Below are 71,544 nucleotides of genomic sequence, written 5' to 3' on the forward strand. Positions count from 1 at the left end.
CGAGTCTTCCGGAACCATTGGATTATGGTTTCCAATCTAAGAACCATTAGAGCCCAATTTAGGAACACTAGTGTTGTGTCGTGTCCTAAGTTTTAGGGAGTCCTAGAGTTAGGAGTCCAGCCTCATCACGGACGTTTGTTATGTATAACAACCGTGCCATAGGTCTAGTCACACTAGTCACCCAATCTTTCCTTAAGACGAGCCTAGTAACCTAGGATGTAGGCAAACCTGCATTAGTCTAAGGAACAATTTGCATTTAGATAAGAATCATATAGCATCTCAGATGAAATCCTAAGATAATAAAATCCTCAACTTGAATTAAATAACTTCTCTCAAAACTGTTGAAACAGTCAATTCTGTCTAGGTCGGTGTCCTAGTTGAGTTAGGCATAAGTAGCTTGGCTTAGGTGCACCGAACTACGTCGACTCTGATCCCAGTGAGGCTTGGGTACGTAGGCAGCTTGGATGTCTGACGGCATACCACCCGCGAGTCGGCACCACAACAAATTGTGGTGTTTTGGATATTAATTTTCTTGTAAATGCTTAATCAAATCATTTAGGGCTTTCCATGAAATTAGAATTCTAGGAGAACTTTCACTTAGAATGAATCCAGACAAATTAATAAATCAAGATACACATCTAGGATTCACATTGAAATTAGATTCTAGGATGCATGTCACTTAGTTCGCACATTAACATAGAGTTGAATGAGCCATTTAAAATAAATTTAAAAGAGTTAGCTTTTGGAATCGAAGACCGATTATCGGACAAGAATGGTGCATGTGGTGGATAACTCCCCATACCTTCCATTCTCGTAACCAGGTAGCGAGTCTAGATTTCTGGTTAATTATGGGTCCTAGATCCCACATCTAGGTGGCGACTCTGTCAGTCTCTTTCGTGTGGAATTCGGATCGCCTTAGTGATCCCAAGTCCACAGGAAAGACGAATTCAAATCAATATTAAAATGCACACGCCAATCGCGTGGGAACGAGAGACCAAAGGAGAGCGCGCGGCGGCTCGCGCCCCACGCCCCTCTCGCGGGATCATGTCCCAGGCAATAAGATGTTATAACCTAAGTATTAAATTGCGCAAGGAAAGAACGCACGATTCCCTTCCTTGGATGCTATTCTGGGCCGAAATTGGTGAACCCTAGAACCATTGGTAATCCTCAAGTGTCCATAAATCGAAAATCCATGAAATCTGAAATTAATTAACTTCAAGAATTTGAATTGATTTGTCTCGAGTCTTCCGGAACCATTGGATTATGGTTTCCAATCTAAGAACCATTAGAACCCAATTTAGGAACACTAGTGTTGTGTCGTGTCCTAAGTTTTAGGGAGTCCTAGAGTTAGGAGTCCAGCCTCATCACGGACGCTTGCTATGTATAGCAACCGTACCATAGGTCTAGTTACACTAGTCACCTCATCTTTCCCTAAGACATGCCTAGTAGACTAGGATGTAGGCTAACCTGCATTAGTCTAAGGGACAACTTGCATTTAGATAAGAATCATATAGCATCTTCGATGAAATCCTAAGATAATAAAATCCTCAACTTGAATTAAACAACTTCTCTTAAAACTGTTGAAACAGTCAATCCCGTCTAGGTCGGTGTCTTAGTTGAGTTAGGCATATGTAGCTTAGCTTAGGTGCACCGAACTACGTCGACTCTGATCCCAGTGAGGCTTGGGTACGTAGGCAGCTTGGATGTCTGACGGCATACCACCCGCGAGTCGGCACCACAACAAATTGTGGTGTTTTATATATTAATTTTCTTGTAAATGCTTAATTAAATCACTTAGGATTTTCCATGAAATTAGAATTCTAGGAGAACTGTCACTTAGATTGAATCCAGACAAATTAATAAATCAAGATACACATCTAGGATTCACATTGAAATTAGATCATAGGATGCATGTCACTTAGTTCGCACATTAACATAGAGTTGAATGAGCCATTTAAAATAAATTTAAAAGAGTTAGCTTTTGGAATCGAAGACCGATTATCGGGCAAGAATGGTGCATGTGGTGGATAACTCCCCATACCTTCCATTCTCGTAACCAGGTAGCGAGTCTAGATTTCTGGTTAATTACGGGTCCTAGATCCCACATCTAGGTGGCGACTCTGTCAGTCTCTTTCGTGTGGAATTCGGATTGCCTTAGTGATCCCAAGTTCACAGGAAAGATTAATTCAAATCAATAATAAAATGCACACGCCAATCGCGTGGATACGAGAGACCAAGAGAGAGAGAGCGGCGGCTCGCGCCCCACACCCCTCTCGCGGGATCCGGGTACCACAGTCTGGCGACTCTGCTGGGGATCACCTAACTTCATTAAAATTTCAAAAGATAATTCATTTGAATTTAATTTAACTGGCTCATAAAAACTCTATACTTGTTAGATTAGTTTGTCTCGTTTTATTTTCTCATCATATTTTACTCGAACTTAATTTAACAAAACCTGAAGGCATCATAGATTGCGCGAACTTATTGCACACACTTACATCACTTTCATCTAAACCCCTGCATCTCACATGCACACACGTCCTATTTTAGGAACCCGGAGTGTTATCTAGCATGGTTGACTGGGATTTCATCACCTGGTGCCTCTGTGCTAGAGAAGCATTCCACCCTTAGCCTAGTACCTTTATGGTGCGTAAACGGATCTCTTGTTCACGTACTGATACGCCGGACACTGGTACAGTATATCGAACATGGATTCGCGCTAAGGGGACTCTTGGCCTTACCCCTAGATTAACCCACACATGCATGCCGTATACGAACACATGTGCACCACATGTGTGAGCCTAGTTTAGGATATCTTACCCATTTGTGTCTAGATTAGGCCGTAGTCCATCTTCCAATGGCTACGATCGGTCCTAGGTACACAAACAAAGTCATGAGTCGAGATCCTCTCTCCACTCCGCTAGATTAGGATTAGGGTTGATGCCTTCAGGTAACACTGTTAAAATGTGCGAAGACTAAAAACTTTTCCTTTGGGGTTAGGATATAAATCCCATCATTTCCAAAGATCTCATAGGATTAGTTATTCTTGATCTACCCGTTGAAAGTAATCCTATGCAATCTCACATTTTGATCATGTGTCTATCATTCGTCTCTTGTGGGATTCGATTGTGTCTTCATTGGCGGAAATTGTGTCTCAATCATTTGATCGTGCAATCTTGATGATCCAATCTTGCCTGTACCCTTGATCTCTTCCTCCTCTAGGGGCTACCTTTTTCAAGAATATTTCTGCTAAATCCTTCAGAGTTTACTCTCATAATCCTTGAACTAAGGGCATTCCCCTCATCATTTGGATTCATTCTATTGTCCCAATTACTTGCTTAAATGTGTAATATTTTTCAGTCATTGAGAAGAAACACTCCATGAATGTCAAGCTCATATACCTCGTGTTCATTATTTCCATGACAGGGCACTAAACACCATAGCTAACCCTACTATTCCTTGGGTTCGGATCTCTTCTCGATTGCAGAGGAAATCTGTCTCCCCGCCACCTTCTCTGAGGACCCCAGCATCTCCTTCTTTCCCATCCTCATCCTCCCCAATGGCAGAAAACCAGAACAGTAGTCTTCCACCCGCTGCTATTACCGATACTCTCACCTTGATTCTCCGGCAGCTTCAAGAACTCAAAGAAGAGAACCAAGTTATCAAGGCCCAGCTTTCTGAAAAGTTGGGGCCATCGTTGTCCAAAGATAAAGGGTCCATGCACCATACAGTTACTTCAGCCGCACCTGCCCAGCCAATGTTCATTCATATCCCTGACAAAACTGAAGAAGATTTTAAAAAAGAGCAGTACAGCGAAGATCGCAGCAGGCCTTCTCAGTCCATGGTTGATAAAGTAGTTATGGAGAAATTAGAAAGTCTTACCAGGAAGGTTCAGGACATTCAGTTTCAGGACCAGGGTGGTTTCAATCCAAGTGACCTCACACTGTTCCCAGAAATCCGTCTCCCAGCCAATTTTCAAATGCCGGACTTTGATAAATATGATGGTGTGGGTTGTCCAATCACACATTTGCAAATGTTCACCATCATGTGTCAGCCTCAAGGCTTATCTTCTGAGCAAATGGCTCAATTGTTCCCGGTTTCCCTAACCAAGGTTGCCAGGAGGTGGTTCATGGTCTTGGACAAGACTCGTTACAGGACATGGAAGGATATCGGCGAGCAGTTCATCAGGCAATTCAAATATGATGACGGGACAGAAATCACCAGAAAGGATTTAGAGAGAACAAAACAAGACTCGAGAGAATCCTTTCTGATTTTTGTGAAAAGATGGAGGAGAATAGCAGCTCAGATGATGGAGCGCCCTTCTGAGGAAGAGCAGGTCCAAATAATCATGAAAAATATTTCCCCCCAGCTCCAGTATCACATGTCGTTGCAGTATTATCCGGACTTCAAACACTTTATCGTGGCAGGCACCCAAATAGAGGAGGCTATGGCTCAAGGTGTGTTCAACCGAAGTAACCCGAATACCAAAGAATTCAGGAAGCCTCCATCAGCTGAAATTAATAACCTTTCCCGCTCCAAGCCGCAGCCTTCAAAACCTCAGAACCCCATGGTGATGGATTATACCCAACCTGCTGTCGCACCTCGGCCACAGGCCCAGACAGAATTTACCCCTCTCCCTCTTCCACCATCTGTGATACTCAAGGAGTGTCTAGCCTCAGGTCGCATAATCCTGCCCGACATTAGGGCTCTTCCTAATCCTTTACCAGCAAATTGGCGAACAGATCAACACTGCGAATACCATAGAAATTCTGGCCATCTCACTGATAATTGCATTGCCCTAAAATTCAGAATCCAGAGGTTGCTCGACAATAAAAGCCTTGTGTTTGAGCCAAGTCCCGTTGCTACCAATAACCCATTATCAAATCATGCAGTACTGCCGCCAGCCGTTCGCAATGCTTAAATAACTGAAGGTTCAAAGGGGCACAGGTCCGGTTAAAATGAAAAGAATCAGAAGTTGAAAGTACCATTTATGAGCCAGCTTTCGCCGAGCCTCCGAAGCTAGACAGTTGCGGCAGTTAAAGTTTTAGTCGTTTATTATTTTATTTTGAGTCAGCCATCATGGTCAGTACAATTGTTGAGTCCGGTTCTACAGTTCAAGGTTAATGCCTAGTCCAGGCAAGTTATCTTTTGCTTTTCTTTTAGAGTTGTGAATCCTGAACATGTTCAGGATAGGTTGTGAGATGTAGTATTTTTTTCTTTAAATAAAATTTCAGTTCCAATAGTTCACTTGTGTCTATTTCTTAAGTGTGCTTCTGATCTTAAAATAAGACTCCCTCCTTAAATGAGGACAAAATTGACGAAACTCCACTTGAGTCACAACGATTACTTGAACAAGAGGAGGAGCGCCAATCTCAGCCTTTCAAAGATGAAATTAAAGTGGTAAACACTGGCACTGAAACCTTGATCCAGTAAATGCCGATTGAAAATACATTACCCTCTGAAGAGTGTGAAGAATTGGTAAACCCATTTTGAGGATAAAAAGATGGTCCGGTAAGCGTTACCATTAATGCCAAGAGAAAGACCCAGATAGAAGGTTCAAGAAAGAATGAAGTGAATATCATATGCTATGCAAAGGGCATGGAGTGGAAACAACTTTCATATTTCCAATCAATGACCTTGGTTCTCAAATTCATAACATGAAGCTAACAAATTCAAGATAAGAAGTTCAAGAGCAAGTATTGAAAAGTGGTCATCAGATATCAAGAGTTACAAATCCATAAATGGACGATGTCAAAGAACAAGTTTCGCTCTATGAAAGTCGAAAGCACGTATTAGAATCTTGAAAGAAGAAGATCCATTATCTCTTACCTGGAAATGCCGTCAAACTCCGAAAAAAAAAAATTGAAAAAAATAATAATAATCAGTACCAGAGGGACTCTAGTAACCTAGATCGATTCCCAATCTGAACATCGGAAGGCCTCCTTTGGCTGAATAAATCCCAAAATCAGAACCCAACGTCAAAAGAATACTGGTTTGCAAACCCTTCGAGCCGAAATGAAATTTTCTTGAAAACCCATCAAACTAGGGGCATTCGCCCCGAACTACGCGAGACCTGATCCCTACACTGGGGTACGTAGACAGCTCGGTTAAATCGAGTTCGGTCGATTCAAAAAAAAAGAAAAAAGGAAAAGAAATGTAATCGTTCCAAAAAAAAAAAAAAAAAAAAAAAAAGAGGGACCAGTTCCAAAAGAAGAGAGGTCAATCATTCCAGAAAGAAAGAAAAAAAGGAAAAAATCAATTAACCTTCAAACAATTTATCTTCAAACTAGGGGCATTCGCCCTGAACTACACACGACCTGATTCCTATCTTGGGATATGTATGCAACCTATTCATAGGTTCGGTCGAAATCTTTGTCGAGCCTTAAGCCATTCTTTGAAAAACCCTATCCTACCTATAAAGTCCTTCCAGTGTTCAGAATTATTGATCTAGGTACCGAAAACACAAAAAGTGAAAAAAAAAGGAACGGAGTTTGAAGATCTGCTAGACTGAAAACCTGAAAGGGCGGTCTAGGCAAAATTTAAGATCGTTCCCCTGCTAAGTTGAAAACCCGAAAGGGCGGCTTAGGCAAAAGCTAAGGGGATAGCCTGCTGAATCGAAAACCTAGAAGGGCGGTTCAGGCAAAAGTTAAGGCCACCACGGTCCGCCAAGTTAAAAACCCTGAAGAGGTGACTTGGTCATGGTAAGAGAATCATTGTAAGAAGGCTACAGCCGGTATCAGGACTGAAGATCAACTGAAGTTCAAGCAAATTCAAGTGACATCCTCAAAACTGGGGGCATTGGAGCTAAGCAATCCTAGGAGTTGTAATTAAATCATTGAGGCATTACTATTTTAAGAAAAAAGTCCAGTGTTTACCAATTAAAAAAAAAAATATTCCTTGAAAGGATAGACTTACCAAATAAAACGTTAACTAAGTCAGAAGCATTACTGTGTCTGTCAGTGTAGTTAATCAATCGTTGTTATTCTATGTTCATTCCTTCAGAGCTCCTCAATCCTTTGAGTAGTGTCTTTTATCTAAGTTTTCTCTTTAGAAAAAGTCAATCGTCGTTCCTATGTCCAAATGATGTAGCTGTCTTGGTGAAGGAGGCCCGGCCTAGGCAGCTCCCTTCAATTGTACCTGAAAGAGCTCGAGAATTTAGTCAAACAACTTCATTTCAAAAAAGATCAGCTCAGAAAAATTCAGAAGTGGAAACATCAGAAAGCCCAGCTTCCGTAAAAAGATCATACCTCAAAAAGGCATCTTAAGCTTGGAAGAGCCTCAGATGCAATGATGGTCGAGCCAATTTCTCAGAAAGATGAACCGTTAAAATTCAGAATTTCCTTCCAGTTAGTTAAATACTATCCTGGTCAAGAAATGTTTATCTAAACACCTATCAGGAGGCAAGTCCCACTTTTCCATGATTATATCCAAGAGAGCCGTTGTTCTAGATTACCAATTTTAAGTGTCTTGTTCAAGGTTTCAGTTATCCAAATCCCCAAAGACAAGACCAGCAGTCTCTTTGAGAAAAATCTTGTTGAAGTTTAATAAAAGTGTTTCTAATCCATTCTGGTTACTAATGGTTCTTCGTTCATAAGGTTGGTCGTCTCATCATTCGTCAAAGTCTTGGTTTCCAATATCTTTACTGGGCACGATCTATAATGTCCCCGATTTCATTAAGTTCAAATCCAAAATTCATCAAATCCAATTCTACGTCAAATTCAAATTCATGAAAACCTCTAAATTCCTTGAGCCCGTTTGTGAACGGTGTCTCATTCTCTGAGTCCATTTGTGAATGGTCTCATCTTCTCCTTGAGCCCGTTTGTGAACGGTGCCTCATTTTCTGAGTCCATTTGTGAATGGTCTCGTGTCCTCTTTGAGCCCGTTTGTGAATGGTGCCCCATTTCTCGAGTCCATTTGTGAATGGTCTCATCTTCTCCTTGAGCCCGTTTGCGGACGGTACCTCATTTTCCAAAAATAAAAAAATTTATCAAATCCAAATCCTTAATTAAAAAAAAAAAAAAAATCCAATCCTACGTCAAATTCAAGTTCATAAAAAATATCTAAATTCTTCGAGCCCGTTTGTGAACGGGGCCTCATTTCTCGAGTCCATTTGTGAATGGTCTCGTCTTCTCCTTGAACCCGTTTGTGAACGGTGTCTCATTCTCTGAGTCCATTTGTGAATGGTCTCATCTTCTCCTTGAGCCCGTTTGTGAACGGTGCCTCATTTTCTGAGTCCATTTGTGAATGGTCTCTTATTCTCCTTGAGCCCGTTTGTGAACGGTGCCTCATTTCTCGAGTCCATTTGTGAATGGTCTCGTCTTCTCCTTAAGCCCGTTTGTGAACGGTGCCTCGTTTCTCGAGTCCATTTGTGAATGGTCTCATCTTCTCCTTGAGCCCGTTTGTGAACGGTACATCATTTTCCATCATTTTCTGAGTCCATTTGTGAATGGTCTTTTATTCTCCTTGAGCCCGTTTGTGAACGGTGCCTCATTTCTCGAGTCCATTTGTGAATGGTCTCGTCTTCTCCTTGAGCCCGTTTGTGAACGGTACCTCATTTTCTGAGTCCATTTGTGAATGGTCTCTTATTCTCCTTGAGCCCGTTTGTGAACGGTGCCTCGTTTCTCGAGTCCATTTGTGAATGGTCTCGTCTTCTCCTTAAGCCCGTTTGTGAACAGTACCTCATTTTCTGAGTCTATTTGTGAATGGTCTCATGTTCTCCTTGAGCACGTTTGTGAACGGTGCCTCGTTTCTCGAGTCCATTTGTGAATGGTCTCATCTTCTCCTTGAGCCCGTTTGTGAACAGTACCTCATTTTCTGAGTCCATTTGTGAATGGTCTCGTCCTCTCCTTAAGCCCGTTTGTGAACGGTACCTCATTTTCTGAGTCCATTTGTGAATGGTCTCATCTTCTTCTTAAGCCCGTTTGTGAACGGTACCTCATTTTCTGAGTCCATCTGTGAATGGTCTCATATCCTCCTTGAGGCCGTTTGTGAATGGTACCTCATTGTCTGAGTCCATTTGTGAATGGTCTCTTATCCTCCTTGAGCCCGCTTGTGAAAGATGTCTCATTTTCTTTTTTAAAAAAAAAAAAAAAAAAAAAAAAAAAAACCGCTTGAGAACGATCTTTGTTCTTTCTGTTCGGAATCCATTCGAAAGTGGTATCTCATTCTCTCGTTGCTCGTTTGTAAACGGCACCGCATCAGGATTTCTTATTATGTTCTAATTCTAGGATTTCATTTAGGGCCTTGCATTAGGTAGTAAATGTTTGCGTCTAAGTTCCGTTTTGTGTAGAGTCTTTTGTCGATTAAAGCTACGCAAAATGGCTCTGTCATTTTGACTTTGGTATTCGATGACTACGTCATCTCTACCAAAGAGGGGCATCTGTAGACACCCCATTTTGCTCTACCTTAATCGATAAAGAAATTAGGGTTTGTTTTCCGTCGGTTTTCCAATGTCTTTCTTTCCCGCATCCGTTTGTTACATTTCTGAATATTTTTGGTCATTTCCGTCGTGTTTCGCATTTTCCCGCTAAATGTTGAGAAGGATTATTCAGAAAAATCTAAACTAGGGAGAATTTGTACCCGTTTGTGTGGGACCCGCTGGTGTGGGACCTGCTAGTGTGGGACCTGCTAGTGTGGGACCCGTTTGTGTGGGACCCGCTGATGTGGGACCCGTTTGTGTGGGACCCGCTGATGTGGGACCCGCTTGTGTAGGGCCCGCTGATGTGGGACCCGCTTGTGCGGAACCCGCTGATGTGGGACTCACCATTAGCATGACTTAACTTTCTCTACCATTTCCACTAACTTCATTTTTCCCTTTAAAATAACACCATTATCTCCATTACCATTATATATTCCATTATCCCCACCACCATTCCCACCATTACCATTATATATTCCATTATCCCCACCACCATTCCCACCATTACCATTATATATTCCATTATTCCCACCACCATTCCCACCATTACCATTATATATTCCATTATCCCCACCACCATTCCCACCATTACCATTATATATTCCATTATTCCCACCACCATTCCCACCATTACCATTATATATTCCATTATTCCCACCACCATTCCCACAATTACCATTGTTTATTTCCATTATTCTCCACCACACCCACCATTCACATTATATATTCCATTATTCCCCACCACAATTCCCACCATTACCATTATATATTCCATTATTCTCCACCACACCCACCATTCTCATTGTTTATTTCCATTATTCTCCACCACACCCACCATTCTCATTGTTTATTTCCACCTCTCCACTAAGTTTTTCACTATATAAAGAGAGGTGATGAGAGGAGGAAAAAAAAAGAAAAAACAACACATTGTTTTTGGATAGTTTTCTCTTTCTCTCCCTCAATATCTCTCACTCTCTCACTCTCACACTATCATTATCTACTTTCTCTCCTTATTTGTTTCTCCCCATCTCTCTCCCTTGTTCCATATAAAAAAAAATATAAAAGAAAATAAAACAAAGAAAAAGAGAAAGAAAGCGGAAGCGGATCAAGCGGCGGTGCGATTTTCGAATTTTTCGGCTCTCGGATTCGGCGAGGATTTCGATCACAGGTAGGTACTTAATTTTTAGATTTTTCTAGAATTATTTGGTATATTTGCATGATTTTTAGTATTTAATTGGATTTAGTTGAAAATTAAATATATATGCTCAAAATCATGATCTCCATGAGTGTTTCGAAAATAAAATATATACTAAATGAATTCCAAAATTAATGAAATTTCGTGGGAAACTAATATGATACCAGTACATTCTACCATGAAATTTTGAGAATTTTGAGAATTTGTTTGGTATATTATTTTATGCTTTCTTTGAAATTTACCAGCTTTTGGAGGAATTGTTACTGACATCAGATCACAACTAAAATTCTTAAAATTTTTACAGTAGTCTTCAATCTCACATTTCTAGTTACTGTAAAAGTTTCAAGTGATTTGGATCTGTTTTCATATGGGATGTAGGGTTAATTCATAATCTGGTCTGAAAATTAAAAAATCTGAAACTGATAGTAAATGGTTTCCAAAATTCATGAAAATTTCTCAGTATGTTATTTTTACTTATATCTTATTAATGTAGAAATTTCATTGAATTTAGATTCATATTTCTAGTGGTTTCTGTGTTATTTGTGCAATCTGGTCAATCAATTGTTAAATCGAAATTAAATATGAGCTTAATGTAAAAATCTGTAAAACTCTTTCCGTAAGCTACATTTCATCATATCTTGCTGCTGTAGAAATTTCAACTCATTTCGAATTCGTTTGCTACAATTTCACTTGTAAAATCACTCATATGTTTAAAATTGATAAAATTCATTGAAAATCCAAAATTAATTGAAAATCATCTGAATATTTCTAAAGAACCTTAAATCTCTGTCACACATTAACTCCTTAATCCATTGAAACAGAAATCTTAGGATCATTAGAATTCCCTGGAAAAATGGTCAGTGCATCCATAATCGTATCCCAATTGCAACCGATCTTTGATAATTTGAATACTTAAGCTATAGCATGTTGTTGGCTCCGAGGTTACTGTCCACGGAAATCCTGAGATATGCCAGGCAATAAGATGTTATAACCTAAGTATTAAATTGCGCAAGGAAAGAACGCACGATTCCCTTCCTTGGATGCTATTCTGGGCCGAAATTGGTGAACCCTAGAACCATTGGTAATCCTCAAGTGTCCATAAATCGAAAATCCATGAAATCTGAAATTAATTAACTTCAAGAATTTGAATTGATTTGTCTCGAGTCTTCCGGAACCATTGGATTATGGTTTCCAATCTAAGAACCATTAGAGCCCAATTTAGGAACACTAGTGTTGTGTCGTGTCCTAAGTTTTAGGGAGTCCTAGAGTTAGGAGTCCAGCCTCATCACGGACGCTTGCTATGTATAGCAACCGTACCATAGGTCTAGTTACACTAGTCACCTCATCTTTCCCTAAGACATGCCTAGTAGACTAGGATGTAGGCTAACCTGCATTAGTCTAAGGGACAACTTGCATTTAGATAAGAATCATATAGCATCTTCGATGAAATCCTAAGATAATAAAATCCTCAACTTGAATTAAACAACTTCTCTTAAAACTGTTGAAACAGTCAATCCCGTCTAGGTCGGTGTCTTAGTTGAGTTAGGCATATGTAGCTTAGCTTAGGTGCACCGAACTACGTCGACTCTGATCCCAGTGAGGCTTGGGTACGTAGGCAGCTTGGATGTCAGATGGCATACCAACCGCGAGTCGGCACCACAACAAATTGTGGTGTTTTGTATTTTAATTTTATTGTAAATTCTTAATTAAATCACTTAGGATCTTCCATGAGATTAGAATCTTAGGAGAACTTGCACTTAGATTGAATCCAGACAAATCAAGAAATCAAAATACACATTTAGGATTCGCATTGAAATTAAATCATAGGATGCATGTCACTTAGTTCGCACATTAACATAGAGTTGAATGAGCCATTTAAAATAAATTTAAAAGAGTTAGCTTTTGGAATCGAAGACCGATTATCGGACAAGAATGGTGCATGTGGTGGATAACTCCCCATACCTTCCATTCTCGTAACCAGGTAGCGAGTCTAGATTTCTGGTTAATTACGGGTCCTAGATCCCACATCTAGGTGGCGACTCTGTCAGTCTCTTTCGTGTGGAATTCGGATTGCCTTAGTGATCCCAAGTTCACAGGAAAGATTAATTCAAATCAACATTAAAATGCACACGCCAATCGCGTGGGAACGAGAGACCAAGAGAGTGCGCGGCGGCTCGCGCCCCACCCCTCTCGCGGGATCGGGTCCCACAGATACGTTAGCGATCCCATTGTTTTCCTTAGGACGCACAGCCTAGTTACACATAGGTTGTAGGAACCACCTACATTAGCTTAGGGCTAACCTGCATTTAGTTAGGGCATATAGGGTGTCCAAAAATCTACAATTCACTGGAATTTAAATAATCGTCCAAGAAACTTTAATAACTAGTCCGGTCTTTTAGATCGAATCTAGGATAGAGGTCTAGGTGTCTTAGGCATCCTAGTTTAGAATAGGAGCGAAGAACTACGTTGCCTTGATTCTCGTGGAGGCGGGGATACGTAGGCTTCTTTGGATGAATACCAGACCATCCGAGGACTCGGGCTAAATCATTTAGAGTCTTAAGGTTCGTTGTGTTGTTATGTTGTATATTGTGTTGTGTTTTCTTACTTTCTTGTGCAGACCTTATACTTGTAGTTGTAGCATGCATGTGTTCGTCCACCAAAACTTAGACACCTATTAGCATGTCACTCATAACCTAGTTATCATTAGGTGACATTTATTTCGGTTCTTTTGTGTGTGCTTATTTTCATCTCCGAGACATGCATGATTAGATAGACGTTTTCTCAGAGATGCGTGTTCCCATTTCATATGATTTTTGCTTGAAACTCTTCAAGGTTAATAATAAATGGCATAAGAGACCAAGTGTTCGCACTCGGGCGAATTGGGGGCGCTCTTCAGACCTTCTCCATTCGTCATCAGGCACGGACCTTTCGTATCTCTGGTTATCCATTGCAAACAGAGCATTTTTTTTGGTTCCATGGCGTGTCCATGGATGGCGACTCTGAGTTATTTTCAGATATATCTCGGTTTCGAGCTCTGGCTCCGGATCAGGATGTATCTCTTTCTTCTTATATCGCCACTCATGCTATGCTGTGAGGGTGGCATCCGTTTCGAGAGTTCCCTGGTAGAGCTCTCCTTCACGTTGTGGAGATCTAGAGGATTGCAGGAGGGATCTCGCGTCCCTCGGCACCGTCCTTCAAAGATCGGGGTCCACACTTGGTCATAACCATGCTCGTTTCTAATTGGGAACTGAAGAAAATCTCAGTGGATAATGGGAGTTCGGCGGACATCCTCTACTACCATGCCTTCAAACAAATGATGATCTGGGACGAACGCGGGGCACGAGCTCCTAAGTTTTATGGACGCATTTTCTGGATAAAACCATATTCGTATGTACGAAGCAGATATCCCCAAGACTTCGTTTGTGACCGACCAGGGGATACACTGCTACAGCGTAATGCCCTTTGGCCTAAAGAATGCCGGAGCAACATATCAGAGACTGGTGAACAAGATTTTTAGAGAACAAATCGGATGCAACATGGAGGTGTACGTAGACGATATGCTAGTGAAGAGCAAGGAATCTTCCAGTCACATATCCAATTTGGAAGAAACATTTCAGGTCTTGAGGAAATACAACATGAAGCTTAATCCTTCTAAATGCACTTTTGGCGTTGCCGCGGGAAAATTTCTTGGATTCATGGTCAGCCAGAGAGGGATAAAAGCGAATCCGAAAAAAATTCAGGCAGTGGTGGATCTAAATCCACCAACTACCATAAGGAAAATTCAAAAACTTACCGAGATGGTGAACGCTTCATCTCTAAATCAGCGGAAAGGTGCCTACCATTCTTCAACGGGATCAAGGGGATTAAGACGGCCCCTTGGACTCCGGAATGTCAAAGGGCGTTTGAGGAACTGAAGTTATACCTAACCGTACCACCCCTAATGAGCAAACCTGAACCTGGGGAAGAGCTGATGTAGTACCTATCGACGAGTCCGGTAGCACTAGCGGCCGTTCTGATCAGAGAATACCAGAACCTACAAAAACCGATCTACAACGCCAGCAAAGTTTTACGTGAGGTTGAAACCAGATATCAAAAGGCAGAGAAGTTGGCTTATGCTCTTGTAATGGCTGCCAGAAAGCTCAGACCGTATTTCCAGGCACACACCATCAAAGTTATGACTGACCAACCACTGAGGCAGATTCTTCGTCGCCTGGACACTTCAGGGCGACTAGTAAGATGGGCGGTAGAACTCAGTGAATTTGATATCCGGTATCTGCCCCGACCAGCGATAAAGGCCCAAGTCTTGGCCGATTTCATTGTTGAACGCACTGTGCCTGCTGAAGCCGAAAGGAATCAACCTCCGGGTGAAAAAGTTGACAAAACACATGGGGGGCAAAGCGATGTGACCACCAATTAACCTCTGGGTAAAGAAGCTGATACACTCGAGGGGCATAGCCTCGGAGGAACTATATTGTCCTCAAATGCGAATGTCACACCCCAACCCGGAGAGACCAATGGGATTGGAAGAGTCGAGGAAAAAGACGAATTGGAGGAAGAGCCGCTCTGGGAATTACACGTGGATGGATCCTCGAACTACCTAGCTAGGCTGTGGAGCAGGACTAATCCTCACAGGACCCGAGAACTTCGTCATGGACTACGCCGTAAGGTTTGGGTTTCAGGCGTCAAACAATGAGGCGGAGTATGAGGCTCTCCTAGCCGGAATGAAGTTGGCAATCCAAACCCGAGCCCGAAGATTGAAAGTGTATAGCGACTCTCAATTGGTCGTTAACCAGGTACATGGGACATACGAGGCACGCGACGACCGCATGCGCAAATACCTAGCGCAAGTTCGCCAGCTCGCTGACAAGTTTACAAGCTTTGAGGTAACGCGCGTCCTAAGAACGGAGAATGGAAAAGCAGACATACTCTTCAAACTTGTGGCCTTCGGGTATACGGCTTTGGGAAACATATATATGGAATTCTTGAAAAAATCCAGCATTGACAGTGAAGTCGTCGAGGTAATGAAAGTGGATCACGAACCATGCTGGATGGACGATATCATCAATTTCCTGTGCAATGGCCAACTCCCCAAAGAGAAAAAGAAAGCACGTCAAGTGATTCAGAGATCGGCCAGATTTTCACTCGATGGGGAAAATCTCTACAAAAGATCATACACCCTCCCGTACCTAAAATGTCTCCGACCAAACGATGTTGTGTACATGCTACAGGAGACGCATGAGGGGATCTGCGGAGAGCATCTAGGAGGCAAAGCTCTGGCCATCAAGGTATTACTTAGGGGCCTATATTGGCCGACCCTGAGGCAAGACGCTCTGAATCTGGTAAAGAAATGCGAGAGGTGTCAGAAGTTCTCGTCTGCCAGTCACCAACCAACCGTTCCAATGGCCCCCATAATCAGCCCGCTCTCTTTTGCTGTATGGGGAATGGATATCTTAGGGCCCTTCCCACCAACTCCAGGGGGCGAGAATTTGTGGTAGTCACCATAGACTACTTCATGAAGTGGGTGGAAGCAAAGGCCCTTGCCAAGATCACCGAACAGAATATCCAAGCATTTTCTAGAAATCCGTGGTTTGTCGATTTGGAATCCCCCGAGTTCTAATAACGGACAATCGCAAATAGTTCGACAACAAAAGTTTTCAAAAATTCTGTACAAACCTCAAGATTGAGCAGCGGTTCACCTCCGTCGCCCACCCTCAGACCAATGGACAAACAGAAGTCACGAACAAAATCCTCCTTCAAGGCATCAAGAAGAGGTTGGATGAAAAGGCAGGACGATGGGCCGACGAATTGTACCATGTCTTATGGGCATACCGCACTACTCCGCGCTCCGCGACGGGATAATCCCCCTTTAACCTAACTTTTGGAACCGAGGCCATAATCCCGATCGACATCGGCGTTCCCTCTCAGCGGGTAACATGCTTCAACGAGCATCTGAACGAGGGCGGGCTCCGTGCCAATCTAGACCTACTCGAAGAAGTTTGTGAAAAGTCCCTGATACGAACTGCGGTGTATAAACAGAGGGTGTCTCGCTACCACGACACCAAAATCCGCCCCAGAGAATACCGAGTGGGTGACCTGGTCTTGAGAAAAGCGGCAGTATCCCAACCTAAAAAAGTCGAAAAACTCTCCCCCACGTGGGAGGGGCCGTACAAAGTGGTCGAAGTGATCCGACTGGGGCAGTTACAAGTTGGAGATCCTTGACGAGCAACAGCTCCCCCATGCCTGGAACTCCAAAAACTTGAGGAAGTACTATCAATAGCTCGTCGTCCAATAGGCCCCAAAGAAGGAAGAGCATCCTTACGAGAAAGAAGAAAGTGAAAAAGAATACAGATGTAATCGCGTCGGGTTTTTATGATTAATGAAAAATATAACAGCATTTTGCAAGACACTAATATGTTCGCCTCGCACTAATATTAACTTGGTTCGCCTCGACCATTTCCATGAAGGCCGGAAATACATTTCTGATCGGGATAAGTCGAAGTAGAAAACCAATAAAACTTTTAATGAAAGCCCAAGACATTCAGCAAGGGCTAGCTTGGTTCACTTCGACCATTTCCATGAAGACCGGAAATACATTTCTGGTCGGGATAAGTTGAAGTAGAAAACCAATAAAACTTTTATTGAAAGCCCAAGTCATTCAGCTCGGGCTAGCTTGTTTCACTTCGACCATTTCCATGAAGACCGGAAATACATTTCTGGTCGGGATAAGTTGAAGTAGAAAACCAATAAAACTTTTATTGAAAGCCCAAGTCATTCAGCTCGGGCTAGCTTGGGTCACAGGAATGTATTTCCATGAAGACCGGAAATACATTCCTGGTCGAGATAAGTTGAAGTAGAAAACCAATAAAACTTTTAATGAAAGCCCAAGTCATTCAGTTCAAGCTAATTTCTTTCGCCTCAGCCTTCTCCATTGAGACCAGAAACATATCTCTGATTGGAAGAGGCTAAAGTAGGGGGCCTAAGATCTTTTGAGAAGGCCTAATTCTTTCAGTGCGGATTCATATCATTCTTCCCTGCCGTTCTTATTGAACTTAACGATGTACTTCAAATGGATCGACATGTTCTTCGAATTAAAGCAAACAAGATGAACACAAAAATACATGAATGAACACAAAATATATTCCTTTCAAAAAGCCCTCTGGGCGTTGTACAACTTGGCCCAAGGCCGACCCAACAAGTTCTAAAATAAGCGGAAAGATACAAAACAAGACAAAGAGAGACAGAGTTCACTAAGCGGCATCAACGGTCCCCTGATCCGCAATTGAATCAGACTGAGTGGGAGCTGGGAGTTCCACTTCTGTGACAGCAAGGACGGGAGATTGACCCCGATCAGTCTCCTGATCGTTCTCTTCGGGCACGGGAAGGAGCACGTCATAAAGGTCCAAGTCAGAAAACTTCTCTCTGACAAGGAACTTGCACTCGTCAAAACCATCCCTGAACGACACAACGGTTAGGTTGACCAGCTCGTCCTCCTTGGCCTTCACCGCTTTGGCCAGATTAGATTGGTGCCTCCCTTGCTATTTTTCTGCAAAATTAACGGCCTTTCTCGTCAACTTCTTATGTTCATTAAGTTCCCTGGTCAAACGCTCTATGGTAGCCCTATCCTCCGCGACAATCGTCTCCAAGTTGGCCTTCTCTTTCTCCAACTTACGGACTTTCTCTTCAGACGAAGTCAGCGTCTTGGAAAAGTAGGCGTACTTATCCGTCATATCGGTCCAATAGCATCCGAGCTGAAAATGAACTAAAGTAAGGTTCTCAATCATGATCTGAGACTAATGAACAAGCCGAACACATTAAAAATAAGTACCTGGTAAAGAGCACCAAAACCACCTGCCTCGACCGTCTCTTGGTTCTCATGAAGGATCCGAAGCTGGTCCTTGTGTAAACGGCTCTTCGAGATGACCTCGCGAGCAACCCAGGTATCGTCTTAGCCGCAGTCATCTTTTTCACTCCCCACTTCTGGAGAAAGGAAGTATCCGTCCCTATCCGAGAGGTGCCGCCTCCAAGCCAAGGACAGGCATGTCATCCTCTCCAAAGCGAGTGGTTTGACCGGCCGAAGATCCCTCAACTACCTTTGCGGACTTAGGAGCTTTGCCGCCCCTGTCACCTGGGATGGCTTTCCCTTTAACCTGAGTGGTGGGAGCAACCGATTCAGACGTCTTTCTCTTCTAGCCATCGCTCTTCCCAGGGACGGCTTGACGGACATTTTCAAGGGCTGACTGCTTCTGCATCTCTGCACAAAAAAAGAGAGGTGCAAGTAACTGAGAAAGACGTACGACACCAAAAAAAAAGGTCCAAGTAACTGAGGATGGCCTACAACACCTACGTGTTCGGGAAGCGGAACTAATCCCGATCTCAACCAAAACCTTCTCCCTGGAAAACTCCGAGCAATGGATAAGACCGTTCTGACGGATCTCATCACGGATCATTGCTAGGGTTACCTCATCCTCATCATCTAAAGCCGGTTTACGACTCATGGTCTTCGTGTTCACAAAAGACCAATTTGTCGAGATCGACCATCCTTCCTCACAGCTGGCATAGAAGAACATGCTCTTCCAAGTGTCTATGGAGGTCAGAATGCCGGTGATCATACTCATTTCAGGTCGTTGGCTGATATAAATCCAACCTCTCAGTCGATGGCTTTTTAGTTGAGCACACCTTCTAAAGAGAGGCATTGACAAGTTCCGTTGAAGCGGAACCGTACAAGATAGGCAAAGCCGGCTAATGTCCTCCACGAGTTCGGCGCCACTTGAGCAGGGGCCAAGCCGTAGAATCTCAGCACAACGGCTATAAAGGAATGAATTGGTAGCCTAAAACCAGCCTTCATGGCCTCTTCATCTGTACACAGGTCGACGCTATCGTTACACGCCCTATCCCCCTCTATAGCTGCTCTCAAAGTATACCGATCAAGAATACAATATCGATCTTGAACATCACTAAGTCGAGAAGCATCAAGGGTGTTTTCCACTTGAGCAGCTGCGGTCCCCTCTCTAATACTGCCCTCCATCCTTGTCGTAGCCACGATGTCGACTGCCCTACTCGCAGCACGGGTCACAGACGCTCTCATATCAGGGTTACCTTTTTCGTCACCCTCTTCACCTCTATCGCTATCAGAAGTTGGGTAGTCCGGATTCTCGACTGGGATAGGACTCAGATTCAGGTCCACAATGACCTCGTCTGAACTAATATCTACCTCATCCTCGTCACCTTGAGGGTCTACACCGACATCATCTAGCCGGCCAGCCATGGCCTATTGCCCTCTCAAACTAAAGTCTGATCTTGTTCTCTCCGACGAACCCTAACTGGTGCCACTTGAGGAGGAGGTTCCTCCCGAGGACGAACCTGAGCTAGACCCTGAACCAGAACCCGAACTAGAACTAGAACTAGAACTACTACACATATGCGGCAAAAAGAAAAATAGAAAACGATCTAGAGAATTACCTATGGATAATATGACCCCGAGCTCAAGCAAGCCGCGCCGAATTGAGTAAAAGGAACAAACCGCACTAGCAGAGTAAAAAGGAAAACAAAAGTTACAGATAGTAAAAATGAGACCCCGCAAGCCCTTTTATATGTGAACCTGTCAGATGGCCAGTCATATCCGCCATCCTTGAGCGCCACACAGCATGGTATTTAATGAAGACTCGAAAAACGAAGAGCCAAATGCCAGAAGGAAAATAAAAATACCAGAAAGGGAATGAGTACAAATCTACTCATAAAAAACCAGCAGCTATGGGAGATCGTACAAAAATTGAAATCGTCTTGAGCCGTGGTGGATATAACGCAATCCACTAAACGACAAAAATTGAGATCGTCTTGAGCCGTGGTGGATATAACGCAATCCACTAAACGACAAATATTGAGATCGTCTTGAGCCGTGGTGGATATAACGCAATCCACTAAACGACAAATATTGAGATCGTCTTGAGCCGAGCCGTGGTGGATATAACGTAGTCCACTAAACGACAAATATTGAGATCATCCGGAGCCGTGGTGGACACGACCAAATCCACAAAACGACAAAAGTTCATATCGTCTTGAGCCATGGTGGATATAACGCAATCCACTAAACGACAAAAAATTGAGATCGTCTGGAGCCGTAGTGGGTATAACGCAACCCACTAAACGACAAAAGTCCAGATGGTCTAAATCCGATATGCATTCAAAAAACAAGAATACCCAGATATTCTTGAGCCGAACTGAACAATTCAACCGACCTGAGTGTTGAATACAAAAATCAGCTTTCCAGATCGTCTTGAGCCGATCTAAATAAATTCAACCGATCTGAGTGTTGAATACAGAAATCAGCTTTCCGGATCTTCTTGAACCGATTTGAATAAATTCAACCGGCCTGAGTGTTGAATACAAAAATCAGCTTTCCAGATCGCCAGATCGTCGCCGATTTGAATAAATTCAACTGTCCTGAGTGTTGAATACAAAAATCGGCTTTCCAGATCGTCTTGAGCCGATCTGAATAAATTCAACCGACCTAGGTGTTGAATAAAGGGATCAATTTTTCAGATCGCCCAAAGCCGATCTGAATTCAAGAAACAAGAATATCCAGTTCGTTTGGAGCCGATCTGGAGAACCCCAGTTCATCGAAGACCTGGCCACCTCCTGTATGAACACCCAAGAAAACTTCCCCAAGTCATTATAACGACTTGAAGAACTGGGGGGCAAATGATGGGCTATGTGAAACAGCTCCAATCACCATACGACACGTGGCGCTAGGGCAAACCCATAAAGCCCTCACTCCCTAAAGGGTATCATGGTCATTGTACCAAGCCAAAGAGAGAGTCACGTACTCACCTCACCCAATCCTGGGCCTACACCTGTCCAAGGGTAAGGAAACATGGGCAAAACTTGATCCAATAACAGGACGACACCTGTCCCAAAAGGGTAAATGAATAAACTGACACTCAAAGCCTCACTATAAATAGCCCTCATAAAGACAAGGTAGGGGTCTCGAATCCCAAAAAATCATTGTTCATAGCTTTAATCTGCTCAGTTGTACCCATCACTGACTTGAGTGTCGAAGAGCCCGTCCGGAGCTACGACTCTGGGCTGGCCTTCTGACCTCGTGTTCCACTGTGCAGGTCGTAACCTTTTAATCAATTCAGCAATCAGGACTCGTCAAATCAGCTCCTTCGTCACTGCCCTATCTGTTACCAATTTCGGGCGTAACAACTTGTTCACTCTTTTTCTCTCACGCCCCAATAGAAGACTATCCCAGCTGCCACCCACGTCTCTCTCTCTCTCTCTCTCTCTCTCTCTAGTGAGATCTTTTGCTTTTTTATTTCCTCCTGTTAAGTATAAAAAGATTTAATAACAACTCCAACAGCTTAAGCTTTTGGAGTAACTGGTAGTATCACACATGGTTTTAAATTTCGATTTCGGCATCCATTTCGGCCATGGCCGAAATCCGGCAATAATAAAAAAATTATTATTTAATTATTTACCAAATTTTCAGCCGAAATTTCAGAATCCGAAATTTTCAAATTTTCAAAAAACTTGGTATTTCGGATTCCGCCAAATTTCGGTTTCGGTCTCACAAGGTATCAGAGCAAAACGTCCTAAGTTCAAACCTCTTTAATAGTAAAAATCCACGTGGAATGGCAAAACCAAAAAGAGAGGCCACATGTAGGCCAACCCTTAAAAAGAAGGGCCACGCGTGAGAGGTGGTGTTAAAGTATAAAAAGATTCAATAACACCTTCTCCAACAGCTTAAGCTTTTAGAGTAACTGGTACTTTCACAACTCCCATCTATACCTATTATTAGATAAGAATCACTTATACCCTGTTCCTTTTGGATTTTGAGCCCAAAAACTAGTTATTACACTCAAAATTGAGTTTAGTTTTGAGTCCAGTAATCAATTTTGGTTTGAAAATCCAAAACGAACCGAAACTTTGATTAGTTGTCCTAGTCCAACTAGAATTACTCCTAGTTAAACAAGAACAAGATCGTTCCGAAAATTGTATGGAAACAAAACACCAACCCCAATAATAGAAATTAAATAGTTTTCTTTCTCTCACAAACATATATATGTAATATAAGTAAGATTTTAGAGAGTAAAATTTTCATTTTTATTTTTTTTTATCGTTAGGATCCTGCAAGTTATGGGTCTCAAATGTTAAGAGCATTGGGAAATAGGGTAATAAAAGCTGAGGTCGGGTGTTGGTAGGACTGAAAGGATCTCTCTTTAGATTGGAAAGGTTGAGGGACAAAAGGTGCAGAAAGAGAGAATCCATCTCACCTATCAAAATATCCCCATACACATAAAATAAATAAAATTAATATAAAAAAAATGATTTTCTTGGGCTTTTAAAATACTTTGTTTTACAATTCCTATTTAAAATTAAAAGTTGGCCCCACCATAAAATTAGCAAAGTCATGTATCTAGAGGATTCTTTCATTTGATTTTTCAATGGGCATTCACGCGGGACCCACAAGGAAGTGGCCAATATGGTGCATGCATGCATCGCACGTTGGCCCCATCATAAATTGGTCAAATGTTTGCATATTCTAACCAGGCATTGTGCCTATCCATTGTGTGTGGGCCCAATATAGTCGCCCCTTTTCTTCCCCGGGCCACCCTCTCTAGCTAGTGCATTTATGACTACTCTTTTTATGTATCATTTTCCCATTCTTTTTGTTTATCATGTGAGCCCAATGTATTGTAAATTGGTAATATATGTGGATCAAAGGATTTTAACAACGAGATCAAAGAGTTTTGTCTAGAAATCCATAATTTGCGAACTATTTTTTTAGGGAAATGTTATCAGCACTACTGTATTTTGATGAGGGCACTCCTCACTTTATTCAAAGTACGGTATGGCCAGCATCATAGGATGATCCAAACCGTCTATTAGATGGGCCACAACCTAAATAGGTTGTGCCCCAAAAATCAATTCCATAGGTTGATCCTAACCCTCTAATGTATAGAGGCTTAGGATCAACCTGTAACATTCAGATCGGAGGGTTAGGATTAACCTATGGACATGATTTTTGGGGCACAACCTATTTAGGATGTGCCCCATCTAATGGATGGTTTGGATCATCCTATGGTACGGGCCATACCGTACTTTTAATAAAGTGAGGAGTGCCCTCCTCAAAATACAGTAGTGCTGATAACATTTCCCTTTTTTTATTACTCATTGCAGATTATTAAAACTTGAGAGGCCAAAAACTTTACTTTTTTAGGAAATGTTTTTAACTAAAGGTCTCTAAATACTAGCTTATGTTCTTGAAAATGTACGAAAAATATAATAAATTCAGGCATGTTTTCTCCCGAAGCAACTAAAAAAATTCTCATTATTAAGTTTATTTCTGATGATGGACCCACATGCACAGATGGTAAATGTAAGGAAAGTAGAGAGGAGACAGAAAGGCTATTGGGATCCCAAAACAATAGAATACAAGTAACTTAAGAGCACGGTTGAGTTCCATCAATCTAGGCAATGGGGAAATTATATTAGAATATAAGATGAAAGTACAAAGGAGATGAAGAAGAAAAGCATAGAAAATGAAGAGATGGGGACATGGATTTTAATTTTGTTAGTGTTCTATATGAAGGAAATGACAATGGAATTAGTGGGAGGAATGGCGTGGTTGATAGAGAGCATGCTTGGTCCGGGGAGGGTGGGAATATGGGGAATGGGAGGGCGTGTTAAATAAAAATAGTATGTTTCCAATAGAGAGAACAAGGGTGTCGAGAGAGAGGGGTGGCTGAGGGTACAAACAAGTAAGGAGAAGACAACCTCAATTAATATATGTTTTTTCAAACATCAATGCTATATTGGATCAATTCTCTCTCTCTCTCTCTCTCTCTCTCTCTCTCTCTCTCTCTCTCTCTCTCTCTCTCTCTCTCAACTCTGAACTCTAATAATATAAATCTATAAATGGCCCATAAGTCATACTGACTTATGTATTTCTATTTAGGGAACAGGTGCTGACGCTCATATATTTAGACATTTTGCACCATTTCAATTTGTCTCACTTGATTTGCTTTCTCTTTCCTTACATGCATGTAGGAGATACTGAAGTTATTCTTCATTCTATCTATACTAAGCCCATTAAATATAGGCTACTGATATTGGAACTACCATGTTTTAAAAATTGCACTAACTTAGTATTTAAACAGCTGTCAAAGGTTATTTCAGTTCTCAAAAAGCGCTCATAAAAAAGAAAATCTGAGTTTGTGCAATTATTAAAACATGGTAGTACCAGTATCAGCTTGTCTTTTGTTTTTAATGGGCTGTTGACAGATTTTTGGGAATTGTATTAACCTTTGACAAATATTTAAATATTAAAAGACAAGGTGGAGTTCGCCCTATTATCAAAACATGGTAGCACAGATAACAATAGCGCGCACACATACATACATATAAATTATTAAGACAAAATCTGGGGAAAATTGAGCATGTGTGGCTACTCATATGAGGATTTGCTACGTACCAACTATGTTAGTACGTTGTATTGCATCAATTGTGCATGTATAGGCAACTCTGAAAAAGCAATTTTCCATCCCCACTTCATTAAAGAGAAATACCACCTCATATGAATTAAATGAATAAGACAAATTCAGCTATGAGGAGGCTCTTCTCTCTTGAAGATAGAGAGAGAGAGAGAGAGGGAGAGGGAGAGGGTACGTACTTTAGGTTTTGAAAGAATAATAAAAATATGACTTTTTTTTTATCAAGGTGTTAAACGAATTTGAACATGGCTAGCAAGACTATAAATTGTTCTGTGTTTAAAAGAAAATTTCAAAAAATAAAAATTAGATGTTCTAAACTTCTACTTTTGCACACTTGGATAAATGTTATCCATAAAAAAGAAAACAACAACATAGTTTTGATTGGAAGTTGGACAACGATTTATTCATGAGATCCCTTGATCAAAGTCACAATCAACTTTGCGAAGAGAATTATTAGAAAGCTCAAGGAGCTCAACATAAAAAAAAAAAATGGTAGTCCTTTGGTTGGCTTAGATGAAGGTGGGAAGATGGTCATGCTCTTATACTAGATTGTCATCCTCAAATCTGGTTTAGTGCCATCCTCCATGGCTCTAGGACTCTAATATTGGGTTATTCTTCACTCAAACTCAAGTAATTCAAAGAAGAAGACCTAATTTCACTAGGTTTAAGTTTTTTTTTATAATATCTAAATGGATTACCAACAGAAATTTCTCAATAAATTTATGCAAGGATGAAAAAATAGGGATGGAATCTAGGTTACTTAATTTTCTAAATGTCATATAATTTTGCGAATAGTAAAATTAAGAAACAAGAAACTAATATTAAAAAAGAAACAAAATATACACTGACCGAGCAGGTCAAGATTAAGAAGAAAAAACAAAAAGCAATAGATAGCCTAAATAGAAAAACAAAAAATCCAAGAGCGAGAAAGTCGAAAATGGAGATAGAATCCCTTATAGCCCCCTTCCTAGCCAATCGATTTGCCTCACTATTAGCTGATCTTCTTACATGACGATAGGAAATGTCATGATTCTCTGCTCGATCCATAATTTCTTCAATAATATTGCAAAACTCTTCATGGGGGTAAGTCACAGCCATCCAACCATCTGATGACATTGAGGGAGTCTTCCACTATAAGGCTATCCATGACTTCAACTATCCATCAATCTGAATCCTTGAAAGACGGCTCATACTTCCGATTGACCAGAATCCGATATTCCTATTCGACCTGAATAGGCCCATAAGGTAGCACTGGATTCATCCCTCAAAAGGCCACCTATCCCAGCCAAATCTGGATTGTCGAGTCTTGACCGTCAAATTTTAACTTCACCTCCCTAGCTCAAGAGGGGACCATCTAGGTAACTAGATCTTTATCATTTCCATGTCTCCAAAAACCTCTATTCATCTTTACTAGAGGTCGGTAAAAGAAATGAATATGAAGCTAGGAAGAATTTTTACCCATGATACAGTTAATGAGATCACTTTAAAGAATAGGAAGATGGGACTTTTAGATACGCCTTCGACTATTCTAAAATTTCTTTCCTTCCATATCACCATCAAGTAGCTAGGAGCATCACTCTCCATAACACTTCCCCTTTCTTCCAAGGAGATTGAATCCAATTCTATTACGGAATCCTGTCATGCTTGATGGAAATAATACCCATGACAATCCAAATCTCATCAGAATAGTACTCTAAATGGATCTCGCTAATCTGCAGTGAATGAAGATGTGAGATGGCGATCCCCCCGCCTCTAGGCAAAGGTCACATCAATAATAATCATTTAACACCTGTGAAGATGATCCACAGTGAGGATCTTTTCTTGGAAAGCCGCACATGAGAGAGCATAAACCCTCGGATGCACCTTTTTTTTTCTTCTCTTAGAACATATAAATATATGCTGTCTTGGAGCTTACATGAACAAATGACTTATAATCTAATGTCTCGTCAAGATAAACGAAATTACCCATTAGCGACTGTGAGGCTATATCCAACTAGCTCATTCTGCTAACCAACCATTACTATTATTTTATTATTAGCACTATTTTTGTTCTCTTACTTTCCAATATCAGTAGCCTTTATCTGTTGTAAGAAACTCTATCGAAATAATAGGGTATGTTGTGTTTCTCTAAATCTTAATTAGACTAAATATATGGATATATAAATACCAAACCACATGTTTTTATATAGTGTGAGCCCCTATAGTCCAGTATTTTTCAAAAATTACTGTACGGGCGACACCATAGGATGATCCAAACCATCCATTTGATGGGACACAATGTAAATAGGTAGTCCCCAAAAAATCATTCCCATAGGATTATCGTAACCCTTCGATCTATAGTAGAACTGCATATTATGAAAATCTCTATAGATCGGAGAGTTGGTATCATCCTATGGAAATGGTTTTTGGGGCACAACATATTTACATTGTGGCCCATCAAATGGACAATTTGGATCATCCTACCGTTTAAGGCGCATAGTACTTTTTTCTGAAAAATATAGTACTATACGGGCTTACACCCTATAAAATCAGACCAAACCACAACCCTAATATGGGCATGGTGTGTTTCTAAATCAGAGATTAATTCTTAGACTCTACATTTGCAAATTTCAGAGCATGGCCTATCCATACATGACGAGACCAAGAGAATAAAAGATTTGGATTATTGAACAAGTGGCCACCACTTGTAATTCCCCTGAATGAAAAAATAAATAAAAATCATCTGATCATTCAACTACTCTATTCTTATACACTGATTTACGTTACAAAGTGGCTGTCAATTACTAACGGGACCACGGGAGAACTTCGAAATAGGTAGGGTGCCAATATTTAAAAAAACAAATAAGGGGTTAGAATGTTAGATAATCAGGTCCCCAATTTTTTTAAAAAAAACCCGATTATCATGCTTCAAATTTTGAGTGTGTGTCGCATAGGTGGCTAAGCGTGCTATCGTGCGCACGTGCGTATTCCATTTATACATACGCATGGGAAGGCGCACTAGAAAGTGGTCAAGGGAGTGGTGGATATTTGTATTGTGCTTACACACTTGAAATGTAACAAGGAAGAAAAGAGAGATATAGTGAGTGAGAGAGAGAGAGTTTGAGAGGGAGACTTAGAAAAGGTATTGGAAAGAAGAGGGATAAAGAAGGTGTTTGTATTTGGAGAAAGATGGAGAGAGATAAGGAAATGAAACAATCAAAATTTAAGAGGATTTGTGTTTTTTGTGGTAGTAGCCAAGGAAAGAAGAGTAGCTATCAAGATGCTGCCATTGAGCTTGGGAAAGAGCTGGTATGCCTTTGAAGGGCTCTTTTTGTTTTCTCATTGGTGGATTGGTTGTTGGGTTTTCTTTCATTTTTTGTTTTTGGAGTTGGGTTCTATCCAATTTGATGTCTTGCATCCCTTTTCATCAGTTTTTTGTTATGTTTTGTGTATAGGAATTTGTTTTTCCAAATGGATATCTCTTCTTCTTGGTTTGAGATTTTCCCCCTTTTTTTCTGGATTGGCATGGGTTTTTGCCTGCCAATTTGTATGTGTCTCATTATTTTTACTTTTGGGTTGTTTTTTTTTTTTTTTTAATGTCATGGGTTTCTTCAAATGTATCTGTTCCGTAACGGCTATTCTTCTTTGTTCCCTGCCTTGAACTTGTTGAAGGAAAAATTTTCATGTCCCATGTCTATGACACTTGCCAAAACAGGGAGCCCTCTCTCTCTCTCTCTCTCTCTCTCTCTCTCTCTCTCTCTCTCTCTCTCTCTCTCTCGTGTGTCTAGAAACTTCTACATGCTCATCTCAGAGATGGAAACGATGTACATTTCTGTACTGACTTTAATAGATTTTTCATTAATTCTCTCTCTGTTCCATAAGAGTTATGTTACCTTCATTTCCCCAAATTTCCCTCCATGTGTTTTACTCTTTACTATTACAAGTGAATGTACCTAACATTCTCACATATGAACCATCTAATATTCCACATTCCCTATGCTATCAATCAAATCCCACCTCTCTCTCAAGTTAATGTACTTCTATGGATACTTATTGAACTGCACTTTTTTCTTATACAAATGGGTCTTCAGTACATTGCTTAAACACCCATTTTTACCTCTTTCTCTCAGTGGATTAGAAGTAAAAATGTAATTTTATGGGTACTTAATGTTGTGTGAAATGGGCATGTTTAGAGGGTATTTTCAGCTAATCTTTCATGATTTTTTTCTTTGGAATGTTGAAGGTTTCGAGGAACATTGATTTGGTTTATGGAGGGGGGAGTATAGGTTTGATGGGTTTGGTTTCACAAGCAGTTTATGATGGTGGTCGCCATGTCATTGGGTCAGTATTTTCCTTTGTTTTTGTGTTTGTCTCAAATTCCTATACCACATGCATAGATAACACAGGTAAATAAATTTTACTATTGCTTTTGGGTTTCTCTTCATCAACTGAATTTTGTCATGTTATTGTCTCTCTCTTTCTCTCTGCAGAGTCATTCCCAAGACGCTCATGCCTCGAGAGGTATGTCTGCTATAACTAAAAGTCCCAAAGCTTTTCTTTTGAAAAAGCTTTAAAAAAAACAAAGAAAAGTTTCACTGTTTCTCTTTTTTTTCTTCTAAATTAAGTTGGGTTTTTTCGAGTTCTGTTGATTGTTTCCATGGATACTGTTATAGATTCACACCCTCTCCCCCCAAACCAGTTTTAAGGAAAGGCTACTTATATTGGTACTACCATGTTTTAATAATTGCATAAACTCAGCTTGTCTTTTCTTTCTTTAACTGGTCTCAGAGGGATTTTTGGGAACTGTAATAACCTTTGACAGCAGTTTCATTGATAAAAGACAAGATGATTTAGTACTATTACCAAAACATGGTAGTGCCAATATCCGAAGCCTCAAGGAAAATGTGCTTATTTTCTCCTTTTTGGGATTTTTATACAGCCAGGTTTTGGGGATTTATTTTTCATTTATTGTAGGGTGGTAGTGAGTTTTACAAATTACAACTGATAATTATTGTCTTTCTTTTTTAATTCTCCTCCCCTTTAATAGGGTGTTCTTTCTTTCTTTCTTTTTCTTTCATTTGTTTTTTTTTTTTTGATGGGTAAGCTGGTGTTTGGTGGGGACCCCTACCGGTTTATTTGATAAAGAGTCTTTTTCTTTCATTTGGTAGCATTTTCTCTGCATTCAAAATTTTTTTTTTGAAGCCATTATCCTGTAAAATTATTTTAATACAATAAAAAATAAATGGTGGGTCTCATTTTTCACCCTCTTTTTTCCATTTTTTCTACAGTGGGTTCTTGGGGCTTGTCCCTTTTTCTGACAACTACTGAATTTCTCTCCCACACATTCTTATCTTTGGGTTATTGGTTTTGTTTTGTTTCCTTGTTTTTTCTTTACAGTACAGTTTCTTTGTTTTATGTTCTTATGGTCATTTAAAAAAATAGTTCTCTCTTTGAAAGTCTGATCCTAATCCATTTTGGTGCTTTTATCTCCACTCCATTTTTTAAAAATCTTCTTTAAGATATCATGTATAGTATCAATTTTACAGAGAGTTAAATGTGAATTATTGGCCGAGGAATTGCCGATTTGAACAATTGGACTAAGCCCACAAGGCCCTGCACCACTCATCATTGCTTCTCTGCACAAGACCCCATAGAAAAGTTTTCTTAGAAAATAAAAAGCAGCTTAGAAAAACTGTCGCCTTCTCTTTCTCTAATTTGGTGACTTTCTTTTTCAAAATTTCTCTGTTTTGTTTGCAGATAACTGGTGAAACTGTAGGGGAAGTGAAAGCAGTTGCAGATATGCACCAAAGAAAGGCAGAGATGGCTAGACAGTCAGATGCTTTTATTGCCTTACCAGGTTTGTGTAAAATATCCCAACACTACCCATTACAATTCTAAGTCCTAATCAAGAAAGAAATTATGGGAAAAAAGATGACCCTGATGTTACCTTTTCAAAGTTGCTGAAACACACTGCTTAGTTTGAAAATGATAAAAATAAAATTAACCCATATTTTGATTCTCCTCAAAGTTTCTAATAAAATACACCCATGTTATGATTCTTCTCAAAGTTGCTAATAAAATAAACCCATGTTTTGATTCTTCTCAAAGTTGCTATATCACCCTTACAACATAGGCAAGTGGTTTCTCCTTTTGATTTTCTCCTATTTGCAAAAGAGAAGGCCTTAATCTCATCTTCTTACCAAAGCAAATCAAGACCCTGATTTTGCTTTTTGAATTTAAGGAGTAAAAAAGGAAGAAGAGCCCATGTTTTGATTCTTTTCAGCCCATGTTTTGATTAAAAGGAAGAACAGCCCATGTGGTTTCTCCTTTTGATTTTCTCCTATTTTCAAAAGAAAAGGGCTTAATCTCATGTTGTTAGCAGGCAAATCACGACCCTGATTTCACTTTTTGAAAGTTACCACTACACACCCTTATAAATTTAAGGAACAAAAAAGAAAGATTAAAAGAAAGAAGAGCCCATGTTTTGACTCTTGTCAAAGTTTCTAAATCCTTAAGGGCCCTTACCCAAAAGGCCAAAACCATGAACCTTCATTTGATTTCTTCAAATGGTTTAAAACATCCCACTAAATTCAAACAAAAATCAAAAGAGAAAAGAAAAGAAAAAAAACATTTACCTTTTTTTTTCAGATTTAGATTAGAAAACCTGTAATGTTCTGGTAAATTGGGTTCCTCCATTAATGGCTAAAAAACCCCACTTTCAACTCAAAAGGAATGCACAAATATTGGTCAAATATCAATTTAACGTGAGAAATTCAAGATATCTCATCATTGTGATTTTTCATGTAGTTTCTAGAAATTGTTCTTATATATGGTAAACTACTTGCATATAAGGTCAGAGCCTGAAAGCTACTGTTCCAACCCTAAATTATCACAACCTGTTTGAACTTGCTATCACAGTACCCAAGGCCATGATTAGAGAGGGCAACCCTTCAAACCCTAGTTCTTGACCTTCACATCTGACACTGAAAATTAGGGTTTCTGAATAGCCCAAGTGCAGTGATTCCTCCCCACCTTCCTCCCCACCTTCCTCCCCACCTTTACTATTTTTGTATGAAAAAAAATATCATATAGCATGTGACTGTAGTGTACTCTGAAGCTACTAAATTAGGCAAAAAAACTAGAGAATAGCCTGAAATGTTTTCACTAATTGGGGTCATCTACTTTTCTAAAGCTGACTGGGAATTAATTTCTCCCCCATAAAATAACTGATTTGTCCCTATGCCATTTTCTCTCTTTTATACCTCTCTTTTTTGTTCACAATTGACTCACAGGAAACAGAATATCCCGAAAAACTGGGTCCAAATGGAATATATTGGAAATGAGTTCATGAAGGGAACAATGGCCATTTTACATCTCAGTTAAAGTAAATTGCATTGGAGTCCAAAGGGCATGTTAGTCTTTTTGTATATGTATGTGTGTGGGTAAGGGGAGAATGGAGAAGTATCTCTGTAATTCTCTACCATTAGCAATTTAGCTTTAAAAGTGTTAAGCTCACACTTAAGTTTCTGTTTATTTCGACGTAAAATAGGCGTAAAACAAATTTTATACCCATTTTAAGTGGAATATTGGAGGTAAATTTTTTTTACGCTTATTTGTAGCTTTTCATGAAACTTGTGTGCTTCTACTAAGGTTTCTGTTTATTTCGAAGTATAATGGCCCCATTTTTAAGTGGAATAATGGGTGTAAATTTTTTTACACTCGTTTTACATTGAAAGAAACAGAGCCCAAGTAAAACTCGTCACAACCAAACAAGCGCTATTTGTAGCTTCTCATGAAACTTGTCTGCTTTTAGCGTGTAGTGTTTTGGTATTGGCTGTATTGGCTTACTAGATTAAATAACTTATGTTTATTTTCCATGCAGGAGGCTATGGGACGCTTGAAGAGCTACTTGAAGTGATTACTTGGGCTCAACTAGGGATCCACGACAAACCGGTAACACTACTTTCCATCCTCTAGCATTCACGTAGAAAATAATGTGATTGTACTTAACAACCTACATCCAAGCCATTGATTTAACTGTTGCGCGATAAGGAACCCGACCCATGATTTTTTCGGTTTCTTGGCTTAGAACTCATCTCTCTTATTTTGCATAACTCGGAGTGTAGTCTTTGAACTTTCTAAATATATGTTTAGAGGGAACCGTCTGTGAGAGTTATTCAACCAAGTTTATTTGCCGAATCTTGCAGGTTGGATTGCTGAATGTAGATGGTTACTACAATTCCTTGTTATCTTTCATAGACAAAGCTGTAGAGGAAGGATTCATTATCCCAAGTGCACGCCATATCATCATTTCTGCCCCAACAGCAAAGGAATTAGTGAAGAAATTAGAGGTACCCATTCTGAAAATTCTGTCAATTTTCTAGCTTTAACATTTTTTTCTAATTTATCATACTAGCAAAATGCTGGTATATTAATAATTTTATATTATCCCCAGGCTCAAAACTTTCTTGAAGATCATGTTTCTAGCCTCATGCAGTAACAAATGACAATCTCATGTTCCCAAAGACTAGTTTTAAATTGTTTTTTGAATAAAATTTCTTTCCTTTTCTATCCGTACGATAAAGTTTGCAATGAGTTACTCAATTCCTTCTTCATTTCTTTTATGGAGATAACAATGAAATTTCTTTCTGGAATCATCCCTTACCTTGCATTCATCAATTCAAAAGAATTCCCAACAGAGTTTTTGTGAGTGATGAAATAACTTGTATTATCTTTCAGAGGACAAAGATCTCTTACTTCAGAATGTGTGTGGTTTAATGCTTGTTGCATCTGTTTCTTGTTCTGTTCTTCATAAGTTCTTTCAGTCTTCTCTCATTCTACACTTTCCGTATCAAGTACTTTATAAGACTTTGCCAAGTTGTATGTGTAGCCTGTCTTTGAAAACCTTAAAACTACTTGTCTGTGTTGACTGTCTTTGAAATCATAAAACATGCATTTTCCTGTACATGCTTTTTATGAACATGAGAGGACAGCTTGGCTCCTCTGCTAAACTGATTGTGAAACAACCAATTACTCCAAAAGCTTAAGCTAGAGTTGGTGTTATTTAATCATTTATAATTCAACACTCTCCCTCACGCGTGGGCCCTCTTTTTTGGGTTGACTATACACGGGGCACATGTGGCCCCTCTTTGGGTTGGCCATATACGTGGATTTTTAATATCAAGGAGGAGTTGGGTTTTGAACTCATGACCTGTCGTGAGGCAATAGCTCTTACACCATGTGAATCAACCAATTACTCCAAAATTCACTCCACCTCACGTGTGGTCCCTCTTTTGGGTTGGCCGTCCAAATGGATTTTTAATATGGAGGCGTTGTTGGGTTTTGAACCCAGGACCTGCCGTGAGGCAATAGGTCTGATACCATGTGAAACAACCAATTACTCCAAAAGCTTAAGCCGTTAGAGTTGGTGTTATTTAATCATCTATACTTCACCATTCAAAAAAAAAATCATCTATACTTCAACACTGATGGTAACAAAATTTTGTTGTTCTTTCCTTGCAGGAGTATTTCCCTCGACATGAAAGAGTTGCTTCACAACTGAGCTGGGAGATGGAACAACTCGGCTACCCACCGAAACGTGAGATTTCCAGGTAGGGAGAAGGGAAAGGGTGAGTATTTTGCAGAGAAACATAACAGAGGATGTATGACATTTTGATGATGAATATGGGGGGAAATTTGAGAAGACTCAGAGTTTCATTCTGCAAGAGAATGCTGGGGGATTCTTTTTGTAAAGTACAACATTGGGGCTCCATATATAAAGCTTAACTTTTCTCTTTTTTCTGAAATTTGGGTTTTCTTTCCACTTTGATTTACAGATTGATACCTACAAATTGACTCCCTTCCAAAATGAAAAAATTACTGTAAAAATACCTTTTCAACAGGAAAATTGGAGTTGAGAGTAGTTACTACCTTCTAAATCATGATGGCCTGTTTTGTTGCAACCAATAGCCCTCTTAAGAAGTATGTTAAGAAGTGATAGGAACTGGGTGGCGGTTTGTTTTTGTTTTCTTTTTTCTTCTTGTTTTTTTTTTGTTTGCAATTGACTTTCTTGATCTCTAGGACAATCGCCCAATGACCCCAAAAAATAAACTTTGGCCCTGCTTTTTTTGGATTCTGAGACCCAACTCTGAGTCCAAAACAGATTTTTATACTCAAAATTACGTTTAGGCCCTGTTTGTTTTGGATTTTAAGAACCGATTATGAGTCCAAAACTGATTAATTTGAGTCCAATAATAAGTTTGGCACTAAATCAATGATGAAAATCCAAAACAAACGGGGTAATTTTGTGTCCAATAATCAGTTTTGGGCTCACAATCAGTTCTCAAAATCCAGAACATACAAGGCCTTTGGTATCTAAGCTAAGAAATGGGTTCTGTGAAAAAAAGCTGGAATGATTGGAAGGGAGGATAAACAGAGTGTGGCAATGACCGAGCTCCAACTTCATGGCTGCAACACAAGGCATTATCACAGAAATTTCAAAACCTTTCTTTTAATCAAAGTTTGATAGAGCTTGCCTACTTTCTCTAAATCAAGCTTAATTATTTTGAAGTGTCTGTGAAGTTTCACTTGGAGAAAGGTGGATGTAATTTAGGATGTCAATGTGCTTGATTGAGAATAATGGTTGCCCGGCCTATTAAAATCCTTTCTAAGGTTAGGCCCACAAAAACACCTCAGAAGATCAACCCCAAGCCTATATGGAAATTATTCATAACAGATACTATTATGCAGCTCCTTGCTGTTTGAACTTTGAAATGTGGATGGTGTCGTTATCTACCTAGACCATTCACTTGGGGGGGCCTACCTTGGATTGCCTATGGTCCAGGTGTCATACCTAGCAGGGACAGGTGTTGGCTTTGCAGTGGTCCCTGTAAGGGCCACGTGTCAACAGCCGATTGGTTGCAGATTTTGGACCCCATCAGGTAGCAACCCCCTAAATCATCTCCGTAGGATGCTCCTAACCCTCCGAAGAGCAAGGAAGCTTCAAACACATGTGTAAAATGGAGGACCCCACCCACGAGAGAGAGAGAGAGAGAGAGAGAGAGATAGAGAGGTTCAACGTCAAAGCTGGGGCCCTTCATTTTACAAGACATGTTTTGACAAGGTGAGGCATATCATTTTACACCTCCTTTCTTGGTTAGGGCCTACCATCTCTACTCGACCCATGCATACGTTGGGCCCCACCATTTTACACCCATGAGTGGACCCACGATCTCCACTCAAATCCTCCCATACTGTGGGGGCCGCCATTTTGCACCATGTTTTGATAAGATGGGTCCGAGCAACTCCACTCAAGCCTATTCTTTGGTGGGCCCATCATTTTACCTAATGTTTTGATGGAGGTGGGTTCCACAGTCTCCACCCAAGCCTCATGTTTCGATGATGCGGGGCCTATTATTTTACACTGCATAGCATGGCCAATAATGCAAGTCTATAATATATACTAATCATGTTTCTTTCCAATAAATTTTTTTCAGAGGAATGCTAGCCTCACTCCAGCTTGAATTCAGTCGGTCTCCTATCTGTCCATTCGTAATAAAATATTCATAGCCGGCATGGCAAGTAAGTCTACTTATATCCTACTAACTTTTAAGATAGGGAATGATGGAGAAATACGAAGCATGAAAAAACAAGCTCTTATCCATGTAAATTGTGGTCTAGAGTCTGGACAGAATGAAATGATACACACAGAGGAAAACTAGTGCTGGTTTACACTAAACCTGTAAAGTCCATAAAGCTAGACTAGCTATTTGCTGAACAATGATAAAGAAACATCAAATCGAAATTGATGTAGAGTTATGTTATGATTGATAGAACTACGAAACAAATAATTCTTGTAGACGATACAGAAACAGATAGTGACCATTTAAATTTTTTTACAGATCAGTGCAGGAATGAATTATCTTATGAAACAAACCCTTCATCTCAAGCCCAAGCTACGGGTTTTCATTATTTCAAGGGCTTATCAGTGAGAAAAGAAATTCATAAAATTAATTTGATTGCTAAAAGCGGCAAAATTATGGAAAGAACCAAGGTTCCATATTTAACTGTCCAGGGTTTACAACTCCTCCTTCCCCCTTTAACTCTATCCGTTTCAATGTCTTGGTTTTCTCTGAGTCCCTCGGTTTGCAATGGAAACTAGGGGTGGCCAGAACCGAACCGGAACCGAAGAACCGAACCGGAACCGAACTGTAAAAAAATATTTTTGGTCCGGTTCAATTCCACTGATGAAGAACCGAACTTATTCGGTTCGGTTCCGGGTCTAATGTTCTCGGTTCGGTTCCGGAACCGAAGAACCGAACTTTGAATATATATATATATATATATATAATATTTTTATATTTTTATTATACATATACTTAATAATATAAATTACTTATAATATTAATAAGTAATAGTTAATACTATTCTTATAATAAGAAAGTAACTTATATTATAACTTTAATTAAAAGTTTTTATAAATTATAATTAATAATTAATAATTAGCCATTAGAACTGAAGAACCGGACCGGACCGAACCGATTATGTTCGGTTCGGTCCTACTGTGTAATACGGTTCGGTTCGGTTCTTACGGTTCATGGAACCGAGAACCGAGAACCGAAAAAAAAGGAACCGAGAACCGAACCGGTTGGCCACCCCTAATGGAAACATGCTGTTTTGGTAAAAAACCAGCAAACACACTGTAAAAAACCAGAATGGTAAGTTGACTTGACTGGTTTGGTCTAACATTTCCTGCAACGTTTGGTTGCTGGAATTTTTTTTTATTCTTTGGACTTTTGTGGAATTTCTACGGGAAACCCACGTTTGGTTGGTGGGCCCAAAATAATCCCAGGAACCAAAATAATCCCAGGAACTAAAAATAAGCTTGCGGAAGAATTTTTTTTCTTCCCAACAGTTCAAGTAAAAATTTCCCCACCATAGTCCGGTCAACCGAACATGGGACTTTTATTTTACCGGGATACTCCCAGTGAGTTTTTTTCCCCTCTCCCGGGAAGTTTTTTGTTCCACAAAATCCCAAGAACCAAAAAAATTCCGGGAACCAAACGGAGTTATCCCATCAAATATCAGAATGTTAAATGGGCAGTTTGTCAGGCTGGCTATCAATATTTAATTACAAATGGGCCAATAGGAGACTCCGTGGATTCGAGTGGGAGTCTAGCCGCGTGAGGCTAGCATTCCTCAATTTTTTTTAATAGAAAACCACTTCCATGAAAAAATTTTAATGGAAAATTTTCAATGGTAGATGTTTTTGTTACATCTCATGCAGCATGGGTGGGGCCATCATTTTAGACCTCATGTTTAGATATGGTAGGACACACCATCTCTTCCTAAACCCATGCATATGGTTGGGTCCACAATTTACACCTCATGTTTAGACATGGTGGGGCCCAACATCTCCACTCAAATTCATGCATAGCAATGGGCGGGGCCCACCATTATATACCTCCTGATGGGGGTGGGGTCCATTATTAATCAAGGGTTACAATTAATTACCATATCTATGGTTGTCACCACGCCGCGTGTATGATGGCAAACGCCCATGTCGTCTCTCATGACATTGAACAACAGGGGTACTTTTGTCATTGTATGCATCTAGTGTTCTCTAGAAATTTTCAAAACCGAACGCCCCCCCTTAAACCTAGTCATTTTTCTGTGGAAACCTATTTCCAATTCTTTTGTTCTTCCCATAGCTTTCCCTCCCGCCAAGAAAACCCTAACCCTAATTTCGTAATTCTGCGTACCCTAATCTCCTTTTCCATTGCCAATCTCCAGCGATTCCATCAACTAATTTGCAATCCCTAACCCTACTTTCTTCAAGCACACGCTTTCTCCTTTAATTTCTGTTCCCGATACTCTAAATCGACGAACTTCTTCATCTGAGAATCTGTTTCGGAGACCATGGTATGTATAATCTTCGTCCCTTTTTATTTCTCCAATTTTGAGTTAATTTGGTAGTTTTTGTGTTATTTTTCTCTATTTTTTTGAATGATTATTATTTTTCTCTACTATCGTCTGAGATATTGATTTTCCTTGGGTTTGATTGCATTCCAAAAACCACTTTTCGACGTCAAGCGTTAAAATCAGAACCATCAAAGTTCTCAAATTTTAAACACATAGCTTTTGCAGTATCCATCTTATACGAATAACGTCTTAAGATTGTTGGTGCAAATAAGGGAAAAACTATAAAATGAAAATTGCAATAATATGATCTTAGAGAAAAGTGAAAAGACCAAACCATGAATAGATAATCCTCAATAACTGTAGAGCTGTTGTACGTCCTCGAACGCTTCGCTTAAGACGTTATTCGGCCCTATTCTATTCCGGTGCAAGGATCCGGCGACCGAACCGTCTCCAGGAACAGCAACTAAGTGTTGGTGTGTACCTACCAAATACTTTAAAGGCGAAGCTTCGAGTCTCTCTAATTAAGCAAATCGAGCTCTACACAACACTTTGAGGCTTCTTGTGTGGACCTTAATCTCACACATAAATGGTGGAACAAATCACACCAAAAATATGGGACACACCCTTGGTTGGCTTTTCATTTCTCACACCACAACAATGGTAGAGAACCTTTCTTCTTTCTGTTTTCTCACTAATAGAAAAGTTGTACTTAACTTTTTCTCTCTTAATAGAAGCTAACCAAGAGTCTCTTCAGTTTTTTTTTCAGAATCACCCCTTAATGAGAGCACTAAAGGCACACCACTAAATGAGAAAACCAAAGAGTCACCATTAATGGAATACAAAGAGTCAACTAGAAAGGCTAACTAAGGCTAACTCTCTTGTCCTTTTGTGAATGACTCTTGGAGTACCAAGGAATATGAAAAGCCACCTTAAAGCCTCAGCCCAATTATTAATATTTGAAACTTAATTTTTGATACAAAATCCAACAACATGCCAAAAGATCCAGAGCTGATGGAACGCTTTGGGCTAGGCCCTTTAAACCTGTCACATTCCAGGGTGGGTCCCACCTAGTCCCATACTTAGGCTCGGCCCTTTAAACCTTACTCAGGACCGTAACTTACCACCACGCTTCTGCATCCACCTTCCTCGGCTTCTCACTCTGTGACTGGCTTTCACTCTGGCCTTTTTCCAAGTAGTACTTCCCACAGGTCGCCCCTTCCGGGGCGGCTAACTCCGTGGCGACTTCACTCTGGTGGCTTTCACTCTAGCTTTTTATTAGGTAGCCCTTGCCAAGTAGCCCTCTCCACAGGTCGTCCCTTTCGTGACTCAAACACGAGATGTGGTGGCTGCTTTGATGCCAAATGTTAGGTACCTATCCAATATGCCAAAAGCTCCAGAGCTGATGGAATGCGTCAGGCTAGGCCCTTTAAACCCGTCCCATACAAAGCTGGGTACCACCGAGTCCCATACCTAGGCAGGCCCCCACTCAGGACTGTAACACTCTTCATCGCCTTCTTTGGTGTTGGAGAAGAAGAACCCTCACTACGCAACCATCATTTCCATCGCATATATCTGAGTTAAAAGTACAAGTGTATAACTAAAAACAATAGTATTTTTGTAAAAAAATTCTAAACCCCCCTTTGTAGGAAATAGTGTGTTTGGAATTATATTCTTAATAACATGGGCGTATAATTATAAGAGAAGATTAGGTTGCTTTTCCATTTCTTCATTTTATTGTTAGTTGATTGTTTTAACTGTTCTAGTGTTTTGAATTGGAAGCTTTTGCATTATCAAGGAAAATCATCCTCTTTTTTTTTTCTTTTCCTTTTTGATTGTTAAGGGGCTATATCAACATAAGAAGTCATTTGTTTTATAGTTTCTGCAACTTTTATTGCTAATTGTTTGTTTGTTTCACCTGTTTTCAAATTATTGTATTGGTTGGCTATGGTTTGCATTTCTTATGTCAATGTTGTGAAACCTAAAGACTGTAGACACTAGTGTTGGTAAAATTGACAATTATGTCTACGTGACAGTGTTGGATGAATCATATCAAAGACTCTTTTTTTTAAGAAGATAGCAATGCTTCATTTAGTAAAAAAGTAAAAAATTTACATGATTGTTGTTTCGTAGAATATGTCCAATATGCATTTACTGCGTAGACACACCCGAACTAGTAAGCTTGTCAGAAAGATTATTAGCTCCTCAGAATGGGGGAAAACACTCTCTTGCAATGGCAAGAGCTTGAGTACCTCATCAATGTAGTGTGAGACACTCCACGGGGGCTGTATCACCATACCGGGTTCACTAAATCACGTTGGATGGATCCCACTTGACCATTAAAATATAATTAAAATGCTTAGTTGCCAATTTCAATTCCTTCTAGATGAACTTCCAAAGTGTATTGTTCTGGTAAGGAAAATAGAACAAAAATTGTACTAGAGCTTATGAGCCTTTGTTCTGATCAATTCTGGATTGTGCCAGCCATTCTGAACATTTTTTTAATGGTGCCAGACTGCCAGTCATTCTGAACACTCTGCCCGTTTTGTTTTGTTCCTGTGAGCGCTTTATATATATAAATTTTACCACTTTCCTATAAAATTTAGATGCCTTAAGGGCCTATTCAGTTGATAAACCATCTCCAATCAAATTTGGTTGTTTAGTAAAAATAAAAACATTTCTTTATATTAGTTTATGAATGGTACTTGCATTATGTCAATTTAAATAAATGTTAATTTCATATTAATAGATGGTAGGTCTAAGAGACCTACCTTCCTCTTTAACAAAATGATTGCCCTCACAATCTCTTTGGTAAGAACCATCCCAAGCTTTGCATTTGTGTCTGCTTATGATCTGTGGTATGGATGGAAAGTAGTATGTGAATGGTAACTCGTAAGGGATGAGCCCAAAGTGGTCCTAGCATGGGAACCACGCCGCCAAGGGATGTTGAAACTCAATTTCGATGGATCCAGTATGGGAAAACTGGGTCCATCTGAAATTGGGGGAGTTTTAAGAGACGGTCTAGGCAATGTCATATGGGCCTACTCGTGACCTATTGGGGTCACAGATTTCCTGAGGCAGAGGTGAGGGCCTTTCACCATGGTCTCAAGCTTCTAAGCAATGTCGACCTGGAAATGGTGGAAATAGAAGGAGACACTTTGAACGCGATAAGATGGATTAATGGTATACACTCAATACCGTGGAGGTTTGCGGCACTCTTTGATGAAATTCAAGATAGGGTTGGAGAAACTACTATTAAAGCGTATCATGTAAAGAGGTCTGCGAATGGTGTAGCGGATAAGCTAGCTAGAGATGGGAATGGAGCAGTTCGACTTCTTGCCTCCTTGATTTGTATTATGTCACTGTTTTATCTTTTCTCCTTCTATTTCTTGTATTATCCTTTTTATACCATGTACTATGCTTTGTATTGACATTCTCGGTCTCTCGTTTTTATTAATACTATTTATCATTAAAAAAAAAGAAGAGCAGTTATATACTTATATGTTTCTTTAGTCTTTGCTTTTGTTCTTATCATCTTCTATTTTTTGTTCCATTGAGTCTTGTGTACCGCCCAAGATTTGAACTCTGGTCAATGTTGGTTAAAATTAACCCTGGCTTAGAGCGAGCCATTCAATCCACTTCGTTAGCCAATATTCTCACACGATGGAAGCGGATCAGATAACTGCTACAAGCTTTTTGACCTTCTTTTATTTTTTATGAAGAGATTCTTCTAGAGTTTTTACGTTTGAAAAGAAAGTCTTGACATCCTCGAGGTCCTTCTGGTATGCCTCAAACTTGCGAACCAACTGGTGAATCGGAGTCTGAAAATCCAAAGATTGGAGCATTGGGTGGGGGGTTTACCCATAGCGGCCAATAAAACTTTTACGAAGGCCTTTAGGTTTTTTCTATTGCTCTTTGGAGATCAGGGAATCTAGACCCATGAGGCCCAGAGCTCTGATTCAAAATTATATGGACTCACCCCCCCACGAGGAGTTGGCAAAACATTTGAGTCTTTATTCATCCCAATATAAAGGATTAGTAAATCAAATAATAGATATTAAGTGGATCGGTTTGAAAATCAATGAGTTGCTAGTCGTAGAATATTATTCCGGTCAGACTTGAACCTAACTAAAATAACAAAGCTTTGGACAAGCCCCTTTTTTTCTTTCGCCGAAGTAAATAGATCTAAGAGGTTTGATCCGGATTTTTCTCCCTTTCACGTATTACAAATGGATCAGCGGTGAGATTTTTATTCCTTGTCCATTCTTTCCGTTCTGCGGTCTCCTGTGCTTCTATCACCTTGTTCATATAAGGGGGCATTGCTGAAGTCCGCACCGGAGGTATTACATGTCGAGAGTCACGGCCTTGGACAAATTGACGAAGATTTGCGAGTAGGCTCTCAGCTCGGTCAAGTGGAGCAAGACTCGGGAAGTCAAAGATTCCATGAGAGTCTTTGTTCCGATCAACAATTCTTTGCCTTTTGCTCTAGAAGACCTCCTGTTCAAATATGGAATCTGATTTGTTGGAGTTTCCATAGTGACTGGTGGAGGAGAAGTCGAAGGATACTGCCAGAGGACAAAGGTGTGGTGATGGGATTAGTGGGAAGAATCATGCGTAACTTTTCGGATGGCTTCTTTGGCCCTTGCCTTTATAGCACTTCTAGTCTTATTCTGAGGATTAGAGATTTGTTTATGCCAAAACAAAGAAGCAAAATTATTAAGTCGATGTTAGAACTGAGTCTTCATCAAGACTGAAGGCAGTAAATTATCGACTTATTTGAGGGATTGGTTTGAGGGATTGGTTTGCGTCCTACTACTGGCAGGTCTCCCTTTTTTCTTATTTGGCGGCGAATCTTCTTCCTCATATGAGGAAGAAAGTTCTTCCACAGGTGCAGATTCGATTCCCGTTGTTTGTAGGGTTACCTACAAAAAGTAAAGGTTAAGAAGGAAATGCGCAACAAGAATTAAATTGGTCGTACCAAAGTGATCTACCTGAAGTCTTCTACCACTTCTTTTTGGAGCCTTTTAACATGTGAGTAAGAACTAATATCAAGAGCATTGATATTTGATGAATCTGTCCGGGTGTTGTCCTCTTCTTGCATAAAACGTCTTTGGCTGATCTTAATATCCAGCAATGGCGTGGATAAGACCTCTTCAATATATATTCCCCATCAGTCTTTAAAAAAGTTTGGTGGTACGGGGATATGGTGTGAAGAGTTTGAAATGAAAATCCTTAGATAACCGTGTGAATATCGGAAAGGGATTTGAACACTTTTCTACATAAACAATTCTTAGATCACCGTGTGGATAAGGTCTCTTCAATTAAATTGGTCGGATGACGAATGGATTGAATAAGGCTGAACTGGCGTGCAAACAATTGAGGAGAATAAACCTCCACTCTGCAACTGTTATTACCAGAATGTTCCAAGACCAAACTAAAGTTCAAATCTCTAGGCGTCAGGAATGGTGACCATTTTTGGGTAAGTAGTTCATGATTCACTCCTGGGAAGTAAACATTAAGGGATTCCTAGAACCAGGAGGGGCCAAACTGAGAAGAAATGATTGGGATAAAGCTCGTCCGAGAACGATAACTGTAGCATAATGAAAGGCAGTCATGAAAATAATGGGGGTATTCCTTGAAAGAAGCAAATTGAAATCCCAGGGCAAGAGGATCCTCTATCTGATGAAAATCCGGTTTAAGTTTTGCGAAATATAAATGGAGCCTAGGCGGGAGAATCAAAAGAGGACCACTAGAAGACCGAGATTGAGAGGTGATGAAATTGTGGCATCCACGATAAATGGACTACAAAACAATGGGTTCTGTGAAACAACCGGTTACTCCAAAAGCTTAAGCTGTTGCAGAAGGTGTTATTCAATCCTTTATACTTCACTCCCCCTCACGCGTGGCCCCTCTTTTTAGGGTTGGCCTACACGTGGCACTTGTGGCCCCTCTTTTGGGTTTGGCCATTGCATGTGGATTTTTGCTATCTGGGAGGTTTGAAACCAAGCATTTGCCCTGATACCATGTGAAACAACCGGTTACTCTAAAAGCTTAAGCTGTTGGAGAAGGTGTTATTTAATCCCTTATACTTTAACAGGTTCTAATACCAACATATGACCATTGGCTAAAGCTAAGACCTACGTTAAATTAGCCTTGATGATCTTTCAAGACTCTGCAGATACGTATTTACAAACTTGAGTCAAGAGGAAGGCAATATACTCTCAAGAGGTTAAGGGAACGGTTTGTTATTTGTAAGTAGAAATGTACTTGGAGAAGGTGGATATTTTGTCAAATTCGAGACCAAATGTATCTGCCGGAATTTTGAAAGTTGCTAAAAATTCTTCGCAGTGGGGAGAAGACTGACAATGTCTAAAAGGGTAGTCCCCATTGGTACAACTCTGAAATGGAAGGAATTCGTTGAAAGAGATTAGAAGAATAAGGCTGCGGACATTAACAGTATGTTCTAGGGAATTGAGATTTTCGACAATAGAATGGCATCATAAATGCCAATTTCTTTCCAAGACTTGGCCTTGTATTCACCCATTCGGTCTACTCATTCCTTCCATTATGCGTTGACAATGGGCCAGGTGGCATAGGTTTGGCATTAGTCCAGTCAGAGATGTTGATCGTGGTGTTTTCTATCAAAAGTTTTTCCATCAAGTTTTGAGGAAAACACTCCATAGTCTTCCCGGAGGATCGGAGGGACACCAAGGTCTTTGAATGAAGGAAGATGAATCGAGGAAGCAGAGAATACCCAAGTATTGATCCTTGTTGGATCATTGCCCTTGACCTCCTTCAAACAATCTTGACTTTCAGTGTGGAAACATCGACAGGAGCTTTCGACTTAGGAGATTGACGCCATTTGGTACGAGCTAGGATTGGATATCAGGGCTGAAGTGTGATGAGAGCGGCAGAAGTGCAGTTCAGCAGCGATGACTTTCGAAGTTTGAATTGGGATGCTGAAGTTAATAGTTGCAGACCTGCAGGGATTCGAAGGTAGAAGAAGCAAAGAAAGCGGAAAAGCGCAAGGAAGAAGAGATGGAAAAGACACAACATAAAGAGTTATGAAGGATGTTAACTTACCAACTTCTCCAAAAGCTTAAGCTATTGGAGAAAGGCGTTATTTATCTTTTATACTTTAACACTCCCCCGCACGTGTGGCCCACTTGGCAAACACGTGGCACATGTGGTCCCACTTTGGGCCGACCATCGCAAGTGGATTTTTGCTATCCGAGGTTTGAACTTGAGACCTTTGGCTTTGATACTATGTTAACTTACCAACTTCTCCAAAAGCTTATGCTATTGGAGAAAGGCGTTATTTATCTTTTATACTTTAACAAAGGAAACTCAGGAAACATGTATTTAAAGAAATGGAATGAATATCGCTGTTTTTAGAGTTTCCCAAACATATCTTAAAAATCTTGAAATGATTTATTAAACCCGAGGATGACACTTGTCTGAGTAATGGCGCCAAAAGTGGGAAAGCACATTACCTTTTATGGAGCTTCTTGGTATTCAGATTTTGAAATGAGAAAGACCATTGTGGCTATTAAAATAAATCCGGTTCGGTCCTCAGGAAAATTTCATCATTATGTGTTGAACCCAGTGAAGACACGTTCCTGGGCAATGGCGTGAAAAAGAAAAGGGGGAAAATGCTTTTTAAGTGCCTTTTCACTTCCGGATTACTGACATATTAATTCTGCTTCAAAAGCATTCCATCAATTTCCTTCTGTCAATCGAAAAAATATGAGGTGCATTGTTTACAGCTATTTTTGAAATAAGATGAGATTGGTCTTGTAAGACCGAATGATTCGTTGGTTATTAATTCGTTGGAATTGGGACAATTATCCACCAACGGTCATTTCCTTTAAAATAGGGATATTACTAGTTATTATCAGATCAACGGATTAGAATTCGAAATTCTAAATGGGTGGTTGAAGACTGTTATGCCAGGTTTCCTCCCAAAAGTCAGAAGTGTTTATGGATGGGTGCTAGGGAAATCTATACTAGTAGATAATTGCGTCTGGAGAAGAGGTCCCGGAACCAATTTAAACATATATTAATTTACTTTATCTTAGTCTTTTATCTTAGTTTTAGTTATCTTAGTTGTAATTTTACCCAAGGATGCAAACTTTAAAAGAAATGCTACCATCCTCACTGTTGAGCATTTCCTTTTAGTTTCCATTCTCTATCACTACATTTTGTTGCTTGTTCGTGCTCTCTGTTGTCTTCGACCGAATGTCTCTTTACTTTATTGTTGCCGTTTGCATTCCTGGATTCGTCTGCATTTAGGCCTGCATTTTAGCAACTTTAAGTTCTTTGTTTCTCAAAAGGGAAAGGTGTGCGTACTCGGTCGAGTAGATAAGCTTATCTACTCGGTCGGGTTAAAAACAGTGGGGGCCCACATTTTTGGGGTGATCCAAACTATTCATTTGAAAGGTCCTTACCTAGATAGGGTGTCCACAAAAAATCAGCCCCATAGGATCATCTTAACCCATGCAACAGTGGAGGGAAAAATGGGGAAAAATGGACAAACACAACTTGTCCACAAATCTGCCCATTTTTCCCTCCACTGTTGGATGGGTTAGGATGATCCTATGGGGCTGATTTTTTGTGGACACCCTATCTAGGTAAGGGCCTTTCAAATGAATGGTTTGGATCACCCCAAAAATGTGGGCCCCTACTGTTTTTAACCCGACCGAGTAGATAAGCTTATCTACTCGACCGAGTACGCACACCTTTCCCTTCTCAAAAATGCATTAAGAGCCTAAGGAAAAAGTAACTTAAACACTTGTAGAAAGCCATATTAAAATGATACGGACCGGGAGCTTTTTCTTTATCCAAGGAAAAACCACCCTCCTAATTTCTGGTTCTCTAAATGTCTCTTCGAACTTAGCTTTTGCCTCCCTCGCAATTTGATTGAAGGAGAATCGAAAAAGGTTTCCAACCCTACTTAATCGATAATGTCCACCTTAATTGCTTTCTCATCCTTTGCATAGATCTCTGTCCATAGATAAACAATTTATCGCATTTTAGCATTGCGTAATCGAAGACATTTTGTGAAAAAAAGCAATATTATTTTATTTTTGAATGGTAAAAAAAGAAAGAAAGAAAGGAAAAAACAATATTATGTGGCCCTCCTTTCAACCAAAAAGTGCTATGGATTTCTGTCTCCAACTAATTTCTTCCCAAAGTAGAAATGTGCTCATACTCTCCAACTAATTGTCTCCTAGTGAAGGAATCTGGTCTGCTTCTACCATGTCCAGCTTCATTGTCCGGATCTCTTGGAGTTTGTGACCAAGCTCCTCTTTGTTTAGCTTGATGGGCCCAAGTGAGGACTTTTTTCCAACAATGCAGCTTATCTTTAACAAATTGGGGATGTCTTGAAAACTTAAATCCTTTCCATTGTTCCTCGCTCCTATAGTTCTTAATAAGATGCAAACCATGCACTTTTTACCACACATTATCAAACCTGAAATTCATGGTAACTCCTTTTGAACGTTTGAACTACCCAGTTGGGGGAATGATCAGAGACCGGTTTAGTTATCAATTCCATTCCATTATGGAACGGAAAACGGAACAAAATAAATGAAAGATTTTGGACGAGATTGTGCTCTGTTTTGGTCATTGCAGTCGTTTCGCCTGGAATAACATATTCTGCCCAGAATCGTGCCAATATTTTGGGATAAAGCAGTTTTAACTGCGTCCTATATGATTAATTGAATGCCTACTTTCTTTTAATAAACTTTCACCAGTTCAAAAAGAAAAAAAAAAGAAAAAAAATTGAATGCCTACTCTTGCACTGGAGGGAGATTATTCACTCATACCTCTTAAACCAGATAATCCATTAACCCCTACCCCCCTCTCCAAAGGTCTTTTGGCAGGCGGGCGCCCGTGCCTGTGCCCGCGCGCTTTCATGTTTTGAGTCCTACAAGAAACAAGTTACATCCCCAATCCAAAAAAGTATATTTTTAGGTTACTCTATTATGTATAAAGGATATGAATGTTTTTGTCCTATCACACTCTAAAGCAATTTCTATCCGAAGATGTCACCATCTTTGAAAAGGTTCCATATTTTTCTTTGCTCAAGGGATAATGTTACTTTGTTCGAACCTCACTCCTCTTCTATCGATATCGATGAGTCAACAAAATAAGATTGGACCACGCTATCGTCCTATTATCCCCCCAACCCCCCCCCCCCCCCCCCCAGCATGCATTTATGAACTGTAGAGAGCGACCCACATTAGGAGAAAATGGCCTATTTTTTGGCACGCACGATGTTAGGATAGGTAGAATAGGGTTATCTGGAGGATGAAATAACCAATCGAAAGTTTCTTCTGGGTTTCAATCAGCGCATCGAACTCCAAATCTATCTTTCGACATTGCTGCCATCGCATCTACAATTACAGTGTCCTGTGATCGTGTTTATGATCGTATCTCCAATGTTTGCAGCTTCTGGTCACTGCCAAAATTTGTTACTGTCCTTGTAAGAACCTTCACGGCCAAGATACTCAAATTGTGCCACCAAGGATCACTTCTCTCATCTTGTCAGATTAGCGAATGCTTATCATCCAATCCATAAACGCATGAGACAGTAAGCCTAGGGCGTCGTCTTGCTTTCAAATGGGATCAAGCTTAGACCTTGCTTCCCTCATTGTGTGTTTACGATGAGAAAATCTGGTCCACAATTGCTCCCCGAAAGAAAAGCCCCGTCAAAGCCGTCATGGGCAGGACAGTTGTCTCGCTGATCCTGTCGTTCATGCTCAGAGAAGGATATCGTATCTCTTCTCCTGTGACAATAGAAATGGCCGAGCCTCAGGATCTCTCTCCCCCATCTGCCTTGAGACTGGAAGAAATGATCATCCATGATAGACAGGCTTGGAAACTGCCAAAGAATTAAGAGGTACTCAAGATATAGTGAAGTGAAAATTTTGTTCTTTCAGACTCTCAAAATTAGTCCACCAATAGTCAATACTGCCCAAATGAACTGCGACCCCATGCCTGTTAGCCCAGTGAAAGCCCTGTTAGTGACGCTAGAGAGATTGGATGTGGATCTATAAAAACAGAGAGAGATAGAGAGAGTGATCCCAAGGGGTTGGACATCGACAATTTAAGTCTTTTTCCCTTAAACTGCCTGAGAATTCCGAAAACTCTGAATTATGGTGGTTCGATGGGACTGGTTGCCCCACCATGCACAGCCACTGATCAACATATATGAAAATCTCATTTAGGAGTGTTAAAAATGAAATTCAAGAATCTAGTCATACTTTTTTTTTGGTTGGTAGGCTGGGATTGAACCTCCGACCTCTTGGTTGAGGACAACGCCTTTTGCTAATGAGTTAGAGGCTCAACCCTGAATCTAATCATACTTGGCAATAGTCTACCCCATTGTCTTCCTTGTTGCGCAAGACCACTAGACTATAATGGAATTAAAGAATCTAATCATACTTGGCAATAGTCTATTTCATTGTCTTCCTGTAGTATAGTGAGGTCACTAAGACCCAAGTGCTTCCAACTGTCTCTTTAACAATAAATTTTTGTTTAATATTTTGATGATGGCCTTACTCATACTATAGAGACCATCCTTATAGCTCGCTCCTACCATGAGCAGTGAGGAAACATGCCTTAAAAGATGTGACATGGTAATGTCGCTACTCACAAGTCACAAGTAAAAAAGCATCATCTCTCAAACCATGATGCATGAGATGCTGCATCAATAAAGTGCTCAGAATAATTTTCACCAACCTCCTGTTGTCATCTTTAAATAACTCGAAACCACTATTCACATCTTTTAAGGCAAGAAATGAACGCACTGCTTGCTAAAACATTAAACTCCTGTAATGTACCATATGTTATTTCTATTTAAGACTAGTAGGACACCCGTGTGATGCACCGGGAGTTGGAAAATAAGTGGAGATATCTTCTCTCTTGATTAGTGGAGAGAGAGATTTTAGGAATATCTTTGCGTTGGAAAAAATAAGTGGAGATATCTTCTCGTTTGATTAGTGTAGGCGCACATTATATCCGGAATTTTAGTATATAGTAAACCTCCAATTGAGACAAATCGGGAAGGGCATGTATATCCTTTTAAAGAATTCTAGGAAACGGGGAATAGAAGAGGTGCCACGTGGCGCACCCACGTCGTCCAGGATTCTGTTTTACATATATATTATATGATTTGATTGGGGCCTTAAACTAGGACTGTGGGTACTCTTAGTAAACTTAGCTTGGGCTGCATGAATTGGTAATTGTTCAATAAATAACTTTTTTATGGGAACTGTGTTTGTTTTCTCTTTCCCTTCAATCACATCTTTGTTTACTATTTGTTTTTCCCTTCATTGCATCTTTTTTGCTGTTTCTTATTTTTCATGGACCTTGCGTTAGCACCATTCATTATTTAGAGAATATTTGGTGCGTAGATTACTTATATTTTTTGTTGGCTCAGGCTGCAAAGATTCTTGCCAACTTGATTGTTATGGGCTCTGGAATAATGGCTAGGGCTCTAGTTCAAGCTTACCGTCAAGCAATTCAAAGTAAGTTTCACTTAGTCTATAGTTGGTAATGTTGTAAAGATTTCAGTTCTCCATATAATTATTGTCCATGCACTAAATATCTCTCTCACTGGCAAAAAAAAGGGTTACAAATTCATTCTTTTACGTCATTATTCCTTTTTTCTAGACTTTAAGTTGTTATTGACGGTGGGAATGCTGTTGGAATAAAATCATAGCCACCTTTTTATTGTATGGCGTAAATCTTTTATAAAGAAGATATTGGTTCTAAATCTTGGATAAAGGCATCAATTATGTTGGCATAACAATACGTGTTCCATAAAAAAAAGTAATGTAGTCTTAAGCTATGATTTAACCTACACTTTGAATTTTTAGCAGACAAATGTGTTGACACCGGTACACTTATTGACACTCTTGACAGTTGTAAATGTACTTCTAGAACTATTAGATTTAATGTGGGCACGTTGAGATGTTATTGTATCATGTCAACTTAAATACTATTTATTATTGAATATTGTGTTTACCTCCTCTTTTAACATAAACTCTTATTTTCCTATTAACTCTTATATAACTAATATTTGTTGTTATCCTCCTCCCCAAACCTAATACACTAAACACACACTGTTCTAATATCCCGTTGAGCCCCTCTTCTCAATACATATTGGAAACTGAAGGTAACTAGATTTGATTGATGGATGCATTGTTATTTGATTATCTTATGTTTCTTTGAAACTTATGGTTGTTTAATCTTAGGATTTATTAGTTTTTTTTTTTTTTTGAATGGTAGGATTTATTAGTTTTTTAAATGAATGCCATATTTATTTTGTTGTAAATTATGGTTAGTAATCAGTAATTTTATATGTAAGTATGTGTATGAGTGTGTCCCCATTTTTAGATTTTTAGGGATTGCTGGGTCGGAAACCTCGTAGCTGTGTCGACACTCGACATGCTAATCCATGTCCACTTATCATGGGTCTTAAGGTGATTACCAGAACTTTTAGAGGATACTACTATACACTTCATGTAATTTGAATTTCATTGTATCTGCTGCTGAGAGTTTGAATATGGTGGACCTATGGCTGCCATCTTATCTCACCAGGATTTGGATCTTGAATAATAGAAGCAACATTAAGCATTCTGATAGAAGCATGGAGAGTCAGGAGGATTCTCGCCAGTATGTTATTAGTGTTATTTATCATAACACATACCATATCTAATGGTCATTTTAGATTTGGATATCTTTCAAGTTTTAGTTGTGTTTGTTGTTATGGGTTATGGAATCTAGTTATGTAGGAGTCTTACAAGCTAGATATCTAGAAGCAAGATGAATATATGAAAATCCATTTTATTTAGTCTTAGAGTGTTAAAGTCACTCAAGATAAGTGAATTCATCGTAAGTGGCGCCCATCAAGTATTATGAAGATTTTAAGTGGTGAGTCTTTAAGTAATTGGAGGATATTTTAGTTGAAAATCATTGGTTTTTGTTTAGCGTTTGAGAACTCTCTAGTACACTTGTAGACACGCACGCCGACACACACACACACACACACACACACACACACACACACACACACGCGCGCGCACGCACCCACCCACCGACACACACACACACACAAGCACGCACGCACACACACGCGCACGCACCGACACACGCACACACACTTCTTCTCCTTGATCTTTGTGTGATGCTTCGATCAGCCTAAAGGTATGACGCCCTAGGAAAACCATTGGTAGATGTCTTTGGTCTCATTGGTGTAACTCCAACAAATCTATCCTCTTATTTCCATCTATTAAAGGTAACATCTCAACCGACTACTATTTTATCTTGTTCGAAAGCTTGAATCTTTCGTTACTTGAGTTTTGAGGATCAATATAATATTTTACTCAAGTGCAATAAGCAGAGTAATCTAATCGAATCTGATATTGTATCCAATGAACAAATAATTTGATCTCAACCGTAGAGGATGTGAACCCTTCTATTTTATTGATTTTGAAATCTAAAGTTCCCCTGGAAGACAGGGTTTTACTTTTTTTGAACGGTAGCAGATTTGATTCCAAAAGTCATGACCAAGGAAGTCATCCCGGATAGTACAAGAGAGAAGCAATATGGAAAAACAAAAGAAGATACAAAGCGAGACTGGGGCAAAAAGTCCAACAACATGAGGCCCTGTTTAGCTACTCCTTCCTTTGTCAGGCGGTCAGCGATACCATTAGCTGATCTTCTGAAATGCATGAAAATGATAGATGATCCTTCCATTTTATCCCCGATCTCTTCAAAAAATGGGCGAACCTCGAAGGTGGGACAAGAGAACCTCTAAGCCACCTGATAGTATTAAGCGAATCTCCCTATACCAGTACGTTGTTCAAATCTTCCCTTGCCAAAATTTTTATACCTTGATGGACAGCTCGAACCTACACTTCACTTGAATCTGTGATCCCAATTGGCCCTGAGAATGCCCACAAGACTCCACCCCCTGAATCTCTAAGAACTGCACTTTTACCCACAGGTCCTGGATGACCCAAGCTTGATCCGTCAAAATTAATTTAATTTTAACAAGCCCTGAGTTGGGGGCTACCATTCCTGTACAACTGTATCCTGCCTCTCCACACTAAAACAAATCTCCTTCCATCCCTCCCACATAGATCAAAAGATGATACAAATCAAAAAGGGGGAAGGCACCTTGCCCACGCAATAGACAAGGTTATAACTTTGAAAAACAGGAAAGAGGGAGATCTTGAAGGAAGACGGGGTTTTACTATTCTCATAAATCAGAACAATATAAATGGGCCAGGTCTGAAATTTGATGATTCTTTGGGGTAATCTCAATCATCATATTTTAGAGTTACTCTGTACTTCTTCTCACCCATTTCTCTTCCTCCTCAATTTTGGTCAACACCATCTCTCTCTCTCTCTCTCTCTCTCTCTCTCTCTCTCTCTCTCTCTCTCTCTCTCTCTCCTTGTTATCCACGTATACAAACTCTTTTTCCACTCCATAAAACCCTCCATGACCCCACAATTAAAAACTTAGAAGTCCTTAAAAAAAAACCCAACTTTGCCCACTTAAAGTCCCCTAAAATGTGCAGCTAAATATCTTGCATCTTCGAACAAGATTGGGATTTCTTCTCTTAAATTAATCCCAAGAATCCAAGAACCTCAAGGTCTTGGTTTTGGTTTGGGGTGGTGACAGTGGAAAAGAAAAGGGAAGCTTGCAGTGGAATAAGGACCAGAGCAGTTTGGTCATTCTAAAAGATAGTAGGATTTTCACTCTCTTATGGGGTAATTGAAGCAAAGATCCCTAGTTTTTGGTTTCACTGTCTTGTCCATTTCGCATGGATTACAGTATTTTTTTTGAATGGTAAGGATTGCAATTATGTGCCCAGATGCCTCCGTTACTTGCATATTGTTGTGTGTGCACCTGTGTCTGTTACATACTTACATTGCAATGAACCAAGAGGGTCTTATTGCAAAGTACTGCTATACACATGTATGTTTAGCCAGTCCATTTCTGTGGTGAATATGCAAGGATCACTATGCTGCAGAAAGCACACCATTGGATAATCTCAACTTTCGGACCAATGGCCTTATCTGTTGAATGTGGACTTTTGGCCTTATGTCTTTAAATCACCTGTTTGAAGGCCCCAGGGACTTTATGAAGTTTGTGAAGTCTGTGTGAACCTATCTTATAAGTTCTTGAATAAACATTTTGAGAATAATTGATCCTTAAGGTTGCTGGATTCCTTGAATGGGCATATCCTGCCTATGACTAAACATCATCTGTTTCTAATCTGAAATGTTTTCATAGCTTTCATCAGATGAAGGTAATGTCTTTGAAGTGGCACCTTGCTTTGTTGCAGCTATTGTGTTGAGGGCACTTAACCCTCCTTTGTGTCGATGGACTGTCCAACAGTATGCCCATTTGAACATATAGACACTATGTACATTATCTGATACAGTTGTATGTGTGAATGCAGACGCATCAAAAAATGGTGTTGCTCAAGAGGCGATGAATAATACCATCCGCAGGGCAAGTAAAAACTTGGCTGAACCGGAAGCAAGGCAGATTTTAGGAGTCCCTGAGGGGGCATCTTGGGAGGAGATATTGCAGGTCCGTTTCTTTAGTTTCTTGGTTTCTCCACATCACTTTTGTGTCGCACAACTAATTGCTTTGGTCGTAGATTACTTCCAAGAATAAGTTAATTCCCGTATATTAGACACTCAATAGTAATATTGCACAGTACCATTCAATATATATGGAAAAAGTATTTCTGGTTGATCTACCAGATAACTTATCTGGTCTGTCAACCAGAAACAGAGTGGGGCCTTCGTTGTTTTTGTGATTCAAATCATTCATTTGATGGTTTGGATCGTAGATAGCGTATGCCCAAAAATCATCTCCATTGGATCGTCCTAACTCTTAGATTTGTTGAGGTTTAAAATGGACAGATTTGTGGAGGTTTAAACCTGTCCATTTTAACCTCCACAAATTGAAGGGTTAGGATGATCCTATGGAGATGATTTTTTGGGCACACCCTATCTATGTCAGGGCCCATCAAATGAATGGTTTGCATCACCCAAACAACATGTGCGTATATCCTTGTGACAGTAAGTATCATGGTGTCAAAGTCAATTTGAGTGCATGAAATGCTGAGCCTACGTAATTCAACCCATCCATGTCTGATTTAAAGTGGTGATATAATAAAATGATTGAATTCTTGAAGACCTGGTCTAGTGTCTCTCAGATGAAATGGGCTTTTAAACCCAAAATTTAAGATTTTGCAATTCAACCGACTTACAGCCATGTAAATCTGAATTGAGATTGTGAAGTGCTCAAGCTCGTTTCAACTTGATTCCGATTTGGGTGGTTGCTGATTTCCAAATTCTGTGTTATTAAGCCTCATTTGATACTTCTAAAATGTTTCAAATTTGCTATAAATGCAGAAGTACGACACATTGTTTGAGAGGAATGCCAAGCAAGGTAGTTTTTACCTTCAATCAAAGGTTCATAGGGCCAAGGAATGTTTAGAAGCTGCGTACCAAGGGAAAGCTCAGGGACCAACAGCTTGAAAATCTAGTCGTTGTAGCCTTCTCTCAAGCCAACTTTATATGTCGCTTAACCTTATCTTATATTTGTTGTAGAAGTAAATAAATTTTGTCAACCAGAAAAATGTCAGGTATATTCCAATGAGCCAAAATAGAAAAAACGAATAGGCTTGGATGTTATTGTTTTTTGCATAACATGATTGATTTACTGTGCACCCAACGCATTATAGTGATTGATCTAGAAATCTGGATGTCATAGTTAATTAACACATTTTTTGAGAAATATTTAGAAATTTTTTTAGCGGAAAACATTGGCAGAGTATAGAGATTGGCAGAGTATTGGCACTGGATCTAATGTTTTTAGCAGGTTTGCAAACAACGATGTGTTTCCTTGTTCAATCTTTAGTCTTGAAATTAACAATGATGTGTTTCCTTGGGCAAAGAATACCCTTTTTCACCCTCAATCAGGGTTGGGATCACCATGTGAGGTGAATTGGGTATGATTTCCTAACTAAAAATGGGCCTAAAATGTTACGTACCTAATTAATTGGTCCCACTTAGGAAGAATAAATTAGTTGGTATTTTAGATAATAAGATCAGATCTGCTATTTGTAGTAGGTAGGGTAGGTTAGAACATTAATTTAGATTAGGATTATCTTTATTTAGCAATTTCTATGTTTATCTCCATCTATCTCTATGCTTTATGTAAGCACTAGGGCTGCAACTCGAGCCGGGTAAAACCCGACCCGAAAATAGCCTGGGTCGGGTTCAGGTTTCATGGGTTTCGGGTCGAGCCGGGTTCAGCATTCAAAAGCCCGCATGAATCTCGGGTCGAGCCGGGTTTGAAGGGGCCTGACCCGACCCGACCCGAGTTACATAAGTTATAGTATGTATATTTTTTTCTATTGTTAGTTAAAAGTTAAAGGGATAATTACATTTACACCCCCTCTAGTTTCTGACACATCCACTTCCACCCCTATAGTTTAAAACGTGACAAATACACCCTTGTAGTTTCAATTTGTTTAAGGTAGGCCCCCTCAGCGGAAGGTTCGTCCATAGATTGAAGGGTTAGGATGATTCGATGGAGCTGATTTTTTGGGCACACCCTAACTATGTCAAGACCCATCAAATGAACGCTTTGGATCATCCAAACAATGTGGGCCCACATTATTTGGATGATTTTTTGGTAGTGTTTGGATTCGGGTAGGGGCCCACATTATTTGGATGATCCAAAGCGTTCATTTGATGGGTCTTGACATAGATATGGTGTGCCCAAAAAATCAGCTCCATCAGATCATCCTAACCCTTCAATCTATGGACGAACCTTCAGCTGAGGGGGTAAACCTTAAACAAATTGAAACTACAGGGGTGTATTTGTCACGTTTTAAACTATAGGGGTGGAAGTGGATGTGTCAGAAACTAGAGGGGGTGTAAATGTAATTATCCCAAAGTTAAAAGTGAAAACCCACGTACCCACTGTTACTGTATGTGAGTGTAATTTCTGCTTCTATGAGTTGAGTTGATTCAAGTGTTTGATTCAGCATTGTTTGATTGTAATTACAACATTGTTTGATTACAACATTGTTTGATTCAAGTGTGATGTGAGTGTAATTACATCATTGTTTGATTCAAGTGTAATGTGAGTGTAATTTCTGCTTCTATGAGTTGAGTTGCCTTGCCAAACAAGAATTTTCCTTAAAAATTTGCGTCAACGTGAAAAAACCCGACCCGACCCGAACCGACCCGAGATTTATCATGGGTAGGGTCGGGTTTGGGAATCGTGGGTTTTCCGAAAAAAAACCCGACCCGACCCGACCCGAGATATTTCTCGGGTAGGGTTGGGTTCTCCAAAACCCGACCCGCCCGACCCGAGTTGCAGCCCTAGTAAGCACGTGTTACTTTCAATGAAGGAATGAAGAAATTATCTTAGAAATCGTGTCTTTGTGCACAAAGGAGGATTGATCCTTCCTTCGAAGTGGATCAACAGGTCGATCTTCCCTCTAAGAAGATCAAATCCGTTGTTACGAACTGATTCAGGTTCGTAACATAAAATTTGTTGTAGGCCTATTTTTACTTGAAGGCCCGTTCCAATCAACGTAAAAAGCATAAAATATTTGTAGACACAGGATCTCATGTTTTCAGCCCATTTCAATTTTAAGTAGGTATTCTTTTTCACTATTTTTTAAGGATTTTGATTCTCTCTTGGCGTTTAGAAAAAGTCTTCATCACCCTCTTTTTCTTCTTCAATTTGGCACACGAATTGGAATAGAATAATTTTTTCATGGTTGCCAAACAAGACCTTGGTTTGGGATGCTCTTGCAAGTCATTGACTATTTAGGCAAATCATTCTCAAACCCCGGAAGCCTTGTTTGTTCTGAATTTTGAGAACCCAAAACAAATTATTCGACACAAAACTACGTATGATTACGAGCCCAACAATCAGTTTTGCAGTCACAATTGGTTATTAAAATCCAAAACAAACCTGGGGTTGAGCCTCTAGCTCAACTAGTTAAGGCTCTGTTATTCGACCTTTAGGTCCGAGGTTCAATCCTAGCTTACCTACTAAAAAAAATCCAAAACAAACAGAAACAGGCCAAAGGCTATGTTCGTTTAGGAAATTGAGTCATTAACTGATTATTTGAGTCAAAATAAATGCAATTAATTTGGAGTCTAATAATCACTTTAGGGCTCAATTGATTCTCAAAATCCAAAGTTGATGGAGAGGGCACGTCATAAAGGTCCAGGGGTGTTGTTGATGCTCCATCTGATAAAAGAAAGAAAGCTGTCTTCCAACTAGCCGTTTTAGTGTCAAATCACCGTAAGCAATAAATTAAAAGAAGGGGAAAATACACTTTTAACACATTCAACTTAACCCCTAATGTTTAAAAAGTTACAAGTAGACCCACTGTGGTTTCAATTTGCGTAAGGTAGACCCCCTCAGTTGACGGTTCGTCTACATAATGAAGGGTTAGGATGATCCTACGGAGCTTATTATTTGGGCACACCCTATCTATGTCAGGGCCCATCAAATGAACGTTTTTTATCATCCAAACAATGTGGGCCCACTGTGTTTTTGGTAGTGTTTGGATTCATGTATGAGGTTTGGAGGGGTGTAAGGGGTATTCATTAGCATTGATGGTGTTTCTAAAGAGGAGACCTACCTTATACAAATTGAAACCACAGGGGGTCTAAGTATTTTTCCCACAAAAAAGAAAAACACGATTAAATTCACAAGTAGTGTTGAAGGCCCCTCAATCAACGGCTCAGATTTAGTTCGGTAGGTTTGGATTAGCCCGTTCTAGAAGCTGAAATAGACTTGACTTAAAATAAATTCATGAAGTATTTAGTAGCAAATGATGAATTAACTGTATTTATTAGCTATACAGAAACATACATTTATAAGGTTTTAAATAATCTGGGGCTTCTAGATGACTACCCAGATTGACTCAAAAGGGTTCCAGATATGGGCCCATTTGGGGTCCGAATGAGAAAATATCACATTGACAAAGGGAATTATTGAACAAAGTTCGATTTCAATTTTCAGCCATGGTTTTAAATTTCAGTTTCGGTATAAATTTCGGTCCTAGCTGAAACCGAAATTCAGTAGAAAGTCTTGAAATGTCGGTTTTTTGGGCCAAAATTTCGGCCGAAATTCCGTACATTTTGTCAATTAAGGTTTCAGTACGTTTCGATTTCGGTCATGATTTAAGCATGTATTTCTACAAGATCAACGGTTTTGATGACACAGACATTCCCCAGTATTGACCTCTTGTGGGACCCAAAATTTGCCTTCTAGAATCCAATGGAATAAAGTTATTTCTCTAACGTGGCATTTTATTTTCCATTCGTACGCTTCCAATTGTACCCCCCAAACATGCCGACTCCTACTAAATGTCCGAAACATTTGGGACCCTGTTCAAATTTACATAATTCTCCCTCAAGTTTTATTAATTTCCATCATTACGTTATATATCCGTTGGAACTAATTGCTTCATTTTAAGGGTAATTCTGTCAATAGGAATTGCTTCATTATAAAGACAAACTGACGGGACTACCCCCAAATATTTCATGGCAATAAAATGACGACAATGACCTCCATGGACCCTCAGTATTTTTAGGGAAATGATTTCAGCACAACTATGTTTTAATACATGACGACAATGTCCTCCATGGACCCTCAATATTTGTAGGGAAATGATTTTAGCACAACTATGTTTTAATAGAGGACGCCATGTATCTTGTCTTTTAGCATTTAATTGTCAGTTAAGTGTTTTTTTGGGGACTGTAAAAACCCTTTTATAGCTCTTTAAATATAAAATACAAGAAACATGAGCGTCTTTGTATCAAAAGATGTTTGTGTTGAAATCATTTCCCGATTTTTATCGATCCTGATGAGATTTAGGCCCCACAAATGCCAGGTGTACCTGACCGTTGCTCTTCGCCCACTTTGATCGAATGTAGCCCTTCGATCTATTGGACGTCATTTGGGTTTGTCTTCCAAGGAACTCTCTAAGAAAACTTAAGCTAGTTTAGGCTCTAATAATTAATGCTCCATAAATTTATGATCTCTTTTATCTTGGAATGGTTCCTATGCTAGTAATTTTTCCTCTCTTATTCTTAATATGAGGAGTGCTAAATTGAACGGCGTCCTTGCGAAAATGTGAGGAAAGGGCCCCCCCCATTGGTTGAACTCCACCAAAGCGCATTTAATGGAGGGCATCCTTTCCTCCCAATTTTGCAAGGGTGCCCCTCGGTTTATAATCTCCCAGCAAATATTTGTTATAAAGATTCAATGATATGAGATATAAGAGAGTACTTTCTTAGGAAACAGAGTTCAAAGTACAGACAAGTGAACAAGTATATTGTTTATCGGATTGTTTTTTTTTCCTTGCCAAACAGATAAGTGTCAATTAATGATGGTGCCCAAGAAACATCAGCCTGTACAAGAACAATAAGTTGGATGGAGAAAGTGCCACGTAGCTAGGTTAGGGAGGATGAACAACAGTTATCTAGTAATTGATACTCTCTAAAACCTTGTATAAAGTTGGGCCACTACGAATATAATTTATTAGACCTCCAACTGTATATAAAATAAACAAGTGAAATATGATTCATATGTTCAAGTTAGTACAGTATTTTAAATATAGGTTCCATCACATGTACCAATTAATCGATATCGAGGATGCTTCTTATTCCGCATGGGGTAATTATATATAGTTTCAATAATGGTTACTATAAATGTATGATTATTATGAACTTGGATCGAGCTGTGAATAGGTTAACTTAGTGGCCTTCAATGTTTCATAGCACTCTAAGCTTTTATTAAAGACACACTGAAATCGTATCATATACGGCAAACCACTTAATCAATATTAATATAAACACATCTTGCTAATATAATAGTTGTTTTAAACCCGCATTGGCTTATTGACAGCATTCTCTAAGGCTAGTGATATCCTCACAACCATGCTTTGATAATGGGGGCAAAGTCACTTATCTTTTATATTTTAATCAGCTGCTGAGAGCATTTTGGGAAGGGAAGTGATATTTTCGCCGCCCTTTTCTTCACCTGGACACCTCTCTGTAGTGTAAAAAGAGCGGTCGTAACTCATAGATACAGTACAGGGGGGTGGCCCTGGGAAGAAATTGGGGGCAAACATATCACTTCATTATCAATACATGGTCTTGCTGATATCAGCAACCTTCTAGATGAGGCTGGTCCAGGGAACCTGTTGGTCCACGGCGTAATTAAGGACCCATGGTGGCCTGGCCGCCTTTATGTTAGTAAGAGGGATGAGGGTATTTTAGTAATTACGTCTTTCCAAGCTGCCCGTGTGCCCGTTCGTTGTCCATAACGTTCGCACACTTTCCTCAGGGGCATATTTTTTTCGCACCCCCTGTAGGATTATGCGCCCCACTCTAACCTGATTTGAAGTAAAAAAGCGTTAAAGTGTTGACGGTTTTTGACGTCAAATCAGGTTAGAGTGGGGCGCATAATCCTAAAGGGAGGCGAAAAAATCATTGCCCTTTCCTTATTCCAATCAAAGACGAGGTATTTCTGTCATTACATGCTAAGTGAAGGCGTTTTAGTAGTTATGATGATTGATGAGACGTCTCTCTTTCTAAATAACAAATCACAATAACCTGAGGGCTACTTTGGTAATTTTAGCTGCCAGCTTTCTAACAGGCAAGCTAATTTTATTACACAATAAAAATAAATAAATGTCGGGTCTCTTACACTAATTTTCTACAAACCCATTTTTCCTGGATCCTTCGATTCCCCCATTTTCTCTCTTTGCTTTTTCCTCACCAGATCTGACCTAAGATTTTTAAACGAACCTTATAGTTTAATCTTTTATACTTTTAACAAACATCTTTCATACAATATCCCACTCTATCGATCTGAAATCTCACCATTTTACAGGTTAGATTCAATCGTCTCTCGGCTCTACATCAATCCATCTCGTTTTGTCCTGTAAAGGTTGTTAGGGTTTTTATTATGTTTTGCTCCATCTTTTTTTCTTTCTTATGGAATTAGTTCTCTGATTCATTAATTTGATCTCAATTTTATGTTTTTGTTCCTGTTTGTTAGTTTCTGTAATTTTAATTTTCGTTTTTTTAAGTCATTATGTTTCGATTTGATTGGGGTTTCTTGTTTGAATTTTGATTGTTTTAAGATTTTCCTTTTTTTAAAAAAAATTTTGTCTTTTTTTTTTTTTTTTTTTTTGGTTTTGGTTTTTAATTTTTGGATGTGGTTGAGATCTTAGGTGGTCTGTTCTGTGTTTTTCTGGTTGCATTTTGTAGGATTTTTTATGGATTTCAGCTGTTGTTTGGCCTAATATTTTTCTGTGTGTTTAATATTTTTCTTTTTCTTTTTTGTTTGGAGATGGGATTTTGCTTGAAGTTTAGGGTTAGGTGTTTGAAGAAACTCTGATCTGAATTATCTGATTGTTAATTGATTCTGCAGCTGTGGAATTATTTCTTCTTCTTTTTTTTCTTTTTTATTTATTTATTTATTTATATGGTTGTGGTTGAAATAAGTGTCTAAATTCATATTATGTGCTCTATTTTGTAGTTTTAGATGCAGTTTGACCCCATTACAAAGTGCTTGAAAACCTTGTAACATTTATTTTTATTTAATTATAAAAAGCTGATGTTTTTGGTACGGTCTTGAGGTATTTGTTGGTGGGAATATTTTGTAAATTCAATTGGTTTCTGCTTGTGATTTTTCTCTTTTTCCTCTTTTCATGTTGAATTGAATCAAATTGGGATTTTGTTGCTTGATAGGATTTTGGGTTAGAGAGATCTAAATAGTTCTATGTTGACATATAATTTACTCCTTTACAAATTGATTCTGCCGTTTAGTTTCACAAGGAAGCTCTTAAAATTGTGTTTGATATGGAATTTCAACTTCAGGAAATTCCATTTGTGTGGTTGGATTTTCTTTGGATACTTTACTTTTTGAACAATTATTAGATGATTCTGAAGTTTTGTTTGTTTGTTTTTGTTTTTTTTTTTGTGCCATGTGGGAGATTTTAGAGCTCAGGCATGTTTTCTAGTTATTATTCCAGGCCGCAGTCGGTTTATTCTTTTACGGTTTTGGGCCTCTGTCGAGATGTCGTTAAAATAAGATGCTCATATATGTTTCTTAATCTCTTGGATGGTTTTGTGTATGAATTTGGCTATGGTTTTGATGCATTTGTTCTAGAAGTGATGTATACACTTATTTCTTTTAAAGTCTTCTATTTTTGTATGTAGCTGAATAAACTAGTATTAAATATATTCTGTTTGTTGATTATGTGGAGATACGGTTTTCCCACTTTAGAGAGGTTCATATATTTTTTAATTTATGACAGTTGGATTTATTCTTAAACTTTGTTCTGGAAAGCTATTTCCTGTTGCGGTGCTGTAGAATAATTTTTTTCTGAGCTGTAGTTCTTTAAGTCCGTTATTTGTAAAATTCTATGTTTATCTGATTCTTAGCACGTGCATTGATGGGTTCTTGGGAACATTCATTATTTTATTTTGTTTCTTGTTTTTGAATTCTAGATGTCTTCTGTTGAAGTGATGATCTATCAGTGTACTTTGTTAGACTAGGTGACAAGGATTTGAAGGGAACCACACTTGAAGAGGACAGCACATTCATCAGCTGCAGCCATGAAGAAAGCCTTCGATCAAACCGTCAGGGATCTGTAAGAAAGACTTCTCATTTTTTTTTCTTAATCAATGTATAGTTATGTGGCGTTTCCATCAGCCAAGGCATCTTTGCGATTAGTTAGAATGTTTTTGGAGTGCAACATTATTTTAGCATTACCGTATTGAAATTACTAAGCTATTTTTATGGAAAATGCGATATTATGCTATAAGTTACATTTATAAATTATGAGATTATCTAATTGTTGGGGGATTGCACATTGCAATCGTTGATGTTCTGCAGTAAAAGAGAGGTAAACAAGAAAGTTCTGAAGGTCCCTGGAATAGAACAAAAGGTAAAATATTCTGCGTTACATGTCTGTTCAGTTTCGGTTGGGTTGTATATCTAGGAAAATTGTCACGTTAATTTGTCATCTTTCAGCCCTAGAATTTGCTAGAACTGTGTCCTTGAAGTCTTTTGTTTAGTTTGAGTGACCTGGCAGCCAGGTGTCAGGGAATCAACATAAATGTTATTCTTATTTCTATTTTCAGGTTCTTGATGCAACTAGCAATGAACCATGGGGTCCTCATGGATCCCATTTAGCCGATATTGCACAGGCTACCAGAAACTAGTAAGATATCTTTTTTTCTAAAACACTGTCCCTTTCTTAGTTTGCTTCAAGCATATTCATTTTGTTTAGTGTGCCTGCAGTAATGAGTACCAGATGATCATGACGGTGCTCTGGAAGAGGATAAATGATACTGGTAAAAACTGGCGGCATGTATACAAGGTATTGTACCTTTTGTCCTGTTTATGTACATTGTTTGTAGCTGTTAGCATATTTCTCCTTATTTCTCGTAGGATGTTTGTGATGGTCAGTTTGTGTTGTGTTAAATTTTTAGTCATGTGTGTGACAAATTAGAAAGTTCTCTAATTCACTGTGTGCACACATATTTCCTTTGAAAAATTCTACCAGGCAAATTACAGGCAGGGACACCTGTTTGACAATCCAAATCATTAATCTACTGGCCCTGTTACTGATGTGACCATGTCCCCAACAATCTCACCTCTCTGGCTTGTGGCCTGGAAGTGGATGGCTAAAATATAAAAGGCAACAGTCCACATTCAGTGGGAAAATGAATATCCAGAAAAAGGATGGTTATGATTGTTCAGTGGGGAAATTTTTTAATTCATGGCTAATCCATAGTGGTGCTCAGTAGACAAACAGTTTGCACCATTGGAGAGGTGATCCCCACCTGTACTTCTGTCTGCTAGTTGAAACTTCACATACTCTATGTTAAAGAGGATCATTCTACGCTCTGTATCCTTTTTTCTCCGTCTTCATATGCCATTGCATTGGTAACTAATGATTCATTCAATTGAGTTTCAGGCATTGACTGTTCTAGAGTACCTAGTGGCACATGGATCTGAACGTATCATAGATGAGATCAGGGAACATGCTTACCAAATATCGGTATGTATCGTTATTCTCTAGCATCTGATGATTACACTCATGGTGATATGCTAGTGTTAAAGTGGCCAAGTTGGTGATAAGAACTTACGTGGAATGTGGCAGACTCTATCCGATTTTCAGTATATTGATTCTAGTGGGAGGGACCAAGGAAGCAATGTCAGAAAGAAATCTCAGAGTCTTGTTGCACTCGTGAATGATAAGGAAAGAATACAAGAAGCTAGACAGAAAGCTTTGGCGAACAGGGATAAGTGAGTCTTCATTTCAGGTGTGTGAAAGCAGTGAGGAATTTTATTGGAGTCTCTAATTAATTTCTATATATGTTAATTTATAGGTACCGCACTGCGTCATCAACTGGTGGAATGTATAGGCCCAGTTCCTATTCAAGTATGGGAGGACTTGGTGACCGATATGATGATGACCGCTATGGAAATAGAGATGAAGACAGAAATGGGTATGGGAGAGAAAGAGAATTAGGCTATAAGGATGATGATCGATATGGTCGTGGAGGAGATCGCGACGGAAGGGATTCTGATGAACGTTATAGCAGAGATGGTTACAGAGATGATGATTACAGGAGCAGTCGGAGTACTGATGACTATCAGTATGGACGACATAGGAGCTTTGATAGAGAAAGGGATCGTCCTTATGAGGACGATGATCGCTATTCATCTAGGTATTAATCTACTTTATTGTTCTTTATGATATTATCTTGGTGGAAAACTATTGCACTGGCATGTTGTACATTGCATTTTTCAAAGTGACAATTTATATTTCAATCAATGGAAGAGCATAATTTTTTAAGGCTGGCATAAGAATTTGAGATCCCTGTGCACTTGGTTCAAGCATAATAGATACCAATGGCCTTACCGGTATCTTTATCATGAAGATATAGTTACCTATATCTATTTTTGGTGCAGAAATGGTGGTGGCAGAGCTGATGACCATTCTTCAGATGAAAGGTGAACTCCCAAGAAATATGGATGTGTTTACTCTGGCTGTTTCAATTTTTTTGCAATAGTTGTTTTTCTGTGAATATTTTTTAACAGTTCATGGGCCTAGAGTTTGAGCAACCTTAGATGTCATATTTTGCTTCTCACGGGTTGATTTTTTCACCAGGCGGCTAGAACGTAAACTTTCTGAACAAAATGTGGGTGCACCTCCCAGTTACGAAGAAGCTGTTAGTGAGGCTCAGAGCCATAGTCCGGATGAAAGGTATGTTTTCCATTCATTGGTATGCATCTTGCTTTCAGGATCATTTTCATTTTTTTTTCTTGAATGATTAGGATCATTTTCATTTGTTTCTGACATCCTCTTCAATATAAGGGATGGAGGTTCTGTAACAGCACCAGCTCCTAAAGCATCCTCCCCAACTGGAAGTACAAGTCATCAGGGTACATCAGTAGCTGCACCTTCTGTGAACAAGGAAGTCCATGCATTTGATGAATTTGATCCTCGCGCTTCTGTGTCAGGTGCAAAAAGTTATTCCTATCTCGAATATCTTTGGGTATCAAACAGATCTGTGCCATAACTTGAGGTCTCCACGATTCTATTCCATTACTTGTTATGGGTGCATGTGCATGTGCATGTATTTGGGTAATATGCCTGGGTTCATGTGAGTGTTTTTTTTTTTTTTTTGAATGGTGAATGTTATTAAAAATCAAACACAAACCCTTGGGACCAAGGTGTTCCATGGCTAGTGCTACAAACAAAGGGCTTAAACTGTACAAGGCCTCTTGGGGAGGAGCTGGGGTGTGTGGGTGGGGTTGGGGGTGGGGGGTTGCAAGCAAAGGGCTAATACAAGGCCCCTCAGGGGAGCTCAAACAAAGGGCTAATAAATACTACTAGGCCCCTTTAGGGCTAATAAATACTACTTCACTTCTCATCACTGGAGATGCCCGTTTCCTGTTTTTTGTTTCCTGATTTTTTGCCACTTCACACGCCCAACCCCTCTCTCACCACTAGGAGGCACCACTGTCATTTCAGCTGCTTCATTTGTGCCCTGCTTCTCCACACCCACAAGCGTATCTGATGATTCTCATCACTGGGTTTATGTTGAAACTTTGTATATGTGTGTTTACAAATAAAGTATTTTGTAATTTCTGTAGGAATTGATATGTTTGTCTAGTTTATCAGCGATTGGTTGTTGTAGTTAACAAAACAATTATATTTTGACTATGAGATGAGATGCCGTTAAAAACACATTTTCAATCCTGCATTTATTTATCTTTAAGTGATTCTGATATTATATTTCTGTTATTTCACAGCTTTAGGAAGCTGTGTATTTTGCTGCTAATTGTCCAATAATAGCCCATTAGTAGAAAAGATAATTGATTGTCTTGTCCTTGATCAGCTACTCCACCTGCTGCAAATACGACAGAAATGGACCTATTTGGCTCTTTCGCGGATGTGTCTTCTCCAGATTCATTGGCACTCATGCTAGTGACACCGGCTACCACAACTCCTGAACCTGATGCACCTGTGAATTCTAGTTTTGGATCCACTTTTGTGCCCCTGTCATCAGCATCCACTGTTTTGAACCAGGTATCTTTGATAATCTTGTACATGATTTTAACATAAGGGTGTCTGTTTGGATGCTTAAGCATTCTTTAGGGAAGTAAAGTCTATGGAAGGGGGCAGGATTTTGGATGTTATGTAAACCTTGGGAGAACCATGTGCTTTTTATGTTTGGATGCAAGTTAACTAGGAGTGGGAGAGATAGGGAAGAAAAAGTTAGAGAGAGAGGAGAGGAGGATAACCTATGAAATCTTGTCTTTTTTGAGATATTTCATATGGATAAAGAAGTGACGCCACGTCACCGGACATGCAATTATTACACCTTTTTGCTGTCTGGTAATCTCTAAGGATTTTGGTGTTATTTTGGCAAACAAACACACCAAGTAATCCAAAAAAGTGCATTTTATTTTTGCTTAGGATTGCTTGAGGATCACTTGCAATTGTCATCCAAACAAGCCTTGAGATTCGTCCGTCCTCCAGTTTCTTTGACTGATAAGAGAACAGCACTAGGCTAGGTAACAACTTCCCAAAATCCCAGTAAAATAGACAACTTTCAAATTTGTCTAATGGACAGTATAATGTCATTCAAAAAAGGAAAACCATTCCTATCTTTTTCATTTTTTGAATATTAATGTAATTTGACTAAGTTCTGATAAATAAATGATATATTTTCTAGATTAACTCTCTGAAGTCATCCTGAAAAGTCTTACATATTTATTTTTCATTTACCTTTATCCTCCCTCTAGCAGACTTTTATGCTGGACTTAAAATGTTTGCACTTTAATGTCTGATGCAGCCTAGTGAAGATCCATTTGGGGATTCTCCATTCAAAGCTCTTCCTTCTCAAGACAATTTTGGGGCTCAGCCGCAGAACTTTGTGCCCACTACTTCATTCCAGCCTACTGCAATGAATGAAAGCTCTGTGCCTTTACATCCACCTGTGCCGAAGGTGGAAACAGTCCCTAACCTCGATTTTGGGGATACATTTTTGAGCATTACTTATGCTCCTTCCAATGTCTCCAATATTCAACCTCCTTTGACAATCCCTGAATTCTTGCCCCCAGAGCTGCCGTCCTCTCAACAAAGCAGTGGTAGTTTTGGGAACCTTCTTTCGCATTCCGGAACTGCAGCCCCTATAACTTCTCAGGCAGCTTTTCCATCTCCAACTGGACTACCTGTAAAAGCTCAACCACCAAATGACAAGTTCGAGCCCAAGTCAACAGTTTGGGCTGACACATTGAGCCGAGGTCTTGTAAACTTGAATATATCTGGATGTAAGTGATATAACTTTCTTTTTCTTCCCTAAAAACCCAAAACTCTTTTTTTTCTATTTATTCCCTATGAATTTCTAGTGTCTGGTTATTTCCTGGGGAATCACAAGGGTGTTAGATCCAATCATCTTCTGCCCTTTTCTTGATTTTAATCATTTATATTGCTGCTAACCTGCTGTGATATTTAGTTTATAGTTATTTGTGGTTGTAAACAACTGTTTTTGCTCTGTAGTCTTAAATTTTTCTTAATTTCATTTTCAGCCAAAATCAATCCATTGGCAGATATTGGAATCGACTTTGAGTCCATTAATAGAAAGGAGAAAAGAATGGAGAAACCTGCTGCAAATCCTGTAACATCTACTATCACCATGGGCCAAGCTATGGGATCTGGTTCTGGCATTGGCCGCGCTGGTGCAACTGGTATTGCACCCCCTCTAAACCCTACTATGGGTTCTGGCATGGGCATGGGGATGGCAATGGGCATGGGTGGCGACCCTCGCATGGGCATGGGTATGGGCATGGGCGGTGGTGCTGGCATGGGTATGGGCATGGGCATGGGCATGGGCGGTTATGGCGGGGGAATGAATCAACCTTTGGGCATGGGGATGAACATGGGTATGGTTCAGGGAGGACAAATGCGACCTACCACTGGATTTCCTCCTGTTCCTGGGATGCCCAATGGATACAATCCTATGATGGGCATGGGTGGTTATGCCTCTCAGCAACCATATGGGGGTTATAGATGAGCTTGAGCCGCCTCCAATGCAACTTAAGGGAATTTTTTCTAGCGTGAGGTAAGCATAGCACCTATCCCACCCTTATTTTGATTATCCATTGGTTTCCTGGCTTTTGGTTCCATCTTATCTAAGCTGCCATTTTGAATGCTAGTAGAGAATGGCATGTACCTATATGTTTATTATTCATCGGTTAGGTTTATAATCTTATTCTTGTTTTGTGAATCTCTTAAGGTTGATTGCTGCTTTCAGCTGTTGTGTAGTTATTGTAATTGATGAGAATGACCTTTATCAGGTTGTCGTCTTTTGTGAGTTACTGAGTTTATAATGGCATCCTGCTGAATGTTTTATTATTCTTTTATCTATACATTTTCCTGGAGTTGGAAAGGGAACTAATCTTCAGTTCTCTGTTGACTTTGGTGTATTTTCCCTTTGCACCCTATAGAAGTCGGGATTGTTGACAATCACTGTATTGGCATAATTTGATTGATCATGATAATGGAGGATTCTTTTGAATGGGGATTGTTTTCATTAGTGGTGACCCAGCTAGATAAGATACATGGTTTTTAGATGAGATGCGCAAAGACCCCGTTTGGATATGTGGATTTTAGAGTCCAGGTTTTAGTTTGATATCCATGGCAGTCCTCTGCAGTCCATTTGGATATGTGGATTCTAGAATCTTGGATTTCCTCAAAATCTTGGATAGGAGACAAGAGAAGGAGATCGTTTGTTGTTTTCTGATTTCTTGCCCCTCTTTCTGTCGAGTGAGAGAGTAGGAGATCGTTTGTTGTTTTCTGATTTCTTGCCCCTCTTTCTGTCGAGTGAGAGAGTAGGAGATCATCCCATGTTTCCTGTTTTAGAAATCT

At 39.6% G+C, this 71,544-nt stretch overlaps 4 protein-coding genes across 9 annotated transcripts; all 4 read left to right on the forward strand.

The window, feature by feature from the left end:
* Window positions 1-15,262: 15,262 nt before the first annotated feature.
* On the forward strand, window positions 15,263-16,108 carry LOC143861268 (uncharacterized). The gene has a single exon (XM_077372210.1). The coding sequence runs from the start codon at window positions 15,263-15,265 to the stop codon at window positions 16,106-16,108; it is 846 nt and encodes a 281-aa protein (XP_077228325.1).
* Window positions 16,109-28,154: 12,046 nt separating this feature from the next.
* On the forward strand, window positions 28,155-34,890 carry LOG1 (Putative lysine decarboxylase family protein). 2 transcript variants are annotated; one of them, XM_077372113.1, is made up of 7 exons: window positions 28,155-28,393; window positions 29,328-29,425; window positions 29,575-29,605; window positions 30,842-30,941; window positions 32,967-33,037; window positions 33,292-33,435; window positions 34,607-34,890. In XM_077372113.1, exons 1-7 carry the CDS (start codon window positions 28,274-28,276, stop codon window positions 34,697-34,699), a joined length of 657 nt encoding a protein of 218 aa, XP_077228228.1. In that variant the 5' UTR covers window positions 28,155-28,273; the 3' UTR covers window positions 34,700-34,890. The 2 variants fall into 2 exon arrangements, with proteins under 2 accessions (XP_077228228.1, XP_077228229.1); XM_077372114.1 differs by lacking the exon at window positions 28,155-28,393 and adding an exon at window positions 29,215-29,232.
* Window positions 34,891-38,720: 3,830 nt separating this feature from the next.
* Window positions 38,721-56,883, forward strand: LOC143862610 (mitochondrial import inner membrane translocase subunit PAM16 like 2-like). Its single transcript, XM_077373672.1, has 4 exons — window positions 38,721-39,004; window positions 51,447-51,534; window positions 55,483-55,616; window positions 56,450-56,883. Exons 1-4 carry the CDS (start codon window positions 39,002-39,004, stop codon window positions 56,573-56,575), a joined length of 351 nt encoding a protein of 116 aa, XP_077229787.1. The 5' UTR covers window positions 38,721-39,001; the 3' UTR covers window positions 56,576-56,883.
* Window positions 56,884-62,771: 5,888 nt separating this feature from the next.
* Window positions 62,772-71,031, forward strand: LOC143860377 (clathrin interactor EPSIN 3-like). 5 transcript variants are annotated; one of them, XM_077370966.1, is made up of 14 exons: window positions 62,772-63,032; window positions 64,644-64,743; window positions 64,989-65,040; window positions 65,237-65,316; window positions 65,397-65,475; window positions 66,076-66,159; window positions 66,262-66,407; window positions 66,491-66,832; window positions 67,077-67,118; window positions 67,276-67,371; window positions 67,483-67,628; window positions 68,510-68,700; window positions 69,470-69,947; window positions 70,206-71,031. In XM_077370966.1, the coding sequence occupies exons 2-14, from the start codon at window positions 64,709-64,711 to the stop codon at window positions 70,688-70,690; spliced, it is 2,256 nt and encodes a 751-aa protein (XP_077227081.1). In that variant the 5' UTR covers window positions 62,772-63,032; window positions 64,644-64,708; the 3' UTR covers window positions 70,691-71,031. The 5 variants fall into 5 exon arrangements, with proteins under 5 accessions (XP_077227081.1, XP_077227080.1, XP_077227083.1 ...); XM_077370965.1 differs by having other exon boundaries at window positions 62,772-62,975; window positions 64,601-64,743; XM_077370968.1 differs by having other exon boundaries at window positions 62,772-62,975; window positions 64,631-64,743.
* The last annotated feature ends 513 nt before the right edge of the window (window positions 71,032-71,544 follow it).

The sequence above is a fragment of the Tasmannia lanceolata genome, unplaced genomic scaffold (genome assembly GCF_043159265.1).
Source record: "Tasmannia lanceolata isolate RefF3 unplaced genomic scaffold, GAP_Taslan_0.1 ptg000037l, whole genome shotgun sequence".
In the NCBI taxonomy this organism is placed as follows: Eukaryota; Viridiplantae; Streptophyta; class Magnoliopsida; order Canellales; family Winteraceae; genus Tasmannia; species Tasmannia lanceolata.

Excerpts from the sequence above, each read along its gene's own strand:
- LOC143861268 (XM_077372210.1), top strand. The coding sequence starts at position 15,263 with ATGGACTACGCCGTAAGGTTTGGGTTTCAGGCGTCAAACAATGAGGCG.
- LOC143862610 (XM_077373672.1), top strand. Across the intron at positions 51,535-55,482 it reads TTACCGTCAAGCAATTCAAA|ACGCATCAAAAAATGGTGTT; the intron begins GTAAGTTTCACT and ends GTGTGAATGCAG. Across the intron at positions 55,617-56,449 it reads CTTGGGAGGAGATATTGCAG|AAGTACGACACATTGTTTGA; the intron begins GTCCGTTTCTTT and ends CTATAAATGCAG.
- LOG1 (XM_077372113.1), top strand. The coding sequence starts at position 28,274 with ATGGAGAGAGATAAGGAAATGAAACAATCAAAATTTAAGAGGATTTGT. Across the intron at positions 28,394-29,327 it reads TTGAGCTTGGGAAAGAGCTG|GTTTCGAGGAACATTGATTT; the intron begins GTATGCCTTTGA and ends GGAATGTTGAAG. Across the intron at positions 29,426-29,574 it reads GGTGGTCGCCATGTCATTGG|AGTCATTCCCAAGACGCTCA; the intron begins GTCAGTATTTTC and ends TTCTCTCTGCAG.
- LOC143860377 (XM_077370966.1), top strand. The coding sequence starts at position 64,709 with ATGAAGAAAGCCTTCGATCAAACCGTCAGGGATCT. Across the intron at positions 66,408-66,490 it reads GCTTTGGCGAACAGGGATAA|GTACCGCACTGCGTCATCAA; the intron begins GTGAGTCTTCAT and ends GTTAATTTATAG. Across the intron at positions 67,629-68,509 it reads TCCTCGCGCTTCTGTGTCAG|CTACTCCACCTGCTGCAAAT; the intron begins GTGCAAAAAGTT and ends GTCCTTGATCAG.